We start from the raw sequence: 72,089 nt of genomic DNA, 5'->3' as shown, positions 1-72,089 counted from the left end.
CTAAGCACATAGGCTCTATGTCGAGTCTGAATCTCCAGTTCAGACTCCCCTTGCCCTCTTAGTGAGTTCCTGCTTGGGCACTTGGTGTTCTTTTGGACAACGAGACCATGGGCAGAATCAGCTTAGTCTATTTAAACAGTGTTTCTAACCTCAAATTTGGGGAATAGGTGGTAGAGTCTTTGTAGCTTTCTTCCCGGAAGGCCTGTGATCTCCCTATTCAAATTGGTTGAACCCATCCCTAGGGCTCTGAATGACAAAGAATGTCAGTGAGAAGCAGACTCATTAAGTCTGACCAAGGTCATAGTGTAACTTTACCTGGGACAACAGTTTCTTCTTACCCTATATTTTCATAATTAAGTGGGGTCATTCAGCTGATTCTATAGAGATCTATTAAGTGTCAACCACATACCAGGAACTGTCCCAAGACTGGAATATGGCAATTCACACAAAAGAGAATGTTTCTGTTCTCTTGGAGCTTATATTCTGAAGTAGAAAAAATAGACAACAAATAAATAATGTACATTAGTTAGTGATGAATCCTATGAAGGAAGGATAAGGGAATACAGAGTGATGGCGGTAGGACATTATTTTATATAGATTGGCCAAATTGGGCTTCTCAGCCAGAGTCGCATAGAACTTGAGGAAGTGATGGAGTAGCCGTGGAAACATTTTGAGGGAGCTTCTAGGCAGAGGAAAATATAAATGCAGTGAGGGGAGGGTGCTTGGAATATCTGAGAAATAGCTAGAAGTCTAGTGTTATTGGTAAGAATTAGTAAAAGAATGATGAGGGGCTTCCCTGGTGGCGCAGTGGTTGAGAGTCCGCCTGCCGATGCAGGGGACATGGGTTCGTGCCCTGGTCCGGGAAGATCCCACGTGCCGCGGAGCGGCTGGGCCCGTGAGCCATGGCCGCTGAGCCTGCGCATCCGGAGCCTGTGCTCCGCAACGGGAGAGGCCACAGCAGTGAGAGGCCTGCGTACAGCAAAAAAAAAAAAAAAAAAAGAATAATAGGGGATGAAGTCAGAGAATCTGCAGGGTGGGTCAGAAGAGATGATTTAGAGTCTTGTATTTGGAGTCTTTTTTAGTGTAAAATAGGTCCCCCGTGGGGCAGAGCTATGCAATCATTAAAAAAAGAGAGAAATCACCGCCCCCCCCCACCCCCTCGCGGGCAGCCTGGCTGTGATGTAAATTGCCCAGGGCCAGGACATGTGCCAAGGCGGCTGCTGCTGCGGCTGCTGGGTCCATTTTCTCCTGCGATTGTGCTTTCTTTCCCGAGTCCTTAACGCTCTGGGGTTGTAGCCATCAGAGGAGCTGGACGCAGTCCTCAGCGGCAAGGAGGCCCGGCTGGCAGTGCGGTTTGAGGATGACCTCTCTCACACATGCAGACACCCCCAAACACGTGCTCCCCCACTGACCTTAGCCCTACCAGAAAACTCAGGGCTTCCCTGGTCCCTCATTTAGAGCCTTTGGTCTCATTCTGAGTGATATGGGAAGCCAATGGATGGTTGTCAACAAAGTTTTGACATGATTCAATTTATATTTTATAAAGATTATTGGATACTATATGGAGAATAGACTGTAAGAGTGGCATGGTTAGAAACAGACACATTTAGGAGGCCTTGCCAATAGAATAGGTAACAGATGACAATGATTTCAACTAGAGTGTTAGAAGTATTAAGAAGTAGTTGGTTAGGAATAAGTATTGAAGGTAGAGCATATGGGATTTATTGATGGATTAAATGTGAGATATGCAAGGAAGAGAACTTACTATGACAATAAATTTTGTAGCATATACAACTGAAATCATGAACATGCCATTTATTGAAATGAAGAAGGCTGGAAGAAGTCATAGGTTTTGAGGGTTGAAGAGGAATCAAAAGTTTGCATTTGGGCAGGTTAAATTTGAGATGCCTTTCAGATATCAGGGTGAACATGTTAAATAGGTATTGTATGTATGACTCTGGAGTTCAGGGGGGAGATTAGTGATAGTGATTAAAATTTGAGTAATTGTACATAGATGGTATTTAAAGCGATGGCATTGGATGAGATTACCTAGATGGTGAGTGTTAATAGAGAATAGATGCAAAGAGCCTTGAAGAACACCCTAGAACCTTCCAATGATTCAAGTTTCGAAATCTAAGTAGGTACCAGTGAGAAAGGAAGAGAATAACAGATAAATGGTATCCCAAGAGTCGTACAAAGAAAATGTTTCAAAACCATGTTGACCACTGACTTTGAAAACATGGAGATCATTAGTAATAGTAACAAAAGCAATTACAGTTTTAGAGGTGTATGTCAAGAAATAATGGAAAGGGAGGAAGTGGAGACTACTTTTTCAAGAAGATTCATGTTAAAGGAAGCAGACAAATGAGAATAGAGCTGGAAGGAGCTATGGGGTTGAGGTATTACTTTCAAGTTGATAGATATTAATGCATAATTGTATGTGGATGGGAAGGATTTAGTGTAAATTGATGATGTAGGGGAAAGAAGGGAAATTTGTACCTTAAACAGGTGAGAACCTCACATTAAATAGATGAGAAAACATGATACAATGCAAAAATGGTTGGGTTGGCATTAGATGGGATTTACACCCCCATTTAGGGTATGGGTGGAAGTCAGAGTACAAGAGTACAAAAAGATAGGGGGATGTATTATATTGAGGGATGCATTCATTTACTCATTCATTCATTTATTCATTTATTTATCTAACAAATATTTAATAGATGTTTATGTCTTAGGCACTTTTTCCAGGTGTTGGGGATGTAGTATTATAATAATCATTACAAATTCTGCATTCTATTTCTCTTGAGTAGGGGCATAATAAAGGAAATAAATACATAAATTACATAGTATGGTATATTGTACAAATGACATGGATGAATTCTAACTTAAAAAACTTTTTGATTGAATGTGTAAATAAATTAATTTGTAAGCATATGTTTGGTTATGACCTTTATTGTAATCTGTTTTTGAGATAATCATGTTAATTAAATAGGGAAAAAATTATAGTAAGCTTGTGGCAACCAAGGCAGTGCCCAGTCGATATTCAATCCATGGATAACATACCTACAAATGGCCTCCTTCATCCTGTATTTCCTTGTATCACAGGACACTATTGGAGTCTCCAAGAGAATCTGAAGTTTATATTTTTTTAGTTCAGAAGTGAAATAAAGGAAGAATCTGTGATGAGTAGGAATGGTTTAGGAGAACTGAGGACAGACTTTCAAAATAGCAGGTATGAGGTTTTTGACCTGACTAGCTGTTTGATGTTTTGTTTTTTATTTTACTTTTTAATATGCCCGAATCTAATACAGATTTGTTTGGATTAAAAATGAAAATAACTCTTGTGTACATTAGTGAGGTCAGAACACCCAGTGAAAATTAGGCAAATTGAGAATACTGCATATTGGAACAGAAATATCTTTATGTCAGGAGCCATAAATCCTGGAATTTGTATCCAGTTCTGCTATTATCTATCTAAGTAACATTGCACAAATCCCTTCAATTCATTGAGCCTTACTTTCCCTATCTAAACAACATAAGTAAAGGTGTCTGCCTTGTTTAACTCAAAAGGCCGTTAACTTCTTTTAACCACAAAGAAGCACATTTAAAAATATATGAGGAAATTGAGTCTTAGGTCAAACAACTTGTCTAAGATCACGTAGCTCATACGTTAAGACAAATATTGAACCCAGCCTTCTCCGATTCTAAAACCTAAGCTATTGACATGTTCTGCGGTATCCAGCAAGCACAGTCAACTGAGATCAAGAGGCTTTGAAAATGTTTGGTAAATAGCTTTATTCTCATGTCTGCTTTAGCATTCACTGTTGGTTGGTTTCAGAAGAGGGGTAACAAAAATATCTCTTCGTACAGTTTAACCAGGCGGCCAATATTTCCTTCTCCTCTGGAAGCGGCCTTGCCTCGCTTTGAATTGCTTCATTCGCCTGCTTTGCAGGCCACAGGTAACGGGGGACTAACATCCAGTGGTGGATTACTAATTTCCTGTAAGTTAAACGGGAAAACTGAGTAATAAGTATTTTTTCTTTTCTGATTATACAAACATGTATGGGTTTATGCTGGGTATAAGTTAGGGCATAGCAGTGCACTTAAAGTTTGCAAATATACATTTACAAATAAGCTTGCCGCCAAAGTTGCTTATATTTGTAACACACCTAATGCTGTTCTGCTCAGCAGCAATGGTACAGATGAACTTGAAAGACAGCAGTGGTATTTTTATGCAAATGTGCCATGAAATGTCTTTGCTAAATAAGCAATTCCTTCCGTAGCAAGGTTTATTTGCAGTGATATAATTTAGAAGTGTCCCCGATGACAACCTTTTGAGCCATATTAGTTAAATGATAGAACATCTACAGTGTTAAATCTACAGCAATATATTATAATGGGAAAAATGCCTGAGCAGCAGGGAGCCTTTAATACAGAACTCCATAGACCACTTAAATAGTGTAATCTGGCTTTCAAGTGGAGCATTCTAAAGAATCTCTATGAACCTTGCTTTGGGGTTTCAGAGGATTGGAATGATATTGAGGACAAAGCTCTGTTCTGGATCTACCTGTCATTGAAACGCTCATGCTGCTCTTCTACAAAGCCAGGTGGGATCATTTTTCTAGGAAACATCAATTACTTCTGCTTTTGCTCAGAAATGGCACAGTTATTTTTAGATATATTTTCCACTGGTCTACAAAGTATTACAATTGCCATAAAATATTGGGTAGTATCATAATGGTGTAAGGATCCCTGAGCAAACTATGCCTCCTCGTGATATTACCTTACTTATCTTTGAAAAACAGCAGGATTATATGTTTTATAACTCCCTGTGCAACTAACAAGACGTCAATATGGATGGCAAATGAATGAGTTAGAATTTTACAGATTTCCAATGTACTTAGTTCAAAGATATTTTCTTCTCTGAGGGTCAGTTTGTGGAATTTATGATTTGAAATAGGCTTATTTGAATAAAATGAACCAGGTTCTTCTAGGGGCTAATCAGATTCTGGATAGTAAATGAGCTACCTTCAGAAGTTGCATTAACACAGCAGTAGCTTAATAAATTATACTCTGCTGATTTGACTTCCACTGGTACTTAATTTACAAGTGGAGATGATCCTAGTGTATGGAGAATCTAGCTTATCATGAACTAGTTACTTGTTCTGATGCACAGCATATGTCCAGCCAAGAGATTTGAAATCTAGTTTTGTAAAAAATATAAACAGAGTTTTGTGAGGGTAAAGTCTTGACTGAAGAATTAATACCTAGAATCATGACATCTTTTCTTTCTTGGAATTTCTTCAGTTTACCTTCCATGATAATGTCTATGATATACAGAAAATGAATTGTTGTGTCATTATAGCCTCTTTTTTTAAAAAAATGCATTTATTTATTTATTTATTTTTGGCCGCATTGGGTCTTCATTGCTGCGTGGGGGCTTTCTCTGGTTGCGGCCAGCGGGGGCTACTCTTTGTTGCGGGGCTCAGGTTTCTCATTGCAGTGGCTTCTCTTGTTGTGGAGCACGGGCTGTAGACGTGCGGGCTTCAGTTGTTGTGGCACACGGGCTCAGTAGTTGTGGGTCGTGGGCTCTAGAGCGCAGGCTCAGTAGTTGTGGCTCATGGGCTTAGTTGCTCCGCGGCATGTGGGATCTTCCCGGACCAGGGCTCGAACCCATGTCCCCTGCACTGGCAGGCAGATTCTTAACCACTGCGCCACCAGGGAAGTCCCATGTCATTATAGCCTCTTTAGGAAAAGTTTCCCCAGTTGCTCCCTCAGCCGTCTTCCATATACTGGGTACAGTTTAAGACCATATACTATAATAAGGAGTAAAACATTTTGGTCTTTTATTTAAATAAAAGCTATATTATAAATTACAGTCTTTGAAAGTTCATCTATTCATCCATCTATACATTCAGTCTCCACCAATCTATTAATCAATTTATTGTTTTGTTCATTAAATCAATAAAGAACTCTCACTTTAATATTTTTGTAGTCTCCTAGGCTTTGAAAACATTCAAACCAAAAGAGACATAGACCATAAAAACTACTAAATCTCATCTTCAACAGACATATTTGCTAATAGTAACTTGCCTCAGTCAGCTAGACTTGGCCAGCTGTCCCTGCTGAATGCCTAGCTAAGGTGGGTTACTATTCTTCCCTAAAGATTCCTGTTGGCAAGCTCATGTAGGTACTCTACATTTGTATGGTGGCTGAGTGCACTGTCCCTAACCTTTGGATAAACAGAGGATTTTGGTTTCCAAGGCTGTCAGTGTTTCACCTGTTAAGTACACACATATCCTCTCTTTCTGAAAACTGTAGAATTTATGTTTAGAATTCAACACCAACAAACAAGGATAGAGTTCTCATGTCAAACTGAAAATATCGCTAACACACTTTGGCAGAGAGATGGTGACATTTAAATCACTTTTTATTTGTCTTTTTAATAGGGCCTTCTAACCTCTATAGCTAAATCACTCTGACTCTCTTGGTGTCTCCATTTTTAATAGGAAAAGACATTGCAAGAAGTGTAAAATTAATTCTCCAACTTAAGTTGTGAATTGCATTTAATTAAGTGTATGGATGCAATTTACTATATCAATTCACTTATATACTTCAGTTCACTGAGTGGGGGATTTTAAAGTCCTTTAAGTTTTATTTAAGTGCACCAGGATACATGAGTCAAAAGTCTGAATCCAAGATTCTAAAGATGGTACTAGGAGAAAGCAAATGATATCAATTGCTCTTTAATTTCAGCAGACAGTTTTCCTGTCAGCTGATGTGAAGCAGCTCATGTTCACTAATGGGTCTGGTTTAGACCCTTCAAGAGATGTTTATTATCATTGTCTGGGCTTAGGAAATGATTTGAGACAGTTGGTTTCAAAGCTCCATCAAGTTCTCATGCTGCAGAGTAACATCTGATCATTTGATGTGGTCCTTTCAGGCAAAGGGCAAATAAAGTGAAAAAAAGAGATTTTATTTCATCTACCCATATGATGTGTGAACTTCAACTTGCTATCATACTGAATTGTGTTCCTTCAGTATGAAGGAACTTGACAAAGGCTTTTAAATTCAGGTGACCTGAGGGGGGGATATGCCTTAATTTGCAAATTGGTTGAACAGATAGTGAATGAGAATCATGGAAGTGTTTTGGATATTTTATGTTTTTAATTAAGGGGAATTCTTCGTAGATGTAGATGTTATAAGCCAGCTGGTATAGTGTAGAATGGTGGATTTCTGTATTCGGCCTGGAACTTCATGTGTCAAAGTTTGTGCAAAACTCCAGGATATCCACCAGAAATGTTTAGCAATTCACTGCTTCTGGAGGCCAAATAATTTTCCGGAGGATTAATACCTCAAACATCTTGAATTGATGACTGGGACTTTTTAGAGATGAAGATCTTATTTCTTTTAGCTGTTGATTTTCAAAGGCATGTTCTTTCTGGCTCTGGATAATTTTTCAATAACAAGGAAGACTTACATATATGGAAGTCTATAGAAGACTTACACATAATCTTTAAAAAGTTGGGCCATTTAGAAACATGATCATTTGCATTTTTTCTTTTTTGAACGCTTAACCCCTAAATTATTGTTCTTCACAGAGAAGGGCTTTGGGATTTTCGATTTTTTTCTTTTCCTTCAAAACTGAAACACACTCTTGTTTTTAGCACATAGCTTCTAAGGTAATGAAGAACACACCAGTACATTAAAGCAAATGTGTGTCAAACCCCAGGGAAAACAGATGTCATGCATGCAGTTATTTCCTCAAGACATCTGAAATCCAGCATAATTGTTCTTCAGTCTGTTTTCTAAGTAAAGGAAACAATGGGGAGTATACATAAATCCTTCTATATTAGAATTTAAGAAATATTTCAACTGGAGAAGTTCAAAGTTTGCATTTGATAAATCAAGATACCAAGAGCTTAAAATTAGGAAACCCAGAATTGTAAATGTGTATATTCCCACTGGTTATTCCACAACTCTACATTTCCCCACTGATTTTCATAATCTGTGATGAAGTATAAGCCTGAAGCTCATTTGTAAGTCAAGTCCATCATTTTGTGAACATTTTAAACAGTATGCTCAAATGTGAAAGATCATAAACTTAATGCAGCTTTTCTAATCTTAAGTAAAATTTATTAGTTGTTATCATAAATTAAGAAGACTTGGCAGCCAGCAATAAATCTGGACCTTTGAAAGGTCCAACTATAAGAAAATCATTCATAGTATATTTACAAAAGTATGTTAGCACGTGTGCGTATGTGTCAGTCCTTCTGTGTGTGTGTAGAATTTAGCATGTGTTGGATAGAAAAAAAGTATAAATGACCACGCGGAGGTAGATTCACAACTTCTCTAGCCTCATTTAAATTTAGATATCGAAAACCTTTAACTTGGAGGCTCATTTCTGTCCAGGTTTGAGCAGAGAGAACTAAGACTGAAAGAGAAATATGAGCTAGCTCTCTGCCATCGGGGGAACTTGGCACTAGTCTTACTGTCCTGAGTCAGTCCCATGCACTACCTACCAAGCTGCAATCACATCTCCTGATCTGGTTGTGCTGTTTCCATGACTGTGCTTACTTTCCCAGGTGTCACTCAGTTCTGTTTTCTGGAATAGGGTCCTGCCACAAACCCCAGGCCAGTTGGCTGTAGGCTTACCTCTTGGATAGCTCTTACCATTCCTCTTCCTGTCTCTCCTGTTGAACAGAAGCTACGGCATGCTTCCCATGCATGCCCTCCTGTATATAAACACCAGTCCCAAATACATCTGAGATCGTGATGCTCTCCTAGGCATAACATTTTGGTTCCTCAAGGGCTTAAAGCTAAATGAATCTTCGTAAGCTTGGCTCAACACAGTTCCCGTTTACATAACTTTTCATGTGAACCCATCATTGAGCTCCCAGCATGCCTTGTGGCAAGGCTACACAGGTGTGACAAAACCCACATTAAATAGGAAAGCTTACAAACATTTGGCTTCCAAAGCAAAGTTATTACTAGGGTTATTGGGATCAATATTCCTCTATCAAGCCTTTGTTTGGTGTATAAAGTTTAGTTGAGACATACTACTCAGAAAGGCTTTTAGTAATGAACATTTGCTCTCCACTCTTTGGGCACTGAAAAGATCAGATAATAGGCGAGAAGCAGTTGTTTTTCTAGCAGCAGGAAAAAAAGCAAATAGTAAGTATTTCATGATGCAACGTCCCTAATTAAAACAGCAGAGATTTTAACAAGGTTTTGCTCTTTTTCTCTCTCAAGGTAAGTCAGGTGTTATCTAGTCTAAAATGCCTAGACCTGCATGTCTTCTACATGTCTCTTGTCTGGCCAAATACCAACTAGATAACTAATTATTTTTCATTATTAACCTGCTTACATTGTACCAGACTGACTTACATTTTAAGGTGCTAATAATGCTTAATACTTATAACTGGTTCATTTTTGTTTTGCATATATATATGAAAGAATGAATCATCTGATGCTGTAAAATTATTTCCTTTTATTATACGATGCTAGTAATTGGCACATTTATTTAAATGGAGATACATCCCTTTCACTGTAGACATTTATGATATTTTATATGTAAAGATGAAAATCCAGCAAAAACGAAAAAGCATATCCTATGGTATTATAAGTGAAAGATACTTTTTGAAACCCATTTATATGGTTCTTTACCAGAAAACAAAAAAGGGAAATACAAGTTTGAGGGATAATACTTTTATTTCAGTAAAATGGATCACTTATTTTGTGGAAATAAAGCTGTAAGATAATTCTTCTAATTTAGGGTCATGTATTTGACACCTCTGAAATAGTCTACTGGACAGTATTCAATTAACTTGGGTCCTCAAACTTGCTGTCTGATGAACATTGAGAACAAGTAATTTAATACTCTTTTTTTCCTGCAGAGGTTTTAGAAATTTATCACTAATGCTGGAGAGTGGGAATATATGCTCTTCGAAAGCAATGTCTTCTTTTTAAGTGTGGACAAAATTGGCTCAGGTAACATAAGAGCCCAAAGAGCAATACCCTAGAATTCAAAGCTTGACCTGTGCTTGAAAAGTCCCAAGACATAAGTTTATGCTTCTTTTTTTTTTTTTTTTTTTTTTTGCGGTACGCGGGCCTCTCACTGTTGTGGCCTCTCCCGTTGCGGAGCACAGGCTCCGGACCCGCTAGCTCAGCGGCCATGGCTTACGGGCCCAGCCGCTGCGCAGCATGTGGGATCTTCCCGGACCGGGACACGAACCCGTGTCCCCTGCATCGGCAGGCGGACTCTCAACCATTGCGCCACCAGGGAAGCCCTATGCTTCTTTTTATAAGAGTTCAGTGTTGGAATTTCGTCGTATCCTTGTGTATGTTCTCCCTGTCACTGACTGATGTTGAGGATCTCACTTACTGCAGAGAGATGCAATTTATGGATTCTCTTGGTATTCTGATGGTTTTCAATTCTTATTATTTGTGAATTTTATCTTCCTTTAACTTGTCTGTAATCTCTGTTACTCTCTGTATAGTCCTGTTGCCAGTGTAGGGTAGAGAATATCATATGTGAGTTGGCATTATGATTCTCCACACTGATGGTGTAAGTGATTTTCGTATTCTAGGAGAATCGGATCAGAAAACGTGAATTCATTTGATCAAAGCAATAGACGTCCTTTCTCCTAAGTGTCCATCCCCTCCTTACCCCCCATTCCCACACCAGAAGTTGAATGGCCTTAAGCAAAGTGGCGAGGAAGGTGGGAAGAGTGCCTTCCCAGTATCCAGTTATTTCTCTCTTTTATGTGACCTCTAGTTCTACTCAGTTTTCCACAGTTCTTTACACAGAAGTATATTTTACTTTATTTAAATTTTTAAAAAACTGTCAGCATTGCTTATCTTAATTCTTTCCTGAAGGACACCCTAGACAAATAGGACAATGGAAACCCCATTTAGTTTTCTTCTGAGGTTGCTATATTTGTACACAGTGACCTTGGAGGATGGCCCAGCTTGACTGAGGAAAGCTTTCTAAGAGGATTTTGTATGGAGAGGGGGCTGGCGTCAAGAGTGGGGAGGGCAAAAGCAACATCGAACTCCCTATTTTCCCTTTTCTCCATTCTTGCCCCCCCTTGATGATCTTTCCTGCCTGCAGAGCAGCCAGACACCCATCCCTACAGCTGTGTTCATGTTTGGGACTGGGCTTGGAGGAGGATGGGAGGTATGAAATGAGAGAAGGTGAGTGAACGGAGGACTTTTTCATGTGCAGATTGCTTGAACGCGGTCATGCTAGCCTTTTTTACTGGCCTCTACCAAATTTTCTGGTCAGCAAGTATATCGAGGAAAGCAGTTTAACAAATTAATCTGCAGAACTTTTTTTTTTTTGGTCACTACCTCTAGATCAAGCCACACTGTAGCCTAGAAGCAAGAACATGGAGATACTGCTGATGAGGCCTGGAGATACCCTGGTGGGCTTTCTCTAGTTGCGGCAAGTGGGGGGCCACTCTTCATTGCGGTGTGTGGGCTTCTCGTTGCAGTGGCTTCTCTTGTTGTGGAGCACGGGCTCTAGGCGCGCGGGCTTCAGTAGTTGTGGCACGTGGGCTCAGCAGTTGTGGCTTGCGGGCTCCAGAGTACAGGCTCAGCAGTTGTGGCGCACGGGCTTAGTTGCTCCACGGCCCGTGGGATCTTCCCAGACCAGGTCTCGAACCTGTGTCTCCTGCATTGGCAGGTGGATTCCTAATCACTGCGCCACCAGGGAAGCCCCCCGGTGGTCTCTTAACTCAGGCTGAATCTACATGAAGCCAGTGAATTAGCTATATAATGTGGTTGCCTTTCTTTCGTATTTGTTATTTAAACATAGTGCAAAAACCATCCTGGGTAACATATATTTTAGTATATGTTAAGAGCATATAGCTATTCCAATCCATGCTCTAAAGAGACTCACTCTTAAAGTATTGCTGTCCTCTAAAATGAGGCCAAAAGGTACCCCAATAACAAGTTGCAGAACACATATTCCTCTCGTACTTATTCAGTTAGATTTTTGTTGGGGGGTCATTTAAGGCAACCACAAAATTAGGCAAAGAAGAAAGAGGACTGTAGACAGAACAAGTGTTAGGAATTTTACGGTGACTTCAAAAGCCAGAAATCTTGGATGTTTGATTTTTAATGTGTTGAACATTTTATCACTTTGATTTAATGTGCCAATGCTTTGTATTATTTTCATTTAATAGTTTAGTGTGATTTCATAGTATAATTCTCTCAATACATCTATTATAAGTTCTCATTCCTAATACAGAATTAAGTCTTTGTCATTAGTGTGGCTGTACACTTGGAGAGGGTCTCCTGATTCACTCACTATGTAGGAAAGGTTTTGTTTTCAGTCTATTGTCTGCTTACAGGAACTGTCCAGGCTCATTGATATCCTAGCAAAACACACCCTGTTGGCTCTTATTGCTTAAATATTCCCACTTCTAAAATTACCACTACACCACTGGGGGGTGAATGAATACAAGATTACAATTTCAATTTGACAGTTTTAAAGGAAATGGCATAGGGATTTAATTAGACCCTTTCCATGTGCTTCATTGATTCTCAGATGGGTTTTCATTCTAGCATAAGCAGATGTGGGTTCTAATGTAGAACTTGGATTCTCTTGTACCTTATGGGTTATTCAAACCAGTAAAACAGCCAACAGTTAGTTGCCTGAATATGCAAAATCCAAAAGCAAACCGGTTTGGGAATGTCGAGAGGTAGTTTTCTTTCACTTCCTTTCCTTTATGAAATAGAGGATTGAAGTTATCCGGAAAATAATGATTTTTGTGCCTCCTGATCTTTATGCTATATAATGAAGAAGGAAATGAGGCTACGGTGAAATATTTTCACTTGGGCAATAACAGAAACTTCTTGACATTATTAGAAAAGAAATATTACAATTATTTCTTTTTTTTTGAGCTAAACAAAATGCCCAACTGGAGAAAGATATGAAAGCCATTGTTAAAATTAGTTACTGGAGATTTTAAGAGGGAAACTTATTATAACCCTTCGAAGATTTTCTTTGAAATGTATTTTTTTCTTAAAATGAGTATAATATGCATTCTCAGTTTAGAAATCCCAATGTTTCTCCCAACAGATGCATTGTTAAATTTTCTAAAAATTCAGTTTGGATAGAAATTTACAGTAGCAAGAAAATAATTGAAGTTGACCACAGATGTCTGAGAGGGCATGCCACCACCCATTGGCATGGCTGGATAGTACAGAGTGCCATCACAGACTCCATGGCGTATCAGTTGAGAAATACATGTCGGTAACTGTCTAGTTTCCTATTTCATCAGGCACGTCACACCAGGACCCTCATAGAGGCAGGGCTGTGACTCCTTTGTGTAGTCTTGAACCTATTTTCACCGAGCCTTCCGGTCCCCATTCTTCCAGCCTCTGACCTTATGTTTAGTCTTCCTCATGTGGATCCCATTATCATTTGGTCTGCCTTTTCAAATCACTCCTCTTGCCTCAACTTTTCTTCTCCATTTCCTTTGGCCTCACTGTGTTAGGTAACCCTGGGTCCTGTCAAGCTCTAGGCTACTCCCAACCATGGATAATTCCTCACCCATGGTGCCCCACAGAGTTTGTCCATTAGTTTTATTCCCTGAGGGGAACCTAATGAGAAAGTGGTGTCATTTATTTTCATATAGAAAGTGTCATGTCATATTCTGCTGAGGTGGAAGACACAGAGAGGAGAGAGAAAATTATCAGGCAGAAATGATATATACCTACTAGCAAGTTGTGTATGTAGATATATGTTATATTTATTTAAATGTTTACAGCAGTTAATGCTTAAACTTTTCTCTCTGTTTTTATTTTTTATTTATTTATTTTTTTAAGTCTCTATTGAATTTGTTACAATATTGCTTCTGTTTTATGTCTTGGTTTTTTGGCCGCAAGTCATGTGGGATCTTAGCTCCCCGACCAGAGATCGAACCAGCACCCCTTGCATTGGAAGGGGAAGTCTTAACCACTGGACAGCCAGGGAAGTCCCTTCTCTCTCTTTTTTAATTTCACTGGCATGCATGCAGTAATTGAGTTTTATAGAAAAAGTTTAAAATTATAATACTTATAGTAAGATCTCCAAATTTTAACTATTTGCTTCTTAATCTGTCCATTAGAGCTTATGGTGTGCTTTCTGAACTATTAAAGAAATTTTGTCTCTTTGTATTCTGTTTTCTAAAAAGTTGGACAGCAATTAACAATTCAAAATGAACCTCTTGATTATAACTTGCGACCTGTGTTACATTTATTACCTTTAGATTAAATATATACATGTAAGGATGGGATAAAGTATATATGAATGAATATATGAAATGAATATGTGAAACATTTCATTTGTTATCTGGAAGTCCTGTTTTTCTTTTTTTTACGAGTATTGGTTTTTATCACATCAAAAAAGTTGACATGCAGGTCAGAGTTGTTTCCCGGTAGAAAGTGGGAAGCCATGTATTAAAAGCCACAGAACTGGCTGCTCCTGCCAGGTGTCTCTGAAAAGGGGCTGCTGCATGAGAACTCGTTTAAGTTAAAACAACCCTTCACGTATCAAAGAAATGTGTCAAAATAACCTCAAACAATTAAAATATAATATATATTTATAATTCCAGGCCCTCAGAAGCAATCATGGTAGTTAAGAACAAAGTTTTGAGTCATTATGCTAGAGGCCAACTCAACACATCTCTAGTGAGATGAAATTCGGTAACTGGCATTACAGCCCTGAGTTAACTGCAGAATCTCTTCCACGCACCGGACTGACGGGCGAGCATCCTCCGTGTGGCTGGCGGGGCCAGGTGAGCGTCCTGGGAGGCGGCAGCTGGGCGTCCTGGCTCCTACCGCGGGGCCTGACCCTGCCGACCCCGCCCCCGCTCCCCCCCCCCCGCCCCCCAGCCCACCCGGCTGTCCGCCCCGCCTGCGCCCTGCAAGGCCAGCGTCTGGTCGCCTGACCGGCACTGGAAAACAAATCAACACGATTCTGTTTAAATGTAAGTTTCTTCAAGAGCCTGATATCTCAGTTACAAATAATTGAAGCTCCTTTTTAAAAAGAAAATAACTCCCTTGTAATCAACTACTTTATGTGAGGAAAGAAGGCGCCATCACAGCAACTTGTGGCCGTCCAGGGCCCGCGGAGGGTGGCCACGTCTAGCTGGCGAACGTCTTGCCCGTGTCCTCCTTTCCCTTGTATGTCTTCTTGCCGTGCGTGAACAGGATGTACCGGTACTCGATCATGTGCTCTATCTGCCTCTTCATCGTGATACAGAAGAGCATGACGAAGTACATCACCAGGATGGGCCAGAACACTGGGACATTGAATGCCTCAAAGAAGGTGCAGACCATGGCCACCAGGATGTCCTTGGTCACCGTGTGCCAGGATTTAAACTCTGGGAGCCTTCGAAAAGAGGACTGGAACTCCTCATTCTGTTTGGTTGGTAACGAGGGGCCATCGTCTGAATCTTCCATTAAGGAAGGATCCACTTTTGGAGAAAGGAAAGCTATAAGGAGATTTAGATGGTGGATTCCCAAGGCATAGGTCACGATGTACCAACCTGGCAGCAGGTAAACTCGGATCATGTAGATGAAGCTCAGGCCCAGCGTCACCACCCATCGCACAACCGTGTATGGAGTAGACTTGTCCAGCCAGGCCCGATAGACCTGTCCGAGACTTGTGAAAAATCTGTACACCACGGAAGGTTTCCCACGGACGGAATCTCCCACACTGTCACCTTCGGAGCTGCTGGCGGTCCGCTGCCACCAAGCGCGGTCTCCCGAGGGCCGTGGGAAGGAGGACGCAGGTGGCGGCCACGTGGGCGCTTCGCTCGGTCCGGGAAGAGGCAGCCGAGCACCTGGAAGTTCTGTTTTTCTTTTTTAATAAATTTTATTTATTTATTTTTGGCTGTGTTGGGTTTTCGTTGCTGGGCGCGGGCTTTCTCTAGTTGCGGCGAGCAGGGGCTACTCTCCGTTGCGGTGCACGGGCTTCTCACTGTGGTGGCCTCTCCTGTTGCAGAGCACAGGCTCTAGGCACGCGGGCTTCAGTAGTTGTGGCACGCAGGCTCAGTAGTCATGGCTCGCGGGCTCTAGAGTGCAGGCTCAGTAGTTGTGGCGCACGGGCTTAGTTGCTCCACGGCATGTGGGATCTTCCTGGACCAGGGCTCGAACCCGTGTCCCCCGCATTGGCAGGTGGATTCTTAACCACTGTGCCTCCAAGGAAGCCCCTGTTTTTCTTAATCCTTGATATATCTTGTATATTGAGTAGTTCTAAGGTAGAAATTGCTGACGTTATATATTCTACTGTTTTAAACTTTTTTTCCTAGAAAATATTTTATTAAAAAATATATGTTATGTCCTATCGTGAGGTTTTGAAACTTATGCATTCATGTGTAGGTATGTTCTACCTTTGTTTGACGGCATCTACTTGAAATAGGTAGAAGGTATGATTCTATTTATATAGCAGTGGTCTTTGCAACTAATGTTACACATAAGGAGGCATTAGGATATGTCATTGGGATAAGCCACTCTGACTTGTCACTCGTAAGGTGTGCCCTCCAAGTATCACAGTTTAGGAAAAAAAAAAAGAAGTAACAAAGGCCAAACAGTACAGTAGCACATTCATGTTATAAAGCAATGATAACAATCACAGCTACAGAATATTTTACAATATAAAAGGCTTTTTTTTCTTTACATCCATCAGGTGAGGTGGGTCACACTACTATTAATCGTCATCAATATAAGTGAGAAGTTGAGGTACAAATATAGTGATTTGTCCAAGACCATTTGATCAGTAGTTAAATTCTGCAGAGCCTTGAACCTGGCTCTCTGACTCTTAGATGATGGACCATAGGTAATCTAAGAAGATGCAGAAAATGACATTAGAATCATCCAGGAGGCCTTCAGACATTTGGATCCTTGAATGACTCACTTGAATTAACTTAAAAGAATGTGCCGGTCCTCCTCCTTTTCCCTCCCCTGTGAGCTTGTGTATTCTGGTCCTACCTCTCCCTCCCCTCCTGTGCCACCTCATATAGACAGAACCACGAACGGGGAGGAACTTGATGAAGTCTCCAGGAACAGGGCTTGACTCCATGGCTAGGCCTCCCTGCAAACGCTTCGCAGAACCTAAAAGCCTTAGCCAAATCTAGGGAATTAACCCAAAGATATTGCAAATGAAATCTCTGAAACCTGCATTCTGGCTCTAGGTTTGCCCGCCCTGGTCTCCACTGGGCAACCACTGACCAGGACATTTTAAACCAACTTTTGTGACTATCCACCTCTGGCATTTGATGCTCTCTGAACTAACTGTTTGGAAACTGAGGGAAGGAACCACCCCTGGACTTCATGGAATATTCTGCCTGTGGTATTTGGGCAGAAACAGGGTTGATAATTTTCCTGCATCATGAAAAGTCCTCTCTGAAATAATCATAGAACTATTTTATCACGAGTTTGTGACTGCTAAGCTCTGAAAAGGCCAACATGGAATTTTAGGCCACCTTTATCTTCTTCTGCCAAATTTCTCACCCTGCTGGAAGATGCCTGAAATTCCAATTTATTTCTTCAGTTTAAGATTTTGTTTCCCATTCACATGCAAACAGAAAGATAGCAAGTTCAAATGCTGTTCATCACAACTTAGTCTGAATAGGTCTCTTCTCCCTCCCTCCCTCCCTCCCTCCCTCCCTCCCTCCTTCCTTCCTTCCTTCTTTCCTTCCTTCCTCCTTTATTTTCGTGTAGCTCACATTTATTGTGCACATACTGTGTTCTAGATACAGTGCTGAATTAGCAATGTTTAAAGAAAAGTGCTAAAATCCTGACACTTGTGGACTTGAATCCTTGCTTGCCACTTACAAAACTGTAGAGCCAGGGAGAAGTAACTCAATCCTCAGGCACCTTTCACTTTCACATCTTAAAATGGCAATGTTAATACTAATGCCTACCAAACACAGTTGCTAAGAATATATAAGATAGCTTGTGAAACCTTTCCTAAAAAGTATATTTTGATAGCAAGAGAGGGGAGAACCCATGAGGGAGGACACTGGCCACTGAGATGGACAAGGATAGGGAATTAGCCAGGCCTGAGGACAAATATCACCAATTTCATCATTTGCTTGAGAAATCTCTCATAGAAAGCTGTCTTTGGTTATTTCACCTTTGCATCTTTCCATTTCCTGGGCATAATTCATGGTAAAGCTGTGTGGTGTCATGAAAAAGCAGTGAACAAGGAAATTTGTGTTCCAGTCCTGACCCTGCACCCATCAGCATGTGATAGGCCATGTTACTTTCCCAGATGTTATCTTCCTCCTCTATAAATTGAGGGAATAAAATGAAATGTATTGCACAGAGCTCTTCCAGTTCTCAAAATGATGCGTGATTCTAACTTATTAAAGACTTCCTTGACCACTTAAAATACTGTTTGAATGCAAGCATTGCCAGGTCCACTACAAAAATCCTATAGACGTTATATCTCTGCATAGTGGCCAGAGAAGTATAGAGAACCACTTGAAATATTGTGGTAGAACTGAGCTGTGCTTTCTCAGAACTTCTCTGAGACCTGGGCTCAATTTGTAGGTTCTGGCAAAGCCTCCCAGAACCACAGTATTTTATCATGTTTATGGAAGGAGATACCCTTCTCCACTGAAAAAAAGCATTACACTGGCAAAAAGAAGTACTGGGTTCTACCCATGGTTTTGGCACTAATTAATTAGGCAACCTTGGGCAAAGCAAATGACTCTGGACTTCATTTTTCTTGTTTGTGAAATGAGCTAAGTGTTCTAGATAATCTTTAAGTCTCCTTGTATTGACAAAATGCTCAATTACAGTCTCAGAACTACTTGATTGACTCATGAGTTAAGAAAAAATTTCAGATTGGAAGCCTCCCCTTAATGTGTCAAAACAGGTCAAACTATAACTTTTCAATGAAAAAAATTTCTTTTGCTAGCACCACTCTTAAATGTAATCATTTATCTTTCATGAAAACAATAATTGTTGTTTTGTAGGTAGGGTGTTAAGGTCTCTAGTGTGCTTTGAATTACTTGGAAACCACACACACACAAACACACACACACACACACACACACACACACACAGTGCACTTATAAATAACAAGTAAATTCTCTCCCCCACAAGGATACCAAATTTAGGCTGGAGAAGCATTCCACATGCTTTTAAACATAGATCTAGTGTCTAATAGCAAAGATCCCTACCACAGTACAGAATTTTTCCTTTTCTGTTTTTCTTCATTTGCTGAAGTTTTACATATCAGGGCAAATATTGGTCCTCTCATAAGGTTTTACTCTTCTTATTCTTGATCTTGTATCTATTTGTTGGAATACCTATTTTCTTGAGTTTAAAGAACCACTGATCATTAGATTCACCACTGATTAAATAATAAGTTTCCAAAAAAAGGAAAAAAATCACAATATTAAAAGTGTACCTTGATTAAAAGTTGCTTCCTGATTTTGAAAACCATAGTTGTGAAAAATGGGTATCTTGAATCAAGGAAGTATGATCAGTCATTCAAGTAAGGAGTAGACATATTTGAACTGTTATCCAGAAGCCCCTGACTTTTCTGGGAAGCCTTTTCTAGTGGATCTTCCCTTTGAACTCTGGATATCCTGGATACTAACAGGCAACACTTCATCATATGCAATGTCTTGACATTTGTATCCCAAGCTTCTGTGATAAGTTCTTCTGATTAAATACAGTTGTATGATCCTACCCTCTGAAAACCTACTTGTGGATATATTGAAACAATTGCTCAGTTTCTCATGTTACAGATCCCTAGATCTTGTTGCATTGTGCAAACAAATTTCTTTTCTCCCGCAAGAAGTAAAAGCAGAGCTCCTAGAAACAGAGCTGGGTTGCAAAATTATTGAGAGGCAAAAAATAAATTAAGAAGAGTCATGATTTTGCCAATTCACTGGCAGAAACTTATTGATATCCTGTTGGAGAAAAATAAATGCTAATGGTTATAAGTATAAAATTAAACTTTGGAATCTATGTTATCTTAGATAGAAGGACCAGACAGTGAAACCAAAGATACATTCTGCCATTAGGACCATATTGCAGATTTGAATTCACTGAAAAGTGCAAAATTGGCTTAATCTTATACTTGGTGGTGATTGTTCAAGTTGCTAACCAATAGCTCTATTTTTTAGCTAAAGCCAATAGCTAAATTGTCCCATGGATTCATGATACAAAAGGGAAGTTTTGTTATTCTGTTTTATTTAAATGATATGAAAATTATACTTACAAGCTACCTAGATACGTGAAAAAATTTCTGTAAAGAATTCTAGGTGTCAGTTTAACCTTCATGGGTTTCTAAAATGAATTATCAGCTATATAACAAGATTGAATTTTATACTTGTGGAAAGAGAGGCATATCTCTGGGTAGTATTTATACAACATCTCCTGTTTCCTCACCTCTACTTTGTTTCAAGTATCCCAACGTGGATATGGGTACTCTCCTTACCTCTTTTTGCAGCCTCTGTTCATTTCCTTTCTTTCCCCTGGGCCTCAAACTTTCCCTTGAGATTCAGCTACAAAGCGTTACCTTTTGACAGGGTCCCAGAGGTAAAGTCTGTTGCTCTCTGTTCAAGTTGATTCAACTCCACAGATATTCACTGGATTATCATTATGGCTGGAGTGTTTTAGTAGATGCCTTTTCTTTTTCCTATCCTCTTTAAATCCGACTGCTCCAATTTTGCTAGGGACTCATTAGAAGGCCACAATTTATCTTTCAGAACTAATCTTATGTGATAATGACTTTACTCATTACCCCCGCTAGATAACTTCTGCCTTTAAATGGTGGTTGCCAGTGCCTTTAAAGTTAAGTCTTGAAGTCTTAGTCACCGGGATTAAGCAAGGCCAGTTGAAGGTGCTCAGTGCTTCTCAAATTATACCATGTAGAAATTTCTCTATTCAGTCAATAGGAATGAAGAGGTAGATCAGGAGCTAAAGCTGGCGTTGCTTTTATTTTTAAATATAATAAAAATCAATAAGAATGTGCTTTTAAAATGAGCTTTTTTTCTATTAATAATTTTATCTTTTCTCTAGTCTTTTGAAATTATTATTTTTACCAAATGACCACAATAAACTTATCACAGATTTTTCTTTTTTTTTTTTTTTTATTCGGTACGCGGGCCTCTCACTGCTGTGGCCTCTCCTGTTGTGGAGCGCAGGCTCCGGACGCGCAGGCCCAGCGGCCATGGCTCACGGGCCCAGCCGCTCCGCAGCATGTGGGATCTTCCCGGACCGGGGCTCGAACCCATGTCCCCTGCATCAGCAGGCGGACTCTCAACCACTGTGCCACTAGGGAAACCCTTTACAAATTTTTCAAAAATCACCCTTGGCACAATCAAAAAGTGTCTGGAAATGTTCCAAATTAGGCTTACATTTGTATAACCATATTAATCTTCTCAAGTTGGAAACAGTATATACAGAAACATTTTTCTACAAGTATTTACCAACATGCTGTGTTGAAAATCAGATAGGGTGAAATATTGGCATTTGATTGAATTGATCTAGTTAATATATGTACTATAAAAAGTATGTCAGTCCACTTACAGGCGTTTAGTTGACACACAAATTTTAAAATTGAGAATGAGAGACTCATCAATAAGAACTGGAGAAATATAAAATACTTCTCTTTTGAACAATGTTGTCATTTAACTGATTGAAGATTTGTTTAAGGGGAAGAGTTTGAAGAATTCTCTTCCATGCATGAAGTGAGCTGATTGTTTGTTTCAACTGCTACTCTTAAAAAAGACTAGCTAGATAACCCAACAGTTCTTTTCTAAATCATGAATTATTGTATAGATTTGTAAAGTCTAAAATAATACAACTGCTCTCAGAAATCCCAGTGTCTTGCTGTTTAGTGTTCAAACAACAAATGAGACAACGAGAGCTGATTTGTTTTTATTTATTTTCAAAAAGTACCTGGGGAAATCACTGACTTTGTTCATAGAATTGTTTACCTGTTTTTAAAATTAAATCTGAATTCCTATAGATGGATTTCTTCTCTGAACATAAATATTGCTTATAGCTTGCCCTTAAAAATGATATAAAATATTTTTATAGGCAAAGAAGCAAGTAAGCTGAAAGGAAACCCCAGAAAACTTATCAAAGCATTTTCCTTTCATTGTGAGAACTGAGTTTACCTTACAATTGCCTCAGTAAATCCTTGAAGATTTTCCTAAATCAACATGGTTATGAGTTGTCTTGCTGAGAATAATAACACTTTTTAGTACCCTTATTTTTTTTAAGTCCCTTTACATTTTGTGAGAAATCTTAACTTCTTGGTAAAAGATACATATTTTCATTAGAATAAAAATGGGACTTTCAGATGCCTGTCATTTTCTAAAATGCTTTGAAGTTTGAATTTTTTATGTATATCAAGAGAGTAACTCTCTCTGAATAGAGTGTACTAATGATAAATTTAGGATTTCAAGAATCAACCTACATTACAGTTACAAAAACTATACCTGCTATTGACATCACAGTATGCTTTTGTGCAAATTTCATTTGTGACAACTATTTATTATGCTTATCAAACGGCAGGAAAAAGCTCCAACACTGAAATTTTAAAACTAGAGACAGGCACTAAATATAGATGGGCTTTGGACCAATCAGATAATGTGATAAGATAGTGCCAAGAGGTCAAAGCAGTTGTAGAAAATGAAAGGAAGTTAAAGTATTCATGGCTATTCAGCAGCTCATTTTTTAAGAGTGCTATATTTCTGTGGGAAGCTTGAGAAAAGGGCAAGGTAGGCAGAATTCCAAGATGGCCACCAAGATCCCCCTCCCTGTTTTGTGTTAATCCCCTCCAACTTGAGTAGGAAGGAGACTTGGGAAAAAGATGTATGTTACTCTGATGAGTATGTTACATTATAGGGCAGAAGGGATTATGCAGATGTAGTTAAGGTTACTAATTATTTCACTTTGACCTAATCAAGAGGGAGATAGATAATCCTGGATGAACCTGACCTACTCAGGTGAGCTTCTAAAAGAGGTAAGAGAGATTTGAAGCATTAGATTCTCCTGCTAAGCTTGAAGAAGTAAGCTTTCTATGTGGTGAGAGGGTCTGTGGAGGAGGCTACAGGGCCAGGATGCGAGGGTAGCCGCTAGAAACCGAGAATAGTCCCTAAAAGCCAGCAAGAAAATAGGGTTGTTGGTCATACAACCACAAGAAAACAAATTATACTATCAGTCAGTGAGTTTGGAAGAGGACTCTAGAGTCACAGATGTGATTATAGCGCCTGCCAACACCTCGAGTTTTGCCAGGTGACACCTGAGCACAGGACCCAGCCAACTCCAGTTCAACCTCCTGAGTTAGGAGAACAGTGAGGTAATGAATTTGTATTGTTTTAGGCTACTAAATTTGTGGTAATCTTTCATGTAACACTAGAAAACGAATATAGTTAAGAATGAAGCTTTTAAGCTTCACTTAAAAATTTAGAAGAGCTCTCAGCATGGCAGTGGTGGGCCAGAGTTGAGAATCTCACTGAGATGGGATGTAAGCCTTCCAGTTGGCCAGTCCTGTCTCTCCTGATGTCCACCTGACACTGAGATGGAGTATCATCTGCAATCATTGCTCTACTGTTATTCTCACAGAATGTTACAAATGTTATTCTTAAACTTTTTTTTTTTTCTGAACTCACTTCTCTATCAAAGTGGAAAATGAAAGATGGAGCTCCGAGGGCTCCTTGTTTCTCAAGCCCTATCTGCTCTCTTCATTTTTGAACTTGTTGGCATTTGCGATTGTTACCCCTGGAGATTAAAGCAATAATTGATTGAAAGCACCTTGTATAACCCAGACCAGATGCTTAGCAAATGTTAGTTTCCTTCCATCCAGGCTTTCTGGTAGTTGTTTTGAAACGTTTGGACACAGAATAAAGTGACTGTAATACTCCTGGTGATTGTAAGTGGACTACCACAACAAAATGTTGGAATCAAGCAGGAAAGACTAAGATTAGATTTCGAGTAAGGTCGAGAATATAAAGAGGGAAGACAGTATGATAACCATGTAGGTGACCCCAATTTTTCCTTTCCATCTCTACTAAAATCAATGAAATTTCTCCCCAGAGCCAGGAAGGGGAGAATATCATCCCCTGTTGCAGTGTCCGCTTTCAGTTGCCTATATATTCCTGGCCTCTGGGTGAGGTTAACTGTGCAAAGGAAAGTCACACTTTCAGAACAGTTAGATATTTTTTCTTGCTAAACTACACTGAAGACACTAATTCCGTTTTTTCCCTGGCTATAGATGGGTGAATTAGCAAGAAACCACCCCTGCATTGTCTTCTAGTCTTCAAATGAAGCCTAATTAAAGAAATATATAGTTTTTATTGAGCTGCAAGAAAAAGGGACATGGGGCACAATTAAGTTTGCATCAATAATTAAAGCCAAAAAATTATTAATGTAGCAAATATTACACATTAGTAAGAAATATATTTTGTCACCAACTGCTGCATAAAATCCCTCTTCCATAATCTATAATCCAAAAGGAGAAATAGAGAAGGAATATACAAAAAACATTAGGCTTCAGCGTCAAGTTTATTGCTGCTGCAAGGAAGATGTTTGCCGTATTTCAACACTACCATTTCTAAGATTCAATTGTTCTGAATCGATTTTTAAAAAGTGAGAAAAAGATATAATTGTGATAATAATAGCTTGTATGTAACATGAAGTTTTATTAGGGTAATGGAAATATTTATCAATCTTCCCAATATTTTCCTCTGATAAGGACTACAAGTTCAATATGCAGAGAGGGAAGGGTCTTCTTCTTGCCTTTGCTCCGTGTCTCTTGTCCGGCTGAACTTGAATCTTTCTGCTCCCACCCTCTTTGGAGAGAGAGGGTTGGTGTCAAAGCCAGCTTTCTGATGCATGGATCACCTATTGAGAAAACTCTTTCTTTTAGTCATTAAATGTCCACTGGAAAGCGTTAAGGAATGAGTTTGTATCTCCTCCCCACCCCCAGGCATCCCATCCTGTACTTCTTCTAGGAAAGCCCTATCATCTGCTTCCGCAATCAGCTGTTTCCCTGCATGTATCCCATAAGCGTACATATCATAGGCGCCAATACCTATTTAAGGAGTAAATGAATGAGGTAGCACGGAGTTGTTTTGTTCAAATCAAGATTAAGATTGCATGATTTATAAGCATCTCCATCAGCTTCCATTAGTAAATATAATTTTCAAAAAGTTAGTTAATACCTACTATGAACAAGTTGTTGGTGATACAAGGTGAAGGAGGTTAAGTTTTCTCTCTTATAATCCAAGAAGGAAAAGATAATGCATAAGTAGACTGTACAGACTGCCACTAACAAAATGAAATGGGGGTTTCAAAAGTGGAAAATGAATATGTAATTTGAAGACTCAGGAAGGCTTCATGGAGAAAGTGACCGTTAGGATGTGTGGTAATGAATGGAAGAGATTTAAAAAGGGCGAAAAATTCTGGGTAGCCGAGTGATTAGATGTGCAAAGAAAGAGCATGAGCAAACAGAGGGAAAGTTCAGCACGTGTTTGGGGATAGCTTGTGTTTCCACTTGGCTGAAGCAGTTCCCAAGCAAGACTTGAGAAATGAAGCTTTCAGAGGTGGATTAGAGCTCTGTTGAGGTGGGCTTTGAGTGATAGCCCTGGGAGGTTAATGATCAAACTCTGTGTATCATCACTCTATACAGAATGTTCTGTGTTTTCACAGTTGGCACTATGTTCATTTAGTTTTGTGCCCTGTTTAAGTGAATTGCAGTCTCATTGGTGACTAGTTCTTCTTGATTGGGTTCTCTGGCTCCGATTTCTTTTGTGTCTTTCATGGTTCTTTGCTTATGGTAAATGGTAAGTACCAATGCAGTATCCACTGATTTTTTTTTTATTTGATTACTGAATTGTTTGGCTGATCAACTCCAAGGTATCGATGTTTTAGAAACCATCTTGATTTTCTCAAGAGCACTGGGGAGTCAGTATGCCCATTTTACATTGGATCAAAACAAGGTACAGAGGTTAAGATATTTGCTTACTTTCTTCCAATGAGACCAGAACCCACATATGCTTGTTTCAGATCCTGGGCTCTTTCCTTTGTACCACATTGTTGTAATTTCTAGAACATGGAAGCTTTAACGCTTTATAAGATGTTAAAGGAAGGAAAAAAGATGCATTTCTGGGATAAGAGAGAAGTCAAAGAGTAGTCCTCTTCCTACACTGAACCAAATTTCACTTGGAGCCAAGTGCTCAGTGGGACCCAGTTAATCTTTCTCACAAATTTTAATTTTGCCTACAATTTTTTATGTCTCATTTCATCCAGGATTCGCAGGCAAAAATATATTAGAAGTCTTTTTATTCAAGCAATACTGGGCCATCGTAATAACAGCTATTATTTACCAAGCACTTACTGTATGCTAGTCACTGTATAGCTGCTTTACACATATTACCTTTATTCCTATTGGAATTCTGTGAGCCCATTTTACAGAGGAGTGATTGAACTAACTTCCAAATCTAGCTCTGCCTTCAGATTCTGAGATCTTTCCTCCTGTCTCTAAAACTACTGGTTTCTAACCAGGAATATGCTTAGTGGGTCTATTCTGCTATTTCTTTCTGAATACATGATTCAGATCAAGCTCTAGCCCTAGGCAAGAAGTCTTCTTCAAAAATAGTTCCATTTGTTGCCTGATTCTAGTCTAACTACTTAGAAGCTATTAAGAGACAACAATGTAAGGTATGTTTTTTTATCTTGAAGGGACTTATACTTCAGTTAAATCAATCAAATACAAAAACAGAGGGATGACAAGTCAATGGTACATATTCATCAAAAACTATGCATTCTAGAAGGCTGGTAGAGGGAGAAAGGAGATGAGGGTAGAGTTCAGCCCTGAAAATTGGGTAAAATGTGAATAGAAAGAAGAAATGTATACTTGGTGGGGGTGATAGAAAGCACCATGAGAAAAGGCGCTGGCTTTTGAATGTGTTTGTTTATTAAAATGCTTCCCATTCATCTCTGAATTCTCTCTTGGTTCTTCCTAATGACCTATCACAAAACTATTTTTGAGCCACTTCACATGGCCATGGTATGGAAAATTGTATAGTCAGAGTAAGACTTAGAAGCATTTAAATGCACTTTAACGTCAGAAATCAAGCAAAGCACGAATAAGCCTAAAGGTAAAAGTGATAGGTACAGGCAATGCAAGGAAGGACTTTCTCCAGATAGTCATTATAACCTAAAACACTAACCTCCATCTGGTTTGGACTACTAATTTAATATGTGGGTGGAGGTGTGAAATTTAAAATCTTTTGAAGAGAGTAGGGCAGTATTTAACCTCAAGAGAGTGTGATTTCTGTTGCATAATCTGAAAAAAAAATGTGGTAACAAATGTGGTAACACCACAAACACATACATCACCTCTGATTCGAATGTTGCTTGATGATATTATCATGGATTTTTTTCCTGCCCTGATACAGATATCTAATGCTAATCACCTGCGATAAATCTGCTATGAAAGTGTTGAATTGCTTCAAAAATTTTCGCTTCTATCAGCTGGTTTTCTCTAAGGCAGCGGAGCATCCAGAGACATTAGACTCACCAATCCTGAAAAACCCCACCCTGCCCCCTTTTCTTAGCTGCTTGTATATTGTGCCTCTGAATCCTTTCTACTAATTTGTCCTACATTATTTACTTCAGCATTGAAAACAATGCCAGCAGGGTTAGGATTTCAACTTATTGTTCATTCAGGGTTGAGAACCATTGATTTAGAGTCTTTGTATTCAAAAAGATGGATGTAGTGGGTTTTAGTCATAATATAAATATCATAATGGAAAAGCTCATCAGGTTGAATTAGGCTCAACCCTTTTAGGGAGAATGAGAGATGTCCCCAGTGGGATACCAATTCTATGCTAAAAGGTAGAAGGCTTTCAGGAACTTGCCTAAAGACTTTTAAGAAATTAGAACTTGAGTCTTCTGTCTCCAAATCCTGTGTCCTTTCTACTAGGTTATTTAATATCTGTAATTGTGTATGATTTGCTCAAATATCACAGCCTTGGGAGAGGTTTTCTTTGACTGTTCAATCGAAAATAATCTTCCTCTAGCAAATTACCCTGTTTCATATTATTTTTTCATAATAATACACTATTTGAAATCATAGAAAGGAGTTCCATGGGAGCAGGGACCTTCGCCATCTTGTTCACTGCCACATCTCCAGCATCTAGAACAGTGATTTGTATACAGTTGTTGAATGAATGAATCAGTGAGAATTTTGCATTCCTACAAATATGTCAATTTCATCATGTGCCCTATGTCTAGATAGAGGTGGAACAAGGACACTTTTAATAAGATAGGAGGTTTCTCAGAGCAGCAGCTGCATTTGAGGCAGAAAATCAATTTCTACACTGGATGACATTTTCAAAAGAGGTGTATCTGGTAACATGGAATCTTCTATCTGACAGGGCTTATGTCAAAATACTAGGATGTCTAGATGAGTGGCCCACATTCTGTAGAGAGGGTGTGCCATTCAAAGATGCCCTGAACTGTGCATGCAGTTTAGCCCTTGTTCTAACAGACTTTCTGGCTGCACAAATAAGAGAGTGACAGCGGCTTTGTGAGTATACTTACGTTCAGCAAGAAAGTTTGCATGCAAATGCAAATATGCACAGACATTTTATAAGCTTTGTGGGGAACAAATATGGGATGCAGATTCCCCAGGTTAGCTAGTATTTGTAATATTTTTGGTAATAGGGTGGAGGGTACCTGTCTGATATGTTCTCAAATATTTAAAACACAGCCATTGTTTAAGACTTGAAATTCACAATAAGATGGAGACAATATCAGGAAAAGTGTAGACTATTTAGCACAATTTATACAAAGTATGTTAAGTAAATGAACCCAACCAGTTGTCAGGTACACACCACTGTGCTAAGGAATGCTTTTCCTCCTGGTATTTGTTAGTGAGGAAAATCATTACCAAAGCGATTCAGCTAATTCATTCCCATGTTTGGAATTAAGCATTTTTAACAGTTATCTACTTCCCATTGTCTGCCTGGGACAAGCCTTGTCTTGTCAGTAAAGTACTTAGCTCTCTGCTGCCAGAATTGAGATAGGGTCATCAGAATCCTCTTGTAAACTCAGGAAGATAAAGACAGGGAAGCTGGCTCCTGCCCAGGAGTCAGGTTGGTGGGGGGTTGGAGGGGCTGGGAGCTGGGGGTCATGGAGGAGGGAGTGGGGAGAACAAAAGGGCAGATTTGTAGGCAGAATGAGGCAACTGCTTACTTTGTGCCATTCAGCATCCTAGGAAGTATTTGTATTTCTTTCATTCCGCTTCTTCCTCTCCCACTTCTCAGGCAAACACACACACACACACACACACACACACACACACACACACACTCCTTCTTTAGTAAGGAGACATGGCTTTTATTTTATAACTAGAGAAGAGACAATACTGCAGGTAGAAGAAAATTATTGATTAATGTTCTCATGCATTTGGAAATAACTCTTAATAGGTCTTTTCCTGAGCTGGAAAAAGAAGGTGGCTATAAATTTGGGGCTTCTACTATGTACCTGGTTTTATCTTAGAAGAATTAAATACACTTTCAAAATTTCATTTAATGTAAAACTTAGATGAGACTTTGGTAGGAGGAAGATCTTAGGCTCTTAAAATTAGGTAAGCAATAGGAAACCTTCCTAAATGGGAAGCCAGCTATTTTGCAGACAAGTGTGTCCACTTCAGAATTTTCCTTGCGGCTGGATTTTTTTAAAAAATGGGAACACAGGATTAAAAAGGGTATGGGTTTTTATCCTTGACTCCAAGAAAGTTTACAGTTTAAAAACATTTTAAAAGCTGAAACTGATAAAAATAAGCTAAAGTAATGAGGAGGCCATCAATGAGTTGACTATTGCAATTATAAATTAATAGAGGCGGCTCCTTTTGACCTGCCCCAGATGTCATGTCAATTGATTAAATGTTCTGAGACAATGAAATGGAAAAAGACAACTTTATTATAATGCTTCAGGCAGGGAATATTTTTATTTTGCTATTAGGAGCACATCCACATGTCAGTGACCAATTCCATTTGGAAAAAAGACACTTTGGGGGATATGTACGATTAGAAAAAATCTCCAAGGTGAATCTTAGGTCTGAACTAACCACCTCTGTTATTTTTAGTTGACATCAGGAATCATAAAAGATAGGATTTTAAGCTTTATTTTGACTCAGGGCAGAAGAATTGTTGGTTCCATCTCTCCTAGGTATCATGGGCTGGCAAGGCCCTGCTGGGCTGGGAAACTCAGCAGACATGGCCAGGGGCATGGCCTGCATTGGGGTCTCTGCATGGCCTGCACTGGGGTCCCTGCATGTCTATGACAGGGACTACATCGGCAAAGGTGTCAAGGAATTAACAGATTTTCAGCTGTATTCTCCTACTAGCCATTCAGAGTGAGCTGAGGACGCTATCTTTTTGTGGGCGATGTGGCAGCTATGGGTTTGACTTCTGAGACATCTGTTTGAGCCTCAGCTTCTCTGTAGTGATAGGGTGAATCTGAGAGGAAAAAAGATCATTTCCCTTTTTTTTCTACTAGAAAAATGTCTTGCTGTAAAAAATAAGAGAACCTGTCTTTATAACTTCTCAATAGGAGATGAGAAACCCTGGTTGAAAGAGAGGTATATTTGATATTTGGGAATCGTTGATAAACTAAGATTGACCATGTGCCTGTAATTTGAGCAGCTATACAAAAACTGGTTGTCTGGCAGGCAGAACTAAATCCCTAATCATTTGAAAAATGGTCTGTTGAGTGGACCCACAGACACATAATCTCACATCTCCTAGCCTCTTAGGTCAGGAAGCTGTTACTTATGGGGGCCTAAACACCTTTGCAATGGGCCCTGGCTCTGTCCCTTCAAGAAATGGGCAGCAGTTCCTTTGTGTCCCCAGAGACCTTGATTAATGTAATATTTAGCACATCTGTTTCAGGTCAAACAATCATATTTCTCTGACCTTCTCCCCTGGATTTCTATTCTAGTCATTTCTTATTTTTACTGTTTTTGCTATCACCTTTTTTTATTGTAACATGTCCCTTTTAAAATGCGGAACATCTAAACGGAGCATAATGTTTAAAAATACTTATAATGCTGGTCATAAGAAAGAAGTAGAGAAAGTCATGACTTTTGACTCTTCAGCTTTTTAAAATACACACTTATTCACTGTCATTTTCAGTGACCAAATTTATTGCTGATTCATACAACTTGAATGATTTATTCTCGCTTACATTAACAGGCTCTGGAAACCAAGAATATCATTCAGTTACAAATGCAATATGTCCCAGGCATTCTGTTCAACTCCAGAGTGAGAAAATGGTGGTCCTCACTGTCCTGGAGCTCATGGTCAATGAGGGGATGGAATGCTAATTAGGCAGTAGAGTTTGTCACAACCCAGCAGTATTTGTTTTTGTGGTAAGAGGAAGAATAGGATGGTAAGAAGGCATATAAAAGGGATACCAGTAGTCAGGGGAGCCTTCCTGGAGGAAGTGTTATGTAATTTGAGGACTTCAGGAACCCCTCTGTAGATCAATGGATAAATGAAATATAGCTGATCTGATGGCACTATATATACAGTCACCCAGTTCTGTCCACCCAGTTTGCTGTATTTTGCTATAACTTTAAAACAGAAACAGCAGCAAGACACCAAGTGGGAAGAGACAATATGATTTCCTGGGTCTCACCTACTTTAAATTCTGTTCTTTAAGAAATTACATTTGGATATTAGCTTTTTTATCTTATTTGTAATTTTGAAAAGTATTACTCTTTCAAAACTCATTACAATAGCTGCATTGTTCTTTTAGGGATAAATCAGTTTCTTTTCAACAAATACTTAGGATGGTTAATAAACAATTTGCTATTTTTTTATTCTCATTTGTGCTAGTATGAAGAATCCTTAGGAGATCTTTGAAAAATTATTTTTATCTGGAGATAACAATGCAGAAGAGTAAATTGTTTGGCAAAGAATATGAAGCATATGGGCAGAGATACAAGAATTTACTGCATTTATAAGTCTCATTATGACTCTATAAAATGCAGCATCATTTGTCAGTAAATCAAAGCTTATAAAAGTAGCAATTGTGAATGCAGTTGGTTGTAGTATCAAGAGAATGAGGATTAGAAGTGTAGCTGAGATTCCTTTTATGATAAATTATCTAGCTCCTGGCTACCGTGTATGAGCTCTATTAACTGCCTATAAATTGTTCATCATGAAATCTAGTTCATTCTTGTTAATTAGGCCAAGGCTTTTATGAAGATTTTTCCTCTTCTCTCTGAAAGTCTAGGCTGACAGGAGAGTAGCTACACCAGAATACTGAGGAAGAAAGGGACCCTCTGCTAGGTATAATGCTGTGTTCTTTAAAAACTAATAATTAAAAGAGAAATTCCTGAATTAAATTACTTTGGCTTCTTACTAGTGAAAATGGAATCATTCTTTGTAGCCACAGAAGGTTAAATACAGCCAAAATAATTGCATCTTCCAACTTTAAATTCTCTCAATCAATAATGCAAGAAAGGAAGGGTGTATGTATAACAAAGACTGGATATACCCATTACAAATGATTAATACCAAGCAAGTTCCAGGAAAACAAATAGACATAACAAATGTTTCTGGCATATCATTCCACGTCATTTTATTATGCATTTTTTCCCATGAAACTGAACTTTTATGCAGAATTATCTTGGAGGAAATCTTGTATTTGTTACTCATCTCCAATTTTTTTTCTGTTGTGTTTTGCTTTTCATGGTGCTCACATAAGTGATCAACTGGCAGTGAATGTTATGTTTATATTATCTCATATTTTGCATTGCTAACTGGGTCCCTTGATACCATTTAAGGTGCATCCCTAATCAGTTCTCGCATTTCACACTTCCCTTGCAATCTCTGGATTTTATGAAGAGTAGACACGCCATGCCCCAGTTCTGGACGTCAAAGTGGTTGTGACTTCAGGAAGTCCCAATAGTCAGAGCCACAGTCTGAGTCAAGCCGTGTGATTGCTCCCCTGAGATGCAGTTAGCAAGCCTCTCTGACAGAGGCCAGAGGCAAGGAACAGTCAAAGACTAGAAAAGTCAAGTCTGTTTGCACACTCTCCTGTGCTTAACACCCATTATGGTGCAATTAAGAATGGTCAGAAGCACTATTATATTTGGAAACCCCAAATAACAGCCTAACTTGAGGGGAAATAGGAAAATCAGTTCAAAGCAAGGAAAAGTAGTTCTTAAATTTTTTTTTTTTGTTTTAAATGGGATTTTTGCTTAAGCTACTTCTCATTTAACTTTGTAAGTGCTAATTAGCTAACAGTGAAAGAAATTGTAGGACTGTTAGGTAAACTGTGTTTCATTTCTAAGATCTTATGGACACTTAGGGTTTGTCTCACGCCTTTGCACTTCACAGGACCCTACTTTCTATTTTTCCTGGTCCAGCTTCTGGGTAATATTTCTGGCTCCACAAGACTACAGTGCAGATAAGAGCTCATCTAAGTTCATTCTAAATTAGATGGTTAGGAAGACAATGTAGTTCCTCGCACTGAGTAATAGTAGGGGCTCTGCAGGGGGCTTACTTGGATGGACTGTGGTTTGAATCAGTTAACTTTAACACTATGGCTATAGTAATGCCCTAGACGTCTTACCAATGAACACCTTGGGGGCAATAAATTGCAACAGGCTTAAACATAATTATAGAGAGACTTCTTAAGCTTTGGCTAGTTCGGTTTTAATTGAAAGAAATTATTTTTCCCTTGAAAGACTAAAAAGAAAAGCCTTTAGAACATGATATTTATTTCAGCAAATTGTTGTAAAGAATCTCTTATTTAAAAACAAACAAAAAACTGTTCATTTTTTATTATCATCATCACCATCATTATTTTTATTATAATCAAATATTGAATTATAATGCATGGACAGTGGTCCCAGTTTTCCCCAAATAATTGGGCTCTTTTCTGAACCTCTTTTCAAGCTTTGAATAGGTAAATAGAAATGAATAAATATCAGATTTGGGTGTAGAAATCTTACTCTTATGGACTGAATGTTTGTGTTGCTCCACCAACCCCGCAAATTCATATGTTGAAGTCCTAACCCCCAATGCGATGGTAGTAGGAGGTATTATTAGGGGGTTTTGGGAGGTGATTTGGTTGAGATGAAGTCATGAGGGTGGAGCCCCTGTGATGGGATTAGTGTCCTTATAACAGGAGGAAGAGACATTAGAGCTTCCTGTCTCCACCATGTGAGGATACAGCAAGATGGTCGACTTCTGCAAGCCAGGAAGAAGACCTTTGCCAAGAGTTTAATCTGTGGGCACCTTGATCTTGGACTTCCTAGCCTCCAGAACTGTGAAAAATAAATGTCTTTGTTTAACCCACCCAGTCTATGGTATTTTTTTGTTATAGCAGCCTGAGCTGACTAATACTCTTAGCTTATGGCAAAATTTCTCCCAGCCACAAGGACCAATATGTAGCAATGGTGAAAGCATGCAAAGAAGTGCCTGGGCCGATAGGGGAAGAGAAATCATGGTGAAGGCACAAGTAGATTTTAGGAAATCATCCCCCAAATAGCCCATACCACTTAGGCTTTTTTTTTTTTTTTTTTTTTTTTTTTTTTTGATGAGAACTAGTCAGATGGTTCCACCTAAATGCAAGGGGGCTGGGAAATTGAGTTTCTGGCAGCATAGGCACTTTCCAGTAACAACTCTACACTATGGAGAGGAGCACGTGTCTTTGGCGGACAGCTGATGGTCTGCGACACCACATTTTGTATGTTACTCTAAGCTTAGAATATGCTTTTTACAGCTATTTACTCTTTGAATTTTAAGGCCACTTTAGTTACAAGCAAAGTTTTTTAATGCCTGCACATTCGATCAGTTCAGTTGACTGGCCAATTAACTGAGTGAAGTCAATCCACTTCGTTGTCTGACTGAATTTCCAATTGTTTGGCTGAATGGAATGGTTACTTTGGCATAAAGTTTGTGCAGTAGTCCTATATAGATATAATCACACTGCAGCTGGTGTAAAATTTGTCTTTGTCACTACATTTATTTTTCTAGACACTGTCACCTTCCCTAATTTCCTTTCCCAAGTTCTTTTTAGAATGCTCCATTGTCCTAGCTTATTCAGAAGAGTGCTTCTTTCAGAGCTTAGCTGAGAGTATACAGACCAAGTTTGTCTCAGTATTTTCAGCACAATCTAGTTTATATGTTTTATTTTTGCTGTCAATACCCGATGGGGTCAATCCTACAGACCTCTTGTTCTTGAAAAAAAAAAAAGTCTCTTGTACTGTGTTGATGGTCAGACTATTAGTTATATTGAAAAGATATCTTAAAAACCAGAGCACGTTACTGCAGATTTTTAAGGGAAATTTTTTATTTTATCTCTACTTTACTTCTTAGGCTTTCAATCTGTATTTTTCTATCTTTGATTTTAGGGTGTTATCTCAGGCTTACATTAATGCCTAGGAATATGATTTTATAAAGCCAGCCTCAACGTGGCAAAAGTCTCTACAGTTGGAGAAATTTGGAGTCAAACACTTAACATCGATTATACACTTATATTTAAAATGCAGGAATTCAATAAAATGATCCATTGACAAATTGTGAGTGCCTTTTCTAAGCCCTATGAAGGCTGCACATAGAAATGAGTGATTGCCTCCAAGGAACTTACACTCTGGGACTTAATCACAGCACCTGGTACAGAAGAATCTGGTGGAGAGGACGGGGCATGCGGAAAAAAGTGTTAACTAGTAACCAAAGATAGCCCACAATAAAAGCCTAATGAGTATTGTGAGAGATCAGTTCTCTGGATGATCAGCAGAGAGAGGGAATCATCATGGTCTAGAGCAACTGGGAAGAGAACACAGCGTGAGCCTTTAGGATGGATGTAAAGGGAGGATGTTGTTCAGATAAACTGAGAAGTGAGGCAGCCGTCTCAAAAAGGGATACGTGTAAACGAAATTGCAGCCCCTGGAATCCATACAATGTTTTTAAGTAACAGCGAATAGATTTTTCTACAGGGAACTGAGGGTTAGTGAATGAAAATAGCAGCTTAAATGTTGGAAAGATAGGTTGCTATCAGATTGTGGAGAGCTCTAAATGTCAGTTTGATAAGTGTGGCCTTTATTTTATATTCAGTTGGGAACCATTGGAGATTTGGGGATGATCTATTTATTGACAGCAACCTGGAGCCTAAATTTGTCCCTAGCTTCAGATTTATCTCCCAAGTCCGGATTTCGAAAGTTATTACAATTTAAAGCACAGTGATGTTGGTCACTCCCTGGACTCCACCTCCTGTTTCACCTCCAACACACAGAGTGAGGAAGAAATAAGCTGCCACAGGGACACTGCTTTCTCTACTTTATCAAGACAGAGTGATGTACATTCATTCACTTTTTCTTTTGAGGCATCTGTCTAAGAAGAAGCTGTGTCCTATTACAAAATTGAGTCTGAGAGGTGTGAGGAGTATACCTGTATCTCTCCTTTGAACTTTGGAGGAGATTGTTTACTGTTAACATAAAAATAAGACTCCTCACAAGTCGTTAGCATTTAAGCAGAATGACCTACACGTTGTGAGGTACTCTGCCTCTTGGACAAATATAGAAAGAATTGATTGTGGCATAGCCCTTGACTACAGAGCATCAATGAATAACCACCTGCATAGCTTTTTATACTTCTGAGTTTTGTATGTCATGGTTTGCAGTTGCTACCATGTGGCAAATGCAACAAGTTGACCATACTAGTACCGAGTTTATCTACACCATCTGCTGTCGTATTGACATCTGCTTCCTTCAACATAGCACCCTCCTTTTTCTTAGATATGTTCTGTTATTTCTTCTTTTCCTTCTTTATTTCAAGTCATATTCACTGATATCTGTACCATTTCATGATATCAAGAAAGGAGGCTTTCAGTGAGGGAGTAGAGGAAGACAGGGACAGACAAGTGGTCAAAGGGCTCAGTAGGAAAAAAGTCATAATTCCTGGGCCCTGAAAACCATGTAAAAAGGTGAGAAAGTATCTGGAGGAAGCATGAGAGAGAAGTGAGGGTTTAATTTGGGATTAACAAAAGCACCAGAAATAGCTGAGAGGAGACAGGAGAATAAGGACCATGGGTGTACGGGGTGATGGCAGAGCATCTCACAGAGATTAAGGTGGAATTAATCTGTTCATTGGAAAGATACTTCAAATTTTTGACAACACATTCCAACAGCAGTAACTCCAAGTAGGCTTCTGAAATCAGGGATCAACAGGTGAAGGCTTCCTTTAACTTTATTTTTAAAATACAGTCAAGATTAACTTGTACAAGCCACTTTTTTTTTTTTTTGGTGTTTTAGTTTATTTCCAATACACCGTTCCACTTCATTTTTTCACTTATCCTCACAAGGTAGCTGTGAGTTAGCTTAGCATCATCAGGCAAATCTCCTGGCTCCCAACTCTTAGCTAATTCTGTTAGAAAATACTGACTTTAATTGTGTATAGAAGGTGAAAATTTTTTCTATTAAACAGTCACCAGATTTTTAGAACGAAAGCTAAATTTCAGGAAGCGCTTGGAATTCCGAAGAATAGAAAGGTATAGAAAAGAGCAAGTGTGTATTCAGTCTGAATCAACAGAATTCACCTGGGCATTATTTGAGTTTTTGGCCCCTGAAGCCGTGGGTCAATGGTACAAAAATAGACACTCACCTCTGACAAAGAAAAGCATGGATGCTGGCATGGGAGGACATAGCTCCTTTTCTTTCAATCCCAGATCAAATTTAAACCTGCGATTTTGGAGCTTACTCATCAGAGGAGAAATATCATGAGCTATTTGCTCTCTCTGCTGTAACACAGCTCTGGCAAGCCTGGAAGTTATGTTGAGATCGTCAAATCTATAGTCAAGGACCATCTTTGTGAATCATGAAACCATATGCCACTGGTTGTCTGAATCGAAGGAAAAAAAAAAACAAAAAACCCAACAACAAAAACAAAAAACCCAGCTCTACACCAAGGAAATCAGTAATGTGATCAAACAGTGCCAGGGCCCTTTGACCATCTTACACCTTCTCAAGCTATACATTAAAAAAAAAAAAAAAAAAATCTTTGCTACTGCCTGAACCATGTAAAATACCAGAACTCCTGTAGTGTTAACAAGGAATAAAGATCTTGCACCAGATGGTGCCTCTTGTCTCCATCTATCTCTAGCCCAAACAATCTGCCAGAGTTTTGAAGAAAAATGCAATGTGATCATGTTGCAAAGTATATGAAGAAACAGTATGAAAAGTAATCTGGCTCAAGCAATGGAACCCAGAAGGAAGGGGATTATTATGACTCTTTGAGCCTAGGAATCAGGGTACTGCTAGCTCTGCATTTTAGTCCATAATACAAATGGTATGCCCAGGCACAGCTGGAGGGTGAGCATCGCACCTGAGATATCTCTGTATCTCTGCAACATATTGATATTAGTCAATATGGTTGAAATTTCAGGAATTCATCTAGATATTTTGTTTCTATAAAACAGAATAAACTGTTTGATGACTTTTAAAAAACTAACAAGCTAGGAAGGGAGAGTTCACAGGAGAACTTATTATTTAATGTTTATTTCTGTATTTGCCCTGCAGTTTTGAATTTGGCCATCTTGGTGATGAGATCTTGGGTACAGTTTGTGCATCTCCTTTGCAGAACATTCTTAAAAATGTTTAAAATAAGCTTGGATAGTTTTTTGGGTTTTTTTGGTTATTTTTCTGCTTCTCCATATGACTTTTGTGGCCACAATATTTTCAGGTATCTTCCTGCCCTCTCGTACTTTGATCGTGGTATTGTTACCTCTTTGCCATAAGATCTTTGATCTTTTATTATCTTTAGATTTTATCTAACACCTATAGAATTCTAAACTGTTTTATGATCAGAGATTATTTAATGGGAAAGAAAATAGCTTTTCAGGTCTTTTCTAGATACAACTCATTTGAACACATAACTTTTTTTTTTAATAAGTTTATTTATTTTATTTATTTATTTTTGACTGCGTTGAGTCTTCGTTGCTGCACGTGAGTTTTCTCTAGTTGCGGTGAGTGGGGACTGCTCTTCCTTGCGGTTCACGGGTTTCTCACTGCAGTGTCTTCTCTTGTTGCGGAGCATGGGCTCTAGGCACGCAGGCTTCAGTAGTTATGGCTTGCGGGCTCTGGAGTGCAGGCTCAGTAGTTGTGGCACACGGGCTTAGTTGCTGCGCAGCATGTGGCATCTTCCCAGTCCAGGGCTCGAACCTGTGTCCCCTGAATTGGCAGGCGGATTCTTAACCACTACGCCACCAGGGAAGCCCTGAACAGATAACTTAGTTTTGTATTTACTTTTGATGCTTGGACTGGAAGTATACAAATGGCAAGCCTAGAAAATGATGGTGATTTGATAGAAGGTAGCTCATCGTTGCTACTCAGAGTGTGGTCTAAAGACTGATTTAGATGAGCAAACTGGTAAAGGTCTATGATGAGACATACAGAAATTGAGAGTCATCATTTAGAAACTTCCATAGCAGTTTGACATAGCTGTGACATCCAAGCCTGTGATCACTTTTCCAGAAATTCATTTTATTTTAGCTTACCAAAATTTCAGTCCATTATGGACTGGAGGAAATAAGAACTGTGTTCACTACCACAGATAGTTTAAGAAGCACCACTTTTTTATTTAATTATTTTTTAAATTGAAGTATAGTTGATTTACAATGTTGTGTAAGTTTCTGTGTACAGCAAAGTGATTCAGTATCTATCTATCTATTCTTTCTCATATTCTTTTCCATTATGGTTTATTACAGGATATTGAATATAGTTCCCTGTGCTATACAGTAGGTCCTAGTTGTGTATCTATTTTATATATAGTAGTTTGTATCTGCTAATCCCAAACTCCTAATATATCCCTCCCCCACCCCCTTTTCCCCTTTGGTAACCATAGTTTGTTTTCTATGTCTGTGGGAAGCACCACTTTAGAGTCTGTAATTCCATCATTTTATGTAAGATGGATCAAAATAGAGACAATGGATCCACCCACGACAAGGAGGTTAGAGCAGTCATCTAGTTATGTGTTAACCATTACTCAGGAGCTTTAATGGTAGGTGTGGAAGGAAAGGAATACATCCATCTTGGAAATACTATCCAGGAGAAGGAACAGGATGAAGTCCTGAATTGGACCGGCCGTGTGACAAGGAGGCACATGCTGCCCCAATATTAGCCTGGATCGTGTTGCTCCCAATAGATATGGAAAAGCTTCATTGACAGTAGAGCCTTGAAAACACCAGGAATTCTGACTTTTTAGTTTTAAGTTAGTGATGGCAAAACATCTATTTAGAAATTTGTAGTGAACCATGAAAGACTGTGGACCACAGCTGAAGAGTTCAATGTTAGAAACTTAGAACAGATGGGAAATTCTTCCTGATAGTTTTACTGAGAAAGAGAGGTTCCCCGCTTCACATTTTCTGATGTTTGAAATAACATTATTTGCAACTTTCCTTCTTTTTCCTTACAAGGTTGATGCAATACATGGGAGTGGATGAAGGACACATGCTCAGACCACTCCTACCTTTGGAGGACGTGTTGGCATATTCCAAGCACTGAAAAATGCCATAGCTGATAGCCCATAATAAAAGTAGCAAAGCCTGCTTAATGATGATGTATCTCGATGTTCTAAGGAAAATAATTTTTGGTATCTCAGATTTGAATTTTGTCAAAGAAATAACATTAGAAATAAGTAATGGTTAACTCTCTCCAGGTTATTTCTATAAAACCTGTTCTTTTTTTCTTAACCTTTGAATAGAGTTGAAATAATGTTATTAGTGCTAACAACAGTATTACTATGATTTCTGATTTCTAATTGTACTATTATTAATGATGTTAGTTTATTTAAAACTTTTTGTAAGTTTATAGGGTTTTTATAGACTGTAATAATGATCCATATGGACAACCATTTATATTGTTTCTTCTGTGGAAATTCTATTTCAGAGTTGTGGCTAGAGGAGTGAGTGGTGCTTCCTCTGATTCACAGCACACACACACACACACACACACACACACACACACACACACACACACACACACACACACACACACACACACACACACAACTACCAGATAGTCTCTTTTGACTTTTTGGTGCTGGTAGTGAAGGAAATGTTGGGACTCATTTGAAGATTCATCCCTCTAGGTCTAGGAAATATAGGAGTTCACCCAAAATGTAATGTGGCTTGTTTGTTTTTAAGATATATATTATAGCTGTATTGGCTTCACATTTGGAAAGAAGTTCATGTCATTTTACGTTCTTTTATCAAATACCTAACCCACTCCCATTTCAGCTCTGCTACCCAAGGAAGAGGCACAAATCCACTTGCTGCTGGGCTCCTAGGGGAATGAAGAGTAGAAAGATATCTCTCCCTAAGCTTTGGGAGTCTTGCTGAGTGTGAACCTGACACTGAACAAATGGCAGAGGCCAAGACAGTGTCAGCTAAATCATCTCCCTTTCAGGTTATTAATGCATAGAAAATGTATAGGCAAAGTTATAATTTCTGTTTTTTCTGTTTTTCTTTCCTGACCATCCTTCTAAAACTCCCCATTGCCTCTCCTTTTCATGTGTGTGTGTTTTCCCCTCTGTGTGGGCATCTTTGATGAGCAAGGAGGGCCTGCTTACACATTGCACATCATTCGGGCTGTCGTCTTGTGTGCCGGGTATTTCAATGTGATTGCATCTCTATTCATCTCCTGACAGAAGTGGCAATGGTGCAGACAGGGGTATTTGTTATTGAAACAAACAAAGCCTGTGGTGTTAGAGATTTGTATGCAAAACCTTCACAACAAAACTAAGTAGCTATTTACTTTAAATATGCCAATTAACTGTTACTAATGTACAGTGCACTTCTAGGTTAAGGATGATTGATAGTAACACGCAGTGAAATGTTCTTCAACTACAGTCAGGAAATGTAAATGTACAAAATGGAAAGAACCAGCGGGCTGACAGCACTAGTTATATGTTTCAAAACAACACTTTCAAATTGTTCCCTTATTGTTCTTTCATCCTTTCTTGGTTCTGCACTTCCACAGCCTGGTAGCCAACAGTGTACTAAGAAAGTTTCGGAAAAAAAAAAGTTTTAGTATGAAGTAAACATCACGGGCCTAATCTCATTTGTTTTACTCAGGCAGAACTCTTAGGAACCACAGTGGGAGTTTTGCTTGACTGAAGAGAATAGTCTTGTCTCTTTTAAATGTCTGACATTGAATCTGTTGCTATTACCAAACTAATTAAAAGGAGAGATGACTTCTCCTTTAGTTGCTATGTCCTGTCTCAGCAGACAGTCACTTCTTCATTTGCTCTAGATCGGCACCACCCAAAAGTAATACAATGAAAGGCATAAATGCTATAGCCACATATATATTTTTAAATTTTCGAGGGGCCAAATTTTAAAAAGTAAAAAGAAACAGGCGACATTAATTTTAATAACATTTTATTGAATGCAATCTATGTAGATTATCATTTTAACATGAAATCGATATAAAATAAGGTATTTTGCATTTTTTCCCTTCACACTAAGTCTTTGAAATTTGGTATATTTTATGCTTATTCAGAAGAATTGGCTTATGCCATTTCAGCAGAACCACATCTCAAGTTTCTGGTAGCTTTCTGTGGTCAGTGTTTACTACATGGAACAGCACAGCTCTAAATGTCACCATTTGAAGATCAGTGTAGTGTCCTTTATTAAAATGTTTGCTTTGAACAGTCAGGAAAAGCTGGATATGCATCCCGAATCAACACAATGATGCAATTACTGTTCAATTCTGCCAATTACTGTTAAAGCCCATTGTTTTGTCGTGGAAAGGTTAGTGAAATTCATAAATTCAGTCAGCTGACTGATAATTTTATAAATCTACCTGGCTGTTAAAATGCTAAAATGTTTGTGCCATAGATACTGTGTATATATTCTTTTAGTAAAATTTCAAAAGAAAAAAGGGGATTACTTTAAAAATGAAAATATAATATCAAAGACCTTTAGATGTACATCATTTAAATGTCAGTTGAACACTTTTTTTTTTTTGTGGTACGCAGACCTCTCACTGTTGTGGCCTCTCCCTTTGCGGAGCACAGGCTCCGGACGCGCAGGCTCAGCAGCCATGGCTCATGGGCCCAGCCGCTCCGTGGCATGTGGGATCCTCCCGGACCGGGGCACGAACCCACGTCCCCTGCATCGGCAGGTGGACTCTCAACCACTGCGCCATCAGGGAAGCCCTCAGTTGAACACTTGTATGATACATTTTATGTTCCTCATAACAATGAAAGTTGGGTGTGTATTGTTAGAAAAACAATCAGTAAGTGCAGATGTTTTCAAGTGAACCCTCCAAGAAAGAAAAATTAGATTGGCTTAATTCCAGTTAGTTATTTATTAATACCAGCTATAAACTAAAAAACGTAATGCAAACATGATTAGGCAGAAATTGAACATCAAGCAAGAGACGAGATAATAAATGAGGAGCTATTTTGAGGGAATAATTGATTTTTCCAAAATCAGACAAATTGTATTAATTTCGTGTCTCCAGTGTGCTACACACTGGTAAATGCTGTGGAGGTAAATGACAACAACAATAGCAACAATAGCAACACAGTTATGTCATACTTATTCAAACGTACTGAAATATTCTTTAAGTATGTAACTTTTGAAAAATCATGGAGAATTGTGGAAAGGCACCCATTTTTGCCCCTTCCCTGCTCTGCTCAGTCTTCCCTGCTCGCTGCATTTCCCAGATTTCCATGTCAGCTGACTCCCCAGTGGGAAACCCCAATGGGAAAGTAAAGGGCTGGAGGAAGGGGAAAGCCAGGTTATTTTCTCTGTGCCTCAGCTGATATCTCTGGAAATGTCCTGTGGCTTCTCTGTATCTGCAACTCCTGCTCTACCTTCCTGTCCCAGTTCCATCTTCCTCTGGGTGACCCTAAGTCCTGGCCCTGGTCTCATAGGCTCCTCCCTTTTCTCCTCTAGCCTAGAAGTCCCAGTGACTTCCTGCTATTTCCAATCTCTGGGTTGCCTCACCAATCCCTGTTCAGTGAGCCTTTCTGCTTATTTGTAACCAGTTCCCTGTGTTAAATCTATCCCCTTCCTCCATTTCAAATACTTAGAGTCTACCCCTGCCTCTACCCCATGCCCACCAGTTGAATTGTGACAGAATGAAATAGAGATTCTGGAAACAAAATGAGCCAATTTCCAAATGATTTACTAAGCATGTTGCTATGTGCACCCAAAAGTAGGCAGTGATCATTAAGAGCCACCACGAGTTTCTTAAGAGCAATTGTGACCAATTCACTCTGCTTATTTAATTGGTGGTTGAAAAAATACTGGCATTGGTACATGAGCAAGGCCTTTGAAGTGATCTCTCATGATGTCCTTGTGGTTAATAGACACATGTGTGCTGGATGATACAGATTTATTCAGATTTATAAGTTGTACTGGAAAATACCTAGAGGGAAGCATGGCTGCCTTTCAATATTTGAAGAGGGATTAGATTAGATCTTTGAAACACTAGAGGCTAGAGCCAGGATCAGTGTTTGAAGTGCAGGGAATCTGATTTTGGCTCAGTAAAGGGAAGTGCATTCTAAGAATCAGAGTTCTTCAGAAATGGAATAGCCTGTCGATGTGGAAGACAATTTCTGCCCCTGGTTATAGCCACAGGTTTTAGTGGTGTGGAAGTCGGGGAAGGGATTCTTGCATTGAACGTGAAACAGAGTATTCCTAAAGTCTCTTTCAACTGTGAAAGCTTAAGAAGTTACGGTATGGTCGTCTATGCTTGATACTAACATGGCACTTGCTGAGACTACAGAAGGAGCCCCACAACTTGCACTGCCTCTGGGCGATCATTGTTAATATAAGTGATCACTGTCCTGGTAAAGAACCAATTAATCAAATTCCTGGTTTATAAAAATATTAGTTTTTAGTTGAAAGAGAAAATGTTTTTCTCTAATTCTGAGAAAATCAGCATATTAAAAAGGGCACCAATTATCAGCAAATACTGTATAAGTATAATCATGATGATATATATTTAGAGTATAAAGATATACAAACAAGAAATTTTAAAGGTTTTAGTAAGGAATGGAGTCAGTCTTATGTGGGTTAATAGGAGAAAACTTTATAAGAAAGTTTTTGTAGAAGATGAGATTTTTAGCAGATGTTATTATAGCCTGCTTGGGCAGAAAACAGTTGAACCTCAACTGTAATCAATTAATCAATCATTCAAAAAGCCTTCATCAAGCACATGCTATATGTTTAGTATCAGAGATAGCCGTAAGCAAAATTGGTAATCAGGAGAAGTTGTATTCTTGTCTCTTTTTCTCTGCACTTGTCCACTACATGATGTCATCCATTTGAAAGATTTCCAGGGACCTCCAGTTCTCTACCCTCTACTTCTCAGGAATGGATCCGAAAATATTTTGCAGTAAGACACAAAATATGTTCTAAGTAACACTACTTGTTGAATAGAGGTATGAATGAGTGAAAGCATGTGTATACTTCTATTTAGAGAATTTCATTCACTTGTTCTGATGAATATCTTTTGGGTACCTATTATAAACAAAGCACTAAATAAATAACACATTGTCCCCACTTTCAAAAATCTCCAGGATCGTGATGATAGATCCATGCACACAGAGCTAATTGTAATACAACATGATAAGTGCTGTGCTACAGGTATTAACACAATGCTATTGTAACACAGAGGAGCACGTGATTGATCTATTAATTCAGCTGCAGTGATGGTTGGGTGAAAGGAAGGAGCTGATGGGGGAAAAGCTTCAGATAAGGAATGTCCTTGAAATTGAGACCAAAGGAAAAAATATTTCTTCCCAAAGAAAGGAGTAAGGGGAAGGATCCTGTAAGCAGCAGAAAGAGTTTGCATGGAGCCTTAAAGGTGTTTGCTTTTTGACAGCTACAGGTTTCCATTGGCATTAACCAGGGACTGAAGCACCACTGTGGGAATTTAGGGAGACATTGTCTCTAACAGGCTTTTCATGGGAAGTTGCTTACTCTCCCGTGGGGGGCCAGCCTGGTCCATTACTCTGCTATATACTTGTATATTAACAGGGCTTAATAATTACTCCTAATGAGTAATGCATATTGAGTTTTTAGTTTTCAAAAAGAAGTATTCAGTTGAAGCCTTCTGCATTAATTCTTCCTATCAAAAGTAATCTCTGCTGGCTCATTTTTTTCAGCAAGGGGTTCACTTTGTAGAAGTAAACTCAACTACAGCATGACATGCAATAATATTAATGTACTACTTACAAGATTTTTTTAAAGCATGTATTTATAACTTTAGTGGTCTCCTAGCACTCCAGTCTCTTAGCACCTGCCAACTTTTATGGCAGCTCACAAAGCAATGGTACCTCCCACCTCTCTAGATTTTCTTTTCCTCTCGTGGGGCAGGAAATATTGAAAGGAAAAACTTTTAGGCCAAAAGAAACAAGGCCAACAGACTGGATAGTCAGGCCCATGTGATTTGCTACCCAAAATCTACTTGGAGTATCAACTGCAGATTTCAATAGCTATAGCCTGAAGAATTTCTCTAATAAACTAGAAACAATCGGTGGAAGCAAACACTTAGGAAAAGATCAGTTTCAGCTAGCAAGATGTTACAGTCAGAATCTTCCTAGGATTATTACGTTTGCAAATAATGTACACAAAGTTTTAATTTAGCTTTCAATTTTACTAGTGTCGAAATCTTGTTCTACTTTGGATTTACTGATTTTTCCATTCCAGAGTCAATGCCATTTTTAAAGCATGGTTTAAAAACCAATAATTTAATCCACATTCTGCTAAAACTTTTAGTATAAGTTTCTTATATGTATTTTTTTCTTGCTTAAAAAAATCTGATTTTAATTGTCAAACTCATTTTAAAAAATCAATTCAATGAAAAAATGCTATGATTTTCCACTGTTTTTTTTCTTTCTTAAACCCAGGGGAAAACATGGATGAACAACAGAAAAAGTGCCCTGTATAGAGTATTCTTTAATGTCTCACTTTGGTGATGTATGAAATCAAAACCAAATTGTTTGAGCCAGCTGAAAGGCTTCATTTGAATTATCCAGAGTGCTTGTGTTTTGCAGTCATTTCTTGTGATGATTTTATTTTGTTCCTCTGGTATGCACCATCATATTAACACATGCTAAGTAAGGGGCAGTTTTTAAATATACATGCTTTGGTTGCTAAATCTGCTTCTACTTTCGTCTGGGCCAAAAATTATTCTGCAGTTTCCAGTAAGAATGGTTAAGACAGGATGAGTAGAAGGTGCAACTAAAGGGAGCTAAGTGAGATGAATAGGTGTTTGTTTGATAAATGAAGCCTTGTGTGTGTGTGTGTGTGTGTGTGTGGTTTTGCTCTTTTGGGAAGAATGTGATATTTTCTCATTTGAATGTCTTTATGATGCAAAAATATTTGGACAATTTAATGAAACCCATCAAAGAACTTGAGTCAGTTATCTGTATATTGAGTGTATACATTACAATTTGGTTAAATGGACTGGCTTCTAGAACTAACTGAAATCATCTCTAATATGATCACTACCAGTAAATGATCAGAAGAAACTGAATGGTTCAAGGTTACTCCAAGGAAAGTTTTTAAGGAGAAATTTCTTTCCAACATTGCGACTATATTACTTAACACCCTTTTGGTTATAATAACAGAGATTCATGTCAGACTAGCTTAATTGAAACGTAAGAATGTATTGTAAGGATACTTCACAGAGCACAAGGGCAGAAGGGGCTTATGAGGGACTCACACTCCTTGAAATACCCTTCTTCATTCAAAATTTTCTAGCTAGAGGCCAAGTGTTAAATTTTCTGTTGTGTAATATAGTCTCTCTCTCTGTCTCTCTGTCTCTCTCTCATCTCAAGGCCTTGTTCTCCAGTTCTAGGCACACCTCTGCTTCAGTCTTCCCTCTCTGCTTCTCTACACCCTCTACTGTTCACAGCTCCCCAATTTACGTGTCCTCTGTTTAGCAAAGTAGTCCTTGGTCCAGATTTGCAGGAAAGAAAATCAATCAGAGCAACTTTGACTTAGGAAATGTGTTGACTCCTAGCGGGCCAGGACCAGCTAGGGTCTCATATACGAATACGGTTGCCAGGTTTTGATCTCCATGGGAAGAAGGGAATGTTGGCTTGATTGAAAAGGAGATATAATAAGATGGCAGGCACTTTGGAAGTAACCCATTTACAAATATAATCAATTCAGTTCACTTAAAGACATATACAGATATAGCCTATAGTTCTTCTACAACTTCAGTATTCTCACTGCAACTTTACTATGTAAGACATTTAAAAATATTTGGCCGTATAGTTTAGGAAATTTAGTACAGAGAGGCAATGTGTATTGGGGAAAGAACAAAGACTTAAGGGAATGACAGATTTGAGTTACATTTTTGGTTCCTACATTTAGCATGTTAGGGGGCTATAGGTAATTATTCACTTTCACAGTTTGCACACCTATAAATTGGGGATAATGATACCTACCCCACAGGAGTTCTGATAATTAACAACACTATATGTACAATGACTAAACCAGTGTATAATTCATGCTAATAGTCAATAAATGAAGCTATTATTACTATCTTTGTATTTAGTGTGATTTGGAATCACATAATCAGCTGCATAATTTCAAGTGAAGTACAGATAGGTTGTTGGTTCAAGAAGGACTACTTTGAGGCAGCTGCTGAAGAACCTGAGAATAGAGAAATGAATATTTTTTCTTAAAGTTAAATTATAAAAGCAACTCAAAATGAAACAGAGAGCTATGCAAAGTCAATTTAAACCAGTCTTCCCCAAACTGCCCTTATTACTCCTTTCACAAGTTGGTGATATCTGCACAATACCTAAACTATTATTTAAAGTTTTTCATTAAATTAACTTTATATCAACTCACCATTTAAAATTATTTAACCTCATCTTTGTAATACTATTTTTGAAATTAGGATTGGTATACTGGTTATACATTTTTTTCTAATAACCATATCAAAAATATATAATTATTCATATAAAAAAGTGCTCCTCTTTTTACCACATAATATGAACTTGTGGAAACACTGACTTTACAAGACGAAATAACTCCAAGGCTATAAAACTGACCTAAACCTGAATGAAGACTTTCCCATATTTAAAGAAATAAATATCTCAATCACAAAACAAAAATGGAGTTGGTCAGCCACAGAACAGAGCACAAGGGAGTCAGTTACTCAGTGACTGTTTGCAGCAGATTCATGGCTCTCTGGGTGCAGGATGCCCTGTCAGGCCCCTGTGATCAGCCCAACCCGTCGATGGGTCTTTTCCTCTTGTGGAGACAGACAAATCAGGCTGTGATTTAGTTTATTCATTTGTAAAGTAGGGATATGATATAGTACTAAATGTATTGACATGAGAAAGCATTAAAGTAATGTCCACAATAAAAGTTCTTTTTTTTTTTTTTAATTAAAACAAAATCTCTTTACTCTTACTCTGATCCATTTTGGGTAGTCAGCCTGACTTGTCAGGCTACGTGAGTTATTTTTCTCTTGGAAAATTGAATAAATAGGCAAGGAGGCCTTACGTGTCCACCTTAATAAGCTTTGTTAGACAGCAAACAACAGTTTAATTAATCAACTCTGATAGTTGATTAACCTTCAAATCCTAGGGACGACCCTGGTCCAAGGTAAATTCTACATTGATGTGGACTCCCGTTGGCTAATTAACTTTCTCTAAGTATCAGGGTGCAAATGCTTCCGAGTCTTGTGCTATATAGTACATTAAACAACTATTTACTGAAATCCAGCTATAAATATGACATTACCAATAAAGAAAGTACAATAAAGAGATTCCTGGGTCTCAAAGGTTTTATCATCTAACTAGGGAATTCACAAGTACACGTGTGAATAATTTTTTATATATATGAGTACTTTTGCATATACTATTTCACAATAATCCTATGTTACAGCTGAAAACACTTAAGTCCAGAGATTAAATGACTGGCTGAAAGTCTACAGTGAATGGTGAATAGTGGAACTAAGACTATAGTTAGAGTCCAGGATTCTTTACGCTGTGGATCCAAACCACAGGATTTTCTCTAACATTGCAGATACCCAGGCCTCTCGCATAGATGTTCCACATTCCAGGCAGGGGCTCAAGAATCTGCATTTTAAAAAAATGCCAGGTGGACTTCCCTGGTGGCACAGTGGTTAAGAATCTGCCTGCCAATGCAGGGGACACGGGTTTGAACCCTGGTCCGGGAAGATCCCACATGCAGCAGAGCAACGAAGCCCACGAGCCACAACTACTGAGCCTGAGTGCCACAACTACTGAAGCCCGTGCACCTAGAGCCCATGCTCCACAACAAGAGAAGCCACCACAATAAGAAGCCCGCACACTGCAACAAAGAATAGCCCCCCCCAGCCACTGCAACTAGAGAAAGCCTGTGCGCAGCAAAGAAGACACAATGCAGCCCCAAATAAATAAATTTATATAAAAAAAAACAATGCCAGGTGATTCTGTTGCAGAACATCTGCTTTGATAAGCATTGCATTCAATTATTAAATGTTCCCACGAAATAATGTGAGAGCAATTTCAAAATAACACACCAACATGTTTGAAATGCTAGGGTACTGAAATATGTCAGAATTCAGGGAGTGTGGTTGCAGCTGGGGAAGGGGTGAGATCGTTTTTGCAGGGTGTTGCTGGCTGGGCACACAGAGGGAACATTTAGGTTATCTAGGGTTCCTGCAATGACTTAGACAATGTCTGCTCATCACTACGTTCAGCTCACACAAGAAATCCCAGGAGCATTTGTCCTGGAATTTGTCTTGTTCCTTTAAAAAATAAATAAATAAAAACTGGACTCAAAATGTCTTAAATTAGGAAAGAATTCAGCATCAAATGTTTCTTTTTGTCCTTATATAGAGTTTTCTGAAAGCTCTGTCTAAAATATCATGTTCTTTCTATGTCATATTCATTGTGAACACAGGCAACAGGATTCTGCCCTTGGATGGCTTTCAGGGGAAGAGACAGAACAAAACAACAAAACACTTTATGTTTCTTTTCAACGGCACAGATTTTTATCATGTTAGGGTCAGGGGTGAGTTCAAAATGTTGCTCATTTGGGAGTGAGGAATTTCTGTTTCTTAGATGGTATGAAAAATCATAGGGTCAACGAAGTATAGAAAAACACTCACGGCTACTTTGCAACGGTTGTGAATTGAAAATTGTACAGATTGCATTATGTTTGAGTGGACATTTAAGCATGAATACTTATCTTTAATTCATCTCTAAACCCCAAAGTAGAGGCCAGTGACTCTGGCAGCCAGGCATTTGTTCAGAAGCCTGGCTTTCAACATAGCCATCACTGTGTACTGGAGCCAGCATGGGATTTCCCCTCAGGGATATGGAAAGTGGCAGGAAGTGACCTTTCAATCAGGCCATTGTCTAAGGAAATGTTCCAACCATCTTTCCCTCAGCCTAGTTGGAGTCACATAATCAACACATTTGTGCAGGAAGGCGGGAGCCCCAGTCAGGGCCCATTCTTCTCCAAACAGCATCTCTTCATTTGTTATTCCCTCTTGCCTAGCATTTGCCCAAGCTTGGGGAAATCTCTGTGATTCAGCACTTATGTGAATGGTTATTCCTGTCCCCCAAGTCATACTTTCATTCACCCGACTGGCAGCATATAGACTATTACTGGCTTGGTACAAGGCAGGGATATTTTCTATATAGGGTCTATGCCATCTCTTGCTGTATTCCTTAATTTTTAATAAACATGTGTTTTTTCTTCTAGGAAGGGTATATGGTTTTGGAGGCTCTATGTCATTCCTATACTTTTGAAATTGTTTTTAATTCAGAGCTTCATATAGAGTGGTCCCTCAGTAAAATAACAAATAAATACATTTTTCAGGGTCAGTGATTATAAACAGTATTCCTTCTTTCCCTCTACCCTATCCTCCAGGAGGCTTTTAGAGACTTGTCCTTCAAATGAGATCTGGCTTTACTTCTGGCATAACTGCCATGATGTACCTTGTACAAGTGCACACACGATGAAGAGACAAAAGTGGGTGACTAAGGCAGGGCCAGAGCTGCTGGTCAAAATTATGAAGAAGGCAAGATTATGTTTAGTATCTTCCAACACCTCTGCCCCAGGTCATTGACTCCCTCTAGGTGGCCTCTGCTTCACCAGGAAAAAGCTTTTACCGTATTTACTCACTGTAAATGAGTATTTACCAAAATACTCACTGATGTTAGAAATACACCTCATCCAAATTTTTCCTTAGCTATTATTTGTCAGAATTCACCTGTACTGTATTTCAAATACCCTTACTTTGCTGTCTGCTAGGTGACAGTGCTTGGTAATGGATGAATGAAATAAACAAATCTTTGCTATTGGAAGAACTAGACAAAATGATACCCTTCTCAAGAATCAAAACGCCTTAACTCTGCTCCACATCATATGTCATCAGGGAAATGCAAATTAAAACATCAATGAGAAACCACTACATGCCTATTAGAATGGCCAAAATCCAGAATACTGACCACAAATGCTGGAGAGGATGTGAAACAATAGGAACTTGCATTCATTACTGGTTGGAATGCAAAATGGTAGTCACTTTGGAAGATAAGTTGTCAGTTTCTTGCATAACTAAACATACTCTTACCATATGATCCAGCAATTGAACTCCTTCATAATTTACCCCAAAGAGTTATAAACTTATGTCCACACAAAAAACTGCACATGGATGTTTATAGCAGCTTTATTCTATAACTGCCAAAACTTGGAAGCAACCAAGGTGTCCTTTAGTAAATGGATAAATAAATTTTTGTACATCCAGACAACAGATATTATTCAGCACTAAAAAAGAAATGAGCTATCAAGCTCATTCTAATGGAGAAAAATTAAGTGCATATTACTAAGTGAAAGAAGCCGACCTGAAAATCTATGTACTGTATGACTCAAACTATGTGACATTCTGGAAAAGGTGAAACTGTGGAGACAGTGAAAAGATCAATGGTTGCCAGGGGCTAGTGGGGAGGGAATAGGCAGAGCACAGAAGATTTTTAGGGCAGTGAAACTATACTGTATGATACTGTAACGGTGGATACATGTCATCAAACATTTGTGCAAACACATAGAATGTGTAGCTCCAAGAGTGAACCCTAATGTGTACTGTGGACTTTGGGTGACTGTGATGTGTCAGTGTAGGTTCATCAGCTGTAACAAATGTGCCACTGTGGTAGGGGAATGTTGATAATGGGCAGGCTTATGCATGTGTTGGGGTCAAGAGGTGTGGGAAATCTCTGTACCTTCTGCTCCGTGTTACTGTGAACCCAAAACTGCTCTAAAAAATAAAGTCTATTAAAAAATGCCCTCCCTCAGTTTAAAGGCTCTTGAGAAGTCAGGCTAAGTATATCGATTTGTTCTTACAGTCTCTTAAATGTATTCCTTCTTTTATGTTTTCATGGTTGCCATCCTGGTTTCGGGAGAAGTTTCCAAAGTGGTTTTCTTGCCTCTTCTCTTCTCTCAGCAGCCTGTCCTATGATCTGTTGCCAAATTAATCTCTTTAAAACATCTCTTTTATCATGTCACTCTTTAGCTAAAATCTCCCTCCTTGACCTCGGTTGTTTACATTGCCTGGATGGCAGACATAAAGCATGTAGGCTACCTCTTTCTCCTTCCTCATGGCAGACATTAACAATCAGCCATGCTTTGTTTCCCTAAGAGCCAGTGGCCTCAGAATCCTCAACACAGAGTCCTAATGAACCATTGTCAATTGCTAGGAGACAGTTCTCCAGATGAAACTTTGTTGTTACACAGGGACCAAAACAGCACATTCAAAGTGAAAGCCCACACCCTGTGAACCCAACGTAAGCTGATCCCGCTCTGTCTTCCGTTAGGTGTAGGTATGAAATAATTCCTGCTCTGCTCTGGCAGAATTCAGGACCTAACTGTCTGCTGAATGTGCTCTAGTCTGTCCAGACTCTGGAGCCACTGTTTCTGAAACTTCCCTGCTAGTTATGTTCACCTTACTTTTTTATTTGGTCCCCATAGGCCCATGTTTCAAGGTTCAGCTTTAATTCTCTCTCTGTTTCCTACCTCTTCCTAGCTTTCACAGTGCTGATTGACAGCATGTCATGAAAAGTAGGCATCTATTGCATGAGGCAGGTCAGTAAAAGAGAAGTTTAAAGAATACATGTACAAATATGTACAAATATACATATATATGTGTATAATATACACATACATACATATATGCATACCTTTCCATGTTCCTCATACTACAGAGTAAAATGTTCCTGCAAATAGGGTGGTACAGTAGGATAATTATTCTCAAACTGCAATTGGGGACTGATGTAACCTTCAGTTAAAACAATGTTGTATGTTTTTGTTTTGTCGTTGACATTTATTAAGAATTTATTTTCCACCAGGCACTGTGCTAAGTGTTTACACACAGGATCTCGTTTCATCTCTACAACTACCCTGTGAAGTAGAGACAATTCTACCTTCAGTTTGCAGGTAGGAAGAAAGGAGGCACAGAGAGCTTATACAATGTGCCCAAGGACACCCAGGTGGTACACAGCAGAACTGAGATTTCTACCTGGCTGTCTGCTGCTGACTTTGGGGCCTTTATTCCTCATCACCACAAGTATAGCCTTCTGCATGGAAATGCTTTCCGCCGCCTACCCCGCCCCGCGCCGCCCCCCCCCCCCCCCCGCCGCAAGACTGATATGGTGACTGCTTTTAGACTTTAAGTAAGTAACATGAAATTGAAGGAAAGTGATAAATGTCAGGATGCTTCAGAAGAAGAAATGTGATTGTTTGTCATAAGTGAGCAGATGATGCTCAGTGATTGGATCGGTATTTTATCAGCAGAAATATGAAGTAATGGCAACAGATTGAAGGGGTCCAGTATAGAAAGGAAGAGAGAGTCTTGGAGGCTCCAGTGTGGTAGACCTGAGGAAAATAAGGGGAAGGGGCTCAAAGACTTCTAGAATATGCTATCAGAGAGAAAAAAGGGAAGAAAGATAAGAGTGTATAGCCTGTTTGGAGTGAGAACATGCTAAAGAGAGCCCACAATGAGAAAATGGGTGATGTGAAGTGACCTCAGGTAGCTTACCTAAACAGAGTGTAGTTTATACCCCATGTCTCTTACACTAATAAAACTGCTATTCCCTAAACTGTGTTTGCTAAATGGCAATGACTAAGAAGCCAGAGAGAGTTGGGGGAAAATTGGAAGCCATGAGTACTTTCTTTGTGGGAGAGAGCCTTTCAGTTTTAATTTTTAGGCGTTTGCACTTATGAGAGAAACTTGAGATGAACCAGCAGTTGTCAAATGAGTGAGAGCTGGGTTGAACTTCCAAGTTTTGTCTCATACCATAAGCCCTCAAAAGTCCTCCTATATAGGATTGGTCCTGGAAACAGATCTTACTGGGGAGGAAAAGGTGAGGACATGCCTCTTCTTCTCTGTGCTCCGTAGTTTTAATTGAGCCTCAAGTGAATTTCCTTAGAAGTCAATGGCGGCTCCGTGTCCCAGAAGGGACAGGGGAAGTGTGTGAAACAAGATGAGAGGTGGGACCATTATTCCCAGAACTCTTCTGAGTTCTTTTTAGACCCTGGTCAAGGATAGAGCTGTTTGTTGTAATAAAATATCCAGTAGCAGGAAGTTGAAATGGAGGTTATACTAAAAAAAACCCCAAAACAACAACAAAAATGCTAATTTTAGCTCCATTCAAAACCCAGGGAAAAAATTTAATGTTTACAAAATTAAGATTAATAGACTGCCAAAATTCAGCTCATTAGTTAGCACCACTACAAAGTAGTGATGAAGTTTGTGCTGGTTGGACTTATAGGGAATTAAAACTATATAATTGGGAATGCCTGTCCCCTTGTATTTAGCTTAATGATTACGGACTTTTCCACTGAAAGAGCTAGTAGGCAAGGAGTGAGTCTAAAAATCCCTACCTAAGAATTTACCCACTTCACTTGTCATAGAGGGTGGTCTTGTCGGAATATATTGAGTGCTGAAGATCATGGTTTTTATAGCTTAAAAGCTTTTACAGATATTGATCCAGACACTAGAGTGTTCCTCCTTGTGTAGATAAAATACTCCCAGAAACTTGAAGGAAGTGCACCTGAAAAAGGCAGACAAACACTGAGACTTTTCTTTTTGACAAATATGGAGCTCTTTTCCTCCCACTAGGAAGTCATGCATTGAGATTAGGGCTGTGGAAGTTCTCAGGGTGGATTTGGACTGGTCTGGTGTGCTTGTGTGTAAAGGTCTTGCCTTATTCCACATCTCCGTGCAGGAGGTGGGCATATGGCAGGCCGGCCTGGGGGGATAATTGGAGAACAGAATGAGAGGACAGAGCGTGTTTATAATGCTCAGCTGAGATAACACATGCAGAAATCCCTAGCTCAGTGTCTGGCAGAAAATAAGGACTAAAATGTTCATTTGGTGTTTCTATTGTTGTAGTCATATTTATTCATTTTAGTTCAACTTTTAGAGCTGTTTTCTTGCTTTACCAGGAAATCTCAATTTAACCTTCTGACTGGTGATCAATGTATCAGAAAAATGATATTTTGTTTCATGTAGGTCTTATAACCAGCATTGGCCTGCAGAGCTCTCTGGATTTTAGAAAAGAGTGGTAAACATGTATGTTTAAAAATTCCCCTTACTGGTCCTATGATATGTAAATCTGGGTTTCCTTGAGGCTGATTCCTCCACCTTATATCTGCACAGAAGCTAGCAGCTGGCCTTCAAAAGGGCAGATGGGAACACACATCACAGAACCTTTACAGATGGAAGGCTTAAGATTCTAGGGAGCAAAGTGCGAGTTCTAGCAATTCTCTTCCCTTTCTTTGCCTATCTTCTGTCTGCCCTTGCTTCTGAGGATGCTAAATTCAGGATGTGAAAGAAAGATTATTCCCTACATGTACCCCCTCTGTGTATGTTTGCACATGTTTGGGGAGCAGAGGGAGCGATGCTGGTTTCATGAAATTCCTGTGTTTTAAGCAGAGATTGGAGGATTTAAATGGGAGAAAGTGAAGAATACATAAATGGAAGAATAAATAAGAACTAGAGCTAAAAATAATTTCGGGTTGTTAATCATTATAAAGCTGATTAATTGAAAAGAAGTTAAAAGAGCACATAAGATCCTGAGTGGCTACATCATCACAGAATATTTGAGACCACAGTTTCTAGTCACTGGATGTTACCAGAAGAGTTAATTAGCCCAAACTGTGGCTGCTGGTTGCTTTAGCTGTCTTCAACTTGAAGTTTTTCTAACATAAGTTTTAAAGCTAATTAGAAAGCACCTGGGATTCATGGCTAAAGCCAATAGAGTTTCCCCCAGGGGATTATTTTTTTATATATCAAAATTTTAGAAAAGGAAAAAATGTCAGCGGAAAAACATAATCTTTAGATTCAGAGGAAAAAAAAATAGCATAACCATTTCAACTCAGCAGACCACAGGCCAAACAAGCTTTGGCTAGAATTGAATGCTGTGTGCTTCTGTTCAGAGAAGAGGATGCTTCCCAGATGTGTCTGGGGGACTACCTGCCTCACTCTTATTTATCATCAGCTCCAACACAGGATGTGGTGTCGCTGGCTGGTAATCTGGAAATGGCCTGTTTATTTTTACAGATCTGTAGAAGAGATTCAATAGTTGTAAAGGATGGAAAGGTGTAAAGCAGCTGGGAACTCACAACAAAGGAAACCAGGAGGGAAAAAATTAGATAAAACAACTTATGATCACGGGATCCTTTCCTTGTGTCTGTTGGACAAAGGTGCCAAATGGATTTTCTGGTTTCAAAGAAAAGCCGGTTCTTCCTCCCCACTCTGTAGCCTGTGGTCTTGGAACATCCAGAGGCCATTTTTTTTTGTTTGTTTAAAAAACCTTAGTATTCTTTCAGATCCTAGGACTGATTCCTTTGTGAGTTTCATAAAGAAAAGAAACTCCCCCAGAGCTGCATAGGCTCCTGGTTCTCTGTTTCTCCCAGGCTTTTCCAGATGATGTCCCTCAGATTAAAGCCCCATAACAGGCTGGAGAAAGAGGATTCTCCAATGCACAGCAGGGATAATGTCACTGCTCAGTTCCTGATTCCCCTGAAAAGTCATCCCAAGTGTAAAAACCTTCTGTTCTCTCTCCACAGAAGAGATATGCCTGAGGTGAGCTTAGGTCCTCCCTGAAACCTCCTGTCTGCTCTCTGAAAGATGCGAAAGCTGATTTCTAGCTGAAATTCTCTTGAGGACTGAAACTTGCTTGCTGCAAATCAGTGCTTTCTAATAGAGTCAGGGGCTGAGGAAATTTGGGAGAAATATTTTGTATTTTTCCCACAGTCAGGAAACAAACTAATAAGCCCCTGTGCCCAATACCCGGAGGCATATCAGATGTGGGCATAGAACGCTGGGAATCTGGGCTTGTGAATGATAGCTGGAGTCAGAACTTGGGCCTCTTTGCTTCCAGTTTTATGATCTTCCCACCAATGAGTGCCACGTGGCCTCCCGTGTCGCCGCACGGTAGTCAGGAAGCAACATCCCGGGAGTGCGGGACAGTGCTGTACTGTGGAAAAGCTTTGCCTTGTGTGAGCACAGTCGGCTTGTATATAGTTGACCTTCCCCAGGGGGGAGTTGGGGGGAAGGCAGAGTGTATTTATCAGCTCTGTCTTTTTCTCCCCTGCCTTCCCCACCCCAGAACGACGCATGTGGTTTCTCCGCAGTTCGGCTTGGGGAATGCTTGGGTTGGGGGGACCACCCAGGCTGCGCGGCCTGTGACCACTGCAGAGTCACTGCAGCGGCAGCGGCAGTGGCGGCAGCAAGGAGAAGGGGCTGGCTTTGAAGTTCAGGGATGGGAGAACCAGGGCTATTTTGGGTTTGGCCTGAGGTAACTCACACAGTGTGTAACCCCTCCCCCAGTATTTGCATACAGGAGACCTCATACTCCATTGACTACATTAAAAAGAAATTAAAAAATCACTAATCACAAAAAATAATCCGCAGTGTGGGTGTGCAGCAGTCCTAATTTTTTCTTGCTGCTGATGGAGGTGCTGGTGGCAGAGGGAGGGGTGTTAGTAATTGATTGCATGTTTGTGAACATTAGACCTCTGTACTAACTGAAGGTGAGCGGTTTATTTCCCAGACTCCCCAGGAAATGCTGGCCAGTCTTCACATGATGCAGCAATGTGAAGCTTTCCAAATTTCCAGAAGTGGCAATACTAATTTGTCAGGAAATTTGCCTCAAAGTATAGCGGAACAACAGCCTGTGAACCTGCAGCAATTTGAATGTAATGGGTGGAATCAAGGTCCCACCATTTGCGAACTCTGTGACCTTGGCAAAGTCTTAACCTCCCGGCCTCAAGTCCCTTATCTGTTAAATGGGGCTAATGCTACCTACCTCAGCATCTTGTGAGGGTTAAGTGACACACTGTGGTAAGGCTCCATGCACAGTGCCTGGCTCACAGGACTAATCGGGAAATGCTGATTCTTATTACTTGTTAGGTAGGTGGCTTCATTATTATATTAAGCCTTTTGTGAGAGTGGGCTCTTAATGTGTGGAAGTCATTGAAAGTCCAGCCAAGCTTAAGACCAACCAAAGGGATATGGTTTGGCTCCACTATCTACGCTCTGAGCCAAGCCGTCAAAAAGGATTGAACACATTTTAGGAGAAGAAATATATTAAGTGATGAGGTGGGTGTGACTGAGACCATAAAGAATCAATGCCACAATATTATTATTGGTTTGGCTCTTCCTCATTTATAAACACTGAGCCTGGTTTGAGTGGTTCAATTTCAGCCTCATGGACAGGTTCTTCATTTTACTTTTAAAATCTTGAGCATGTTAGGGAAAAGATATACATGTTTTATGCTCTATTTTTGTCACTCTGCACTATGCTCATACATCCTCTGTATATCTTTGTCCTGTATTTTATGAATCATCTCCAGGTTTTTGATCTAATAAGCGTTGTGTTTTTCAAATCAAATACAGCTTGAAATTGAATTAGATGACAAGTAATGAAGTGACTTTATCACCAAGTCTCGGGAACTCAGAGAAAGGAAGCTTTGCCCTGTTTTTCTTTCTTTTCTCTGGATCTGCTCACTGAGGTTAGTGGTGGCCACAAGCAAAGCTGTCCTCTGAACTCATTTGGGTTCTTTGAGAAACAATATTCTGAGGAAAGAAATCCCAAAACATTCCTTAGGGAGGAAGCATTGTGATTGTGTTATTCTAGGCTGTCTTCTTTGGGTCGATAGTTAGGAGGAAGAGAAGTAACAATGATCCTGACCTTGTAGGAAACTGAGGCAGTGTCTCTGACCAATGAAGCCATCTGACAAGGTGGAGAGCAGCAAGAAAGTGAAGACCCAGTATCACACTGAGAAATTTGAAAAAGATTTTTGAATGTTTCTCTAGAATATTTATTTTTCTTTTTAATGCCCATAGTTTTTCTAATTTTTTCTAGTTTTTAGTGCTTATCTGTTGCTATCCAGAGGGTTTATACCTTATATCTGTGAATAGATTTTTGTGGGGGCGGTCTCTTTTTATGTTTGTGTTTGTTTAGTGCCTATGGTCTGTGCCTGATATTTACTGAACTCTGTAATAAGTTACTGGATAAGAGAAATTTTTGATTGATTACAGATAAATGCTCTCTGGATTATTGTGGGAGTTTGTCCAGACCCCTCGGTCCTTGAATTCTAAACACACTAGAACACCTTAGGTGTTCACAATTCTATATTTTAGTCTCCTCTACTCATGTGTCTCAACACGCTTTAAAATTACTTTTTGCGAACAGGCAAAAAGCTTGTCTAAGCGTCTTTCTCCTTTCATAAATTCACACCTTTCTTCAAATCTTTTGTTTTTATTTTTAGAGGTGAGTTAATGTATCATATAATTTGTAACTATCAGGCCAAATCATCCGTCTTGTTTCCGTTTAGAAAAATGTTAGCACCAAGCTCCCTTGCTGCCAAAGCATAGATTTCCTGCTGTTCCATAGTTGTTCCTACTAAGGGGAGAATATGCGCTCAATTGCCAACACTCCACCGGGACTCTTGATCAAGGAATTTTATTATGCCCACTTCCAACTGGATGCCGTGAAACTCTTGCCATGAGCATGGCAGTGGCTACTACTCATGCTCCAGAGTTGGAGTGGTCAGCTCAGGACTTCTTTCTTAATACTTGCTGGCTCAGACTTTCTTGTGGGTTTGTGTGTGGGAGGCAAGGCAGACACCGTGTGTCAAGGAGAGGCCCTCTGCCTCTTGTGTAGGGAAATTACTGCCACATGAAGGTAGGGCAGGAAGCCAGGGGCTGTCCCCGGAGCCTTCACCGTCAGATAACTTGCCCCCTCTCCTGTGTGCAAGTATGCTTGTGCTAGAGCAAGAGAACTGTGTTCCTGGAACACACGCTCCCGACTGCCCATTTTATATTCACAAGTTCAAAGTCAGGCATCTTTGGATGCGGCATTAAGTCATGTATTGTAGCCAGATTGCCTGAAGGAACCCAATCAGCGAAAAGACTGCTTAACTTACCTGTGTATTAAAGGTTACCAATTTAAGTTAGGAGTGAATGTTCCATCAAATCTACTCATCCTTTCATGGGCATACAGAATCATTTTAGTAGGAATTTTAATTAATGCTACTAATTCAGTGTGAATTGCATGTTCCTGTCAAAACTGAAAAGAACCCAGTGCTACGTTAGTGTCCTTCAAGGGATGGTAAAAGTGCAAATTCATGACAGAAATACCCCATACATGTGGTGAAGACTGACCAGATCAAAGGTCTTTGATTCCAATTTCAAAGGGCTAGCCATGTTAAATATAGGCTTAATACCTGAAAGTAGATTAAATACAGAGATAATTATACATAATAATTATAGCTGAGGGTTACATTTTACAGAATAGCTAGTTAATAAACTCAGCAGTTTAATTGGATCAAACTCGCCAATTATTTATATGTGAAAATAATTGCCCTCCTGGTTGGAAAATCAAAACTTTTAGTTTGGGAATTTATTTCTTCAGCAAAGAAATCAGACGATTCTCACTGTCCTTGTGACCAGTGCTTCCGTCCTTAGGTGATTTGATTTTAAAAAGATAGAGTACTAATAATCAGACAGACTCTGCTTCACTAGAAGAATCTTGAAATTAAGAGGGAGCTGTGTAGAGGATTTCTGCTGCTAGTAGAGAATGATTTCCTCTGCCTTTGCATTATTCATTTCATGTAAATTTTGATAAAGTTCATCACTGTGATTATTATTTCATTTACCACATTTTAGGTGTTTATAGCACAATCTCCACAGTAGGATCTTTTTTTCTTTTCCATATTAACATAAATGTATGTATTCCTGATGGAAAAAGGAGCCTTTTAAGAAGTAGGTAATTGACACACATCACCCTAGCTCACTGCCTTCAGAACTTATTGCCATATGAGCATCCTCCCCCATGATGTCTAGAAGTGGGCTTTTTAGGCCGCAATATTTATGTCCCATATAATTATGCACCTGCAGCAATTAACACCTACTACATACACCAGGCGGTATACAGATGATTTTCTATTCTCACAACTACCCTTTGAGATGGGAATAATAATCCTCAGTTTTATGACTGAGATTCTTAGGTTCATTGCCTTCCTCCAATGTACACAACTAGTATAATGGAAGAGTCAAGATTCTCAATCAGGGAATCTCTGATTGTAGAACCCATGTTCTTTTCACAGTCACATTCACTGCAGGGAATTCATCCTCCTTGAAAGAAATCCTGGGCTTAGAAAAGACCAAAACAAGGATATGCCTAGTTGGTATGTGTTGGGCTATACCCCACAGACCTGCAAGTCCTGTGCTTGCCCAGCCTTGAGAGCAAAGAAAGAGCCCGGAGACAGTGACAGAGATGTCAGTGTTTACTGGATAGGGTATCTTAACACATCTGAAAGAATGGGTCCTGGAGCAACACCCCACCGTGTACGGCAGACAGCAGGCAGGACATGACAATAACCTTCGCCACTCAAGAAAGGAGGAGACTACCATTTATAGTGGGAATTGACATCAGGTTGGCTCATCAGTTACCAGGAAACCAGCAGCTGGGGCACAGCCCATCAGATTAATGACCATCAAGAGGGCAGATGTTTCCCTTTAATAAACTAGCAGGTGGAAGCGTTCTGGCCTAAGCATTAGAACAAGCACTAGGTGGGGCAGGTTGTAGGTGAAGCAGGTGCTGGTCGACTAGGGGATGACAAAGAGCAAGAGGACAGCCATCTTGAATGGCCTGACCATATCGCCTGACTCTCACATTATCCTGAAACTGCCCCATGAGCACCTTTGGACCTCCCACAAGTGGTTTGGTTTTGTAGATTCATACAACTTCAGTACTGGAAAGAGGCTTAAAGGTCAGTACCCAAATTTCCAAGGGGCCATCTAGCCTGTGCCTGGATGCTGCCTAAATTCTGTTGAGGCAGTGAGTCTTCCTTTTTGGGACAGGGCAACTCACAGAAACTTCTATATATTCAGCCAGACTCTATCCCATGATGCTTCCATACAGAATAAGCCTAATGCACCTTCTGCATAGCAGAGATATTTGAAGGGGATTTCAAATTCCCTCTGTTTTTTTCTAAGCAGTCCCAGTGTTTTTAGCTGAGCTCTATAGGATATAGTTGTATTTCCCCTATGAAGCTATATTCTCTTCCCTGACTGCTGTGCAGTCTTACAAGGTAGCATTAAGATCTAAGCACAATACATCCAGGACTGATTCAACAGTACAGACGAGAGTGGGACTGCCACCTAGGAATTTTAAAGACTGTATGTCTAAGATTACACTTGGCAGCCACATGAAGGCTTGTGATTTAATTCTAGCTGAGCCCCCTTCACACTCTCCCTTCACCTCAACAAATGCTGGTCTCAGTTTCCAGCAAAACTTGAGAATTCTGAAATCTTGTCACAGTTTCAGGAAAGAACCCTCAGGGAAGAGAGTCAAAGTGCACATCTTTGTTTCCAGGAAAACAGGCAAGGAGATGGGGCAATTTTTAGCATAGCAGGTGTTTGTCCTTCCTCTGGCATTCCACACTTGTGCCTGAGTCTTAGTGGGGATAAGGTGTAGAGTGACTGGTCAGAAGTAAATGAATAGAAATTGTATTTCCCAAATGTCTGTGAGATATTAAGAGACAGAAGGCAGTGCTTCTTCTAACAGACTCAGATTCTAATGAGAGGGTCAGTGATTTTGCTCATCTGTTAGCTCTTGCAGTACCCTGGAACACCGTTCACCAGGGCCAGGATGGATTTGCTGTACACAGGAGTGATCCTTTTCACCTGCCATGTCCCTAGGTGTGTGAGAATCTACAATGGAGCCGAAAGAATTACATCTTCCTGGTTCATACTCAGAAGGTGGGGAATATATTGTGTCCTTTGGAACATATGTGTGGGCATTATTCACATGACAGTGGATTTATTATTCCTTTTGTGAAAATGTAAGATGATATAGAATAATTTTCAAAAGTGTAAACTGAATACACAAATAGTACGTTATGCTCCACTTCAATTAGCAGAGTAGGTATAAAATTTGTATGGAAATATAATCAGATATTTATTTGTTGCATTCATTTTAGATACTCATAATAGACAGCTGTAGGGTATTCAGTACTCTCTGGATCACATCTGAATTCGTGACCTAGTTGCAAAACCCCTCGTTCCATGTTCATCAAGCATATCATTGTATTTAAATTTCTAGTACATTTCAAAGGTAAAACAAATCATAATTTTATTTTTAAAAGATTGTTTTAATCTTTAATAACAGGATGCATCTTTCAACATTTTAAGAATAAATGGAAGAAAAAGGCTTAAAAGTAAAGTACCTTAAAACATCTGAATTTAAGAGGTAAATGTTTTCACACCTATTTTAAAAATATGTATATTATATATATAAACTTTATCTCTTCCAAGCTGCATTTAGAGATGAGATAGGAAGGCATGTAAGCACCTATTTTGCACTGACAAATTTCAACAGGCATTTTATGTGGGGGTAAAATAATTGGGCCCATTAAAAAATTCATATGTTTCTATCCTGAAAAAAGCCTGCAATGTTTCCATATCTGGACTTGCCCCAAATGCCCACATTTCCCACCTCCTCAACATAAGTCAAACTCATACATTCTGTGCACAGGTACCCATACACAGAAAGATCCCGAAAGAGAAAATTTTTGAAACATGTAGAACAAAGAGGAGTCTCCTTTAAATGCAAGGCTGTAATTTATTAAATGTCTTTAGAATTCATATAAGGGGCTTCTCTCCTTTTGTTCTTCTCTTGTAGGTCTCTAAGTCCACTGATGACAGGAAAATCTTCAGTGGTTCCAGAGACAAACTGCTGGAAATCCTGCACATTTATTTTCTAGAAGGAAGTGAGCTGATGAGGAGAGTGATCTCTTCTGAGAGATTCTCCCTTTAAAAATCTGTAAAGGGGCTTCCCTGGTGGCGCAGTGGTTGGGAGTCCGCCTGCCGATGCGGGGGACGCGGGTTCTTGCCCCGGGGCGGGAAGATCCCACATGCCGCGGAGCGGCTGGGCCCGTGAGCCATGGCCGCTGGGCCTGCGCATCCGGAGCCTGTGCTCCGCAATGGGAGAGGCCGCAGCGGTGAGAGGCCCGCATACCACAGAAAAAAAAAAAAAAAAAAAAAAAAAAAAACCGGTAAAGGACTCCAAATTAAGCCATATCCATTTCTGGGACCCTAAAATGGCTCACAAAAGGTAACGTCAGTTGCTCAATGTTAGGTGATTTCAAAAGCCTTAATAAGGGGAGAGCAAATGTGGGGAGAAGGATAGTGAATAAATTGTGAGAATCTACCAAGTAACGAGACATCCCTTTAATTCCAAGCATCATGTGTTATTTCACTTTGTATTTCAATTAAAAAAAAAGAAAAGAAAAATGTGTCTTTTTAAAAAAGATGTATTTTTGCTATTAATATTCAGTACTTAATATCTGAGTACAGATCCATCATTCATTAGGTCTAGGGTAGATCACAACCTAATTTACAAATTCAGAATCATAAGTCAGATCAACTCAATTGCTTAAGGCCGTGTATTTGCAAGTTAGAGTATGCACTGAAAATTTCCTGTCCTTGAACTGGTGTACTGGGCAATGCTGCTTTTCTATAAGAATTTGATCATATCTTAGATTTAACACAGTTTTGCTTATGAGTTGAAAAATGTTTAACCTACATCCACTCATGTAATATAAAGTGTAAATTTAAGCAGTGATCTAGAAAATTCAGGGCAAAGTAGTTTAAATCATTTGGATCTTCCTAGAGGTTCTGTTTTTGTTTTTTTTTTTTTTAACCTGAAAAAATAGGTAATTACTCGATAGCCTTAGCTCTAAAATATATCTGACAGGTTATTTTTATTTGTCTGGTTTTCAGAAATCATATCCGTGTTTTCTACTCTCTGTAGTCTTCAGCAAAATGAATCAAAGCCACTCTGTACCCAAAGCTAACACCAGTGTTGTCTTTTTTTTTTTTAACATCTCAAGGCTTTACCTCAATTGCTTTGCAGTAAATTTACAGGGAAAGGAAAATTTTATTAAATTATAACTGAGAGGAGATGATTTTTTTTACATAGCAAACAAAAAATTCCTTCATGAAAGGCTATAAAACCCATATTATTTACCAGAGAGACTGTTCCTGTCTCCCAGGTAAACACTTACAGTGTGTAGACTTGTGTAAATACATATTTAGGAGTGGCTAAATATGGTGAGGTATTTTTAAAGGCATATTTACAAAACTGAATACATATATGGGCATTTTGGTATGTGTAAGCTGTGTCTGCTGCTCTGCTGTCTATTCAGAATCCTAGCAGGACACTGGTAGATACACCTCTGATATAGGGACCGAGTGTCAGAACATTCACCTTTAATCAGAATTACTAAGGACAGGTCCTTAAATCATTTGAAAAGGGTGAAATTTTTCAACTGATGGAGTTCAAGTCTTTCTCACCAGTTTGACTTGACGAAAATTGTTTCAGAAATACAGGCATCATTCACGAAAGTAAATCTCCTTTCTGAACATCTTTGTGCATAATCTAATCATCATTCACATTCAGCTCAGAATATTAGAAAATATTCAAAGATACAGTCCATTCGATGAATGGATCAACTAGAAAATTCTAGTTAAGGCAGAAAATGCCATTAAGATATTTTAAAAAATACTTCAGAAACACATGGGAATGTAAGTGATAAAGTCTTTTGCTAATTCAATGGCAGGAAGCTTCCTATGATAATGTAGTGAAACTCCGTCTAGAGGATTACGATGTCTATGTGCTGCTTGGCTTCTTGGGAATGTGTTCTCTATGAGGAAAAGAATGAGATGGGAACAGAGAGGTTGTAGATGCATGGAAGAACACTAACTGTCTGCTGTCCCTCAGAGTGAATAAGGATCCCATTTGTGTAAAACCCCTTTTTAGGATGGAGAAGTTGAGAGTCTAAATAACTCCAGAGCTTGGGCTATCTCGGGGGCCTTTTGCTAAGAAGTCTAAACAATGCTTCTATTTCATTTCTAATGCAATATGCAGCTGTTTCTAAATACTCTCACTATCCTGCAGTGGGACTATTTATTCAGGAAAATCATTTCTCCAATAAAATTTGCACTGAGCTGAGTTTTTTAACTTTACAAAAATATACATCATATGTACATATTTTTTCCCAAGGTACAAACACCACAGAATTTTATTAAACATTCTGGGTTCTAAAACTTTAAATATCATTTTAATGTAAAATATTATCCTAGTGGTATAAGGCCTGTGCAATGTAGAAGTTTTTAATATAAGTGCTGACACAGTTTTAGCTTTAACTCTATTCATATTACTTATATCAGAATTTTAGCCATGGAAAACAAGCTTTCCTGGCTAAAGACAATCCTCATTAAAATTTTTTTTTAAAGATATGAGCAGGCACAAACACCTTTGCATTACAATTTTTATTAGTTTTATCCCATCTTTAATTTTATTCTGTGGCTAAGTATCTCATTTCCATGTAAACTTCCATTAGGAACACAAATTGCTGACACCACATCTACTGACAGAAATGCCACAACATAAATTATACCCAGAAAACGCCGCTTTGGGTGGGGGGGTATGGCAGAGGGAACTAAGCTAGATAAAAAGCCACTGTGCTCCTGCCCAGCCTGCAGTCCCATCCCGCTGACCACTGATAACATTTATCACAGGGCCACATACGGGAAGGCAGCTTAAAGAAGAGTCGTCTGCGGTAAAACGTGTAACAGCAAAACAGCTAATGGAGCATTATTACTTTATTCGAAAGCAATATCTCTAGATGCTTCACTTTTCTAGCTTTAGCAAGAGTATGAATTGTTCCTCCATACGCAGAAGAGCTGATATGAAAAAGAGGTTGACAGAACTCTGAATGTTGGCAATAGGCACCTCCTAGACTCTCCACTTCACTGCTCTCTCTGACCAGGACGCATAACTAGCAGAGGAGTGAATGAGTTCCAACAAAGTTAAAACCAATCTGAATCTTCCTTCTTAAAAAAATGATGAGCTATAATGTTAACGGTCTCCTTGTAAAGACACGGTCTTGTAAATTCTGTCTAATTATTGTTGTCATGATTCAGTTCTGGCATTAATAGAAGGTAGAAATACCCAAATTCCATCAATAAAGGGAATCTCATTTACCAAGAAATTTAAAAACTTTGTCATTGGATAGGGCTTATTTTGTAGGGGCTGAAAGGAAAGCAGCTGGGTAAACTTGCACAAGCACTGGGCAGCCACAGTCCGTTGGATAGAATGGTTACAAATAAAAATGACCAGGTGGTGTGGTGTCTTAAATGCCAATAAAGACAGCATTTCAAACAAACGAAGGCGCTCAGTGTATCACCTGCAGCTGGGAGAGCCAGAGAGTGACGTCATCAAGATGGCGACGAGGTCGTTCCTGAGTTGGCGTCCTGTCTCAGTAAGAGCCAACTATCCGTGAACAGGACATCGCTGAGAGAGTCCTAGAGCACGGGGGTGAGGCTGAAGAGCCCGCTGCACCACAGACACCAAGACAGACTGCATTAGAAGGTAAGAGAAACGGCTCCGCGTCGGCGGGTTGCCCCTCCCCTGAGCCTCTGGGGCCTTCAGTGGGAACAATGATTAGCATACGGAGGATTCTGTTGTTCTCATCATCTTTGCTATCCATAAACCGCGTCTTAAACCATATATAATTGGACATGCATGGTGCAGCTGTGTTCTGCCCCTGCTCTGCAACATCATCCAGGTCTCTGAGCTCTGTCCCTTCCTACCTGTTCCTTAAAGAAGTCAGGGATTTTGAATCGGCTGCTTCTAGTTTATGGAAGAAAAACTGCATTGCTATCTAATGGAGTTATCAGGCTCTATCTGATAACTGCAAAGGACATTATAAGAGAGGAAAGTTCTCATTTCTAACGCTCAATCTCAGAAGCCAGCTATTTCTCATCAACCTTCTTTCCTATTTGTCCGAGCCAATGGTTAATGCCATGTTATATAACACCTTTATGAAGCTGCTTGTGTACCTAGTCTCTACTATTCCTTAGGTTAGTATTTCATGTTTATTACCTGCAGTTTAAAGCGGTACCTCATCTTGTTTTTCCTAAGTGTATCTCATTCAAGCTGTTGGGGAAATTTAAATATCTAACTCACCAGGATTTAATGAATAATAATAGCTACTGTTTATATATGCTAGGCTGATTTCTATATGTTAACTCATTTAGTCCTCAAAGAACTCTATGGAAACAGTTTCGATTTTCTTCATTTTATGAAAACAGAGCTTGAGGTTTAAAGAAATTGGTGCAATTTAATCCAGGTCAGGTAGCTGGTAGATTTGTTCACTGGAATATAATATTTTGGGTTTTATGTGTAGGTGGGGGATATTTTTCAAGATTGGAAACTTACGGACAGTATGAAACAGGCCTTTTTACTTTGTCCTTCCTGGGCATAATGAACAGCATATAGTACCATGCATGAGAGTGCATGGAAGTGTGGGCTATATAGTGCCTTTTATTAACAGACATATTCAGCAAGTCCCTTAACCTCTTTGAGCCTCAACTGCCTAAAATACAAATGTGAAAAATAATCCTTTAACAGTGTGAAGACAGGGGGATGGATCAGTTGGTCTCTACGGATTCCTTCTAGGTTTTAAGATGCTGCTGATAAAATAACAGAAGAAAATAAAAGTCATATCTGTGTCAGGATGCAGAGCCAACCCACCAGAAATCTACCTGTCTCTGGCATTGATCTTGGTACTGTAGTCAACAATATAAAGTAATTGGTTGAAAAACAGCTGCTTTATATAAATTGACAAAGCAGCCTGGCGGGGGGTGGGGGAGTGGGGGAAGAAACGGGTAATGAGCCTGCAAAGAACACCCATTAGGATAGAGGCAGCATCAGCTGATTCTGGAGTCAGTGTGCTCACCAAGTATCTTTAAGAGTGTTTGAAAAATGGAAGAAGAAATTGTTGATGGAAGAGTTAGCTTCTGTGAGCCAAAATGGATTATTAATTGTCTTTAATGAGTGAAAAATGTAGACATCGGGGTACCTTGTTTCTAGTTGCGTATATCGTTCTGGGAAAAAAAAAGAGTCTTCATGCCAACTTTTATTGCAAAAACTGAAGCTAATTTGGGACTCTGAAGAAAGGTTCTGATAGATAAGATTGATAGTTTTTACTGAGAAAGCAAAAAAGGAGATAGCTCCTTCACTAACATAAAAAGAGGCAGATGAGACTAGAAGGTAAGAAAGCTAGATAGCAATTACTCATTCATCAAAAACTAACATGTACACATGTTTTCCCTTCTTTTTTCCCCATTCTCATATTCATTCTGTTCTTTTACATTCCTCTGTAGCTTGGCCTGAGACCCAGAACTTCAGTCTTTCTTTTATCAGCCACAAGAGAAGGAGAATGGGAGTAGAGTGGAAACATGTGTGTTCAGTGAGGATTCCTGATTGTAGAATGAAAATGATGTAGGAGGTAATTTTTCTCTAGTCCTAGTGATAACCCAGGAAGGGCAGTACAAGTAGATTCTCTATGTGTCCTACCTAGGTGAGTGGTAGGAGTGAGAGTTCAGATAAGGCAGATGTCCACCGGATCATTATGCTTGAATATAACGGTAATTATTTGAATCAGAGTATTTATTACAGATATCACTGGATCATATAACCACAGTGGCAATTAGGAGTATTTTACATTTAAGAGGAGATAGATTAAGACAAATAGGAAGGTGGTTAAAAGCAACGAAAAAAGTACAAAAAAAGTACTTAGTAGTAGCAAAATAAAAAGAAATCACAGAGGTGTTTCCCAGTTGTTATATTCACACTTTTCTAACACTTCATGGCTTTATTTCTTTCTTTCGACCAGAATCTTGTGAGTATCCCAGTTATACCACATTCTGGAAATAGAAAGCAAGCCTCCCTCTCTCCCAGCCTCCCTCCCACACTTTCAATATTCTGTGAATTTGACCCATTTATCACCTGGAAGTATGGTTTCTTATTGAGAAACTTAAAGGATCTTATGTAGGCAAACTGCAGTCAGCACAGGGGAGCCCTCACATTATCTGTCTCATTCTACCTTTAATTTGGGAAAGGTAACCTTTGAAAATCAGGTGTCCACTGCTAAAATAAGACCTGCAGCCAAGCGCAGGGCTCCAGCCCCTAATGTGTCTCTTGTCAGTGGAGGAGGGCACCATAACCCCTCTCTTAGGGGAATAACAGACCAGGTTTAGTAGAATGTGAGGTTTGGGGGGTGACTCTCAGGAATATCAGGGTTGTCCTAGGGACAAAGTAACCTCATTTTGACATGGCCAATGTAACATTTCAGAATATTGGAAAAGAACTTATTTTCTTCCAAAATTTTGGCCTAACTAAGTATTATTATGCCTTTCTGTGGTTAAAAACAAGTCATTGTCTTTCCCAATTTCATGTTAGTTGTGTTTAACATCCCTTAAATTCTTCATCTTGGGAGGGGAGAAGAGAGTGTTTTTGGCTAGTCAACCTGACAATAAAGTTCATGGTACTGTCATTGGGAAATTCAATTATGGAAAATAGGCAATTGTGGCCAAAGAAAAATCTTGAGGCAACTGAAAACGTTATTGGTATTCGTTTTTGGAAATGAAACATTTTTTTTTCAAATGAAGAGACAGAAAACAGACTACC

The 72,089-nt window shown here is 39.2% G+C and overlaps 1 protein-coding gene and 1 long non-coding RNA gene across 2 annotated transcripts; one reads left to right on the top strand and one right to left on the bottom strand.

Moving 5' to 3' along the window:
- Window positions 1–14,906: 14,906 nt before the first annotated feature.
- LOC101282365 (protein RER1-like) lies at window positions 14,907–37,857 on the bottom strand. Its single transcript, XM_004263661.3, has 2 exons — window positions 37,656–37,857; window positions 14,907–15,845 (listed from the first exon to the last, which is right to left on the bottom strand). Exons 1-2 carry the CDS (start codon window positions 37,855–37,857, stop codon window positions 15,136–15,138), a joined length of 912 nt encoding a protein of 303 aa, XP_004263709.1. The 3' UTR covers window positions 14,907–15,135.
- A 26,295-nt stretch (window positions 37,858–64,152) lies between these two features.
- Window positions 64,153–66,013, top strand: LOC125963933 (uncharacterized). Its single transcript, XR_007476393.1, has 3 exons — window positions 64,153–64,312; window positions 64,722–64,802; window positions 65,235–66,013. It is a non-coding gene; the product is annotated as an uncharacterized LOC125963933 (long non-coding RNA).
- Window positions 66,014–72,089: the final 6,076 nt, after the last annotated feature.

This window comes from Orcinus orca, chromosome 3, assembly GCF_937001465.1.
Source record: "Orcinus orca chromosome 3, mOrcOrc1.1, whole genome shotgun sequence".
NCBI lineage: Eukaryota > Metazoa > Chordata > Mammalia > Artiodactyla > Delphinidae > Orcinus > Orcinus orca.
Note: the sequence above shows the minus strand (reverse complement) of the source record. Positions and strands in the feature narration are given on the sequence as shown.

Bases quoted from the DNA above. Each gene is read 5' to 3' on its own strand.
- LOC101282365 (XM_004263661.3), bottom strand. From the start codon at position 37,857: ATGGTCCTTGACTATAGATTTGACGATCTCAACATAACTTCCAGGCTT. The intron at 15,846-37,655 runs GTGAGTGTCTAT...AAAGAAAAACAG, and splicing joins CATGCTTTTCTTTGTCAGAG to AACTTCCAGGTGCTCGGCTG.